The sequence below is a fragment of the Mobula birostris genome, chromosome 8 (genome assembly GCF_030028105.1).
Source record: "Mobula birostris isolate sMobBir1 chromosome 8, sMobBir1.hap1, whole genome shotgun sequence".
Lineage (NCBI taxonomy): Eukaryota > Metazoa > Chordata > Chondrichthyes > Myliobatiformes > Myliobatidae > Mobula > Mobula birostris.
In genome coordinates, this window is record NC_092377.1 from 120806843 (window position 1) to 120878931 (window position 72089).

The 72089-nt window shown below is 43.7% G+C and overlaps 1 protein-coding gene across 9 annotated transcripts; it reads right to left on the reverse strand.

Moving 5' to 3' along the window:
• Window positions 1-6843: 6843 nt before the first annotated feature.
• LOC140201644 (uncharacterized) lies at window positions 6844-60090 on the reverse strand. Of its 9 annotated transcripts, XM_072266080.1 has the most exons (16): window positions 57524-57611; window positions 53593-54029; window positions 48726-48780; window positions 45693-45839; window positions 40653-40904; window positions 38934-39086; window positions 36745-36987; window positions 36348-36494; window positions 30653-30805; window positions 25980-26108; window positions 22551-22667; window positions 19851-19997; window positions 14153-14305; window positions 13237-13446; window positions 12877-12996; window positions 6844-11324 (listed from the first exon to the last, which is right to left on the reverse strand). In XM_072266080.1, exons 2-13 carry the CDS (start codon window positions 53851-53853, stop codon window positions 14175-14177), a joined length of 1935 nt encoding a protein of 644 aa, XP_072122181.1. In that variant the 5' UTR covers window positions 53854-54029; window positions 57524-57611; the 3' UTR covers window positions 6844-11324; window positions 12877-12996; window positions 13237-13446; window positions 14153-14174. The 9 variants fall into 9 exon arrangements, with proteins under 9 accessions (XP_072122181.1, XP_072122185.1, XP_072122183.1 ...); XM_072266084.1 differs by lacking the exons at window positions 48726-48780; window positions 53593-54029 and adding an exon at window positions 60032-60090 and having other exon boundaries at window positions 22551-22670; window positions 45693-45860; window positions 57524-57772; XM_072266082.1 differs by lacking the exons at window positions 48726-48780; window positions 53593-54029 and adding an exon at window positions 60056-60085 and having other exon boundaries at window positions 22551-22670; window positions 57524-57772.
• Window positions 60091-72089: the final 11999 nt, after the last annotated feature.

Below are 72089 nucleotides of genomic sequence, written 5' to 3' on the forward strand. Positions count from 1 at the left end.
TTGGCAGTCAGTGGTGAGTGGGGTGCTACAGGGGTCAGTGCTGGGCCAGCAGCTGTTTACCATTTATATTGATGATTTGGAATAGCAAATTGTACAGAAGATGAGGAGAGTCTGCAGAGGGATACAGATAGGTTAATAGAGTGAGCCAAGGTCTGGCAGATGGAATACAATGTTGGTAAATGGAACTTTAGAAGAAATAGTAGAAGAACAGATTATTATTTAAATGGTGAAAGATTGCAGCATGCTGTTGTACAGAGGTACTTGGGAGTGCTTGTGTCTAGAGGGTTTTGATAAATGATTACCAACGCCTCTACAATAACCTCCACCAATTCCTTCAGCACCCTGGGATGCATCCCATTAGGGCAAAAGGACTTATCTACCTTCAGGCCCTCTAGTTTGCTCATCACTATCTCTTTAGTGACAGTGATTTTATTGAGGTCCTCACCTCCCATTTTGTCCATAACATCCTTCTTTGGCATATTAGATGTGTCCTCCACCATGAAGACCGAGACAAAATAGTCATTCAGTGCCTCAGCCATTTCCTTATCAATTTCCCCTTCTTGTCTTCCAAGGGACCTACTTTGACTTTAGCCACCCTCTTCCGCTTCTATATTTATAAAAACTTTGGCTGTTTTTATATGTTGTACTAATTTACTTTCATACTCTATCTTCCCTTTCCTTATTTCTTGTTTATTTGTTCTCTGTTGTTTTTTAAGATTTTCCCAATCTTCCAGTCTCCCACCACTCTTCACGACTTTGTACACATGAACTTTTAATTTGATACTATCTTTTATTTCCTTCGTAATCCAATGCTGGCTCTCCCCACACTTACTGTCCTTACTTTTGACTGGAATATATTTTTGTTCAGCACTGTGAAAAATCTCTTTGAAAGTATTCCACTGTTCCTCAACTGTCCAAAACTGTCGGATGGACTCAGGATATGGACTGGCACTGAGAACTGGGATATCACAACCAACAACAGAAACATAGCTGAGGAAAGGGTAGGGTGGGCAGCTCAATGCTCCAGGTACAGATGCTACAGGTGTGATTGAGGTACAGGTAAGAGAGGAGGCGGGGGAGTGGCCTTTTTGGGGAAAGAGAACATAAGATTGGTGTTGCTTGGGAGATCATCCAGTGAGACTGTTAGAAGTTTTCAAGAAGGATTCAATTGGTTCAGAGCAGCAGCTGTAAAAATGATCCAGCTTCAGACCACACTCTCTGCCTTAGCCTGGCTCAATAGCTCAAACCCTTCAACCCTCCATCTGCTGAGGTGCAACATGTAGGGGATTGGAAGCTGAGGATTTATTGATTACATAGAAATATTCAGTAAATTTCCTGAAGCCTATTTAGCCAAAAAGAGGACAGTTCAGAATGCCGGCAAACTTGGAAATTACTTCAGCAAGAAAACTTCACAATGTTGACTGTAGAGAAGAAATGAAGGCGGAGAAGTTAAAGATGCTACAATGTGGAATTATTCCTGACTCAGGGATTCAACCATAAAATAGAGGATCAGAATTATGCCATTTGGCCCATCAGGTCTGCTCTATTCATTTCATCATGTCTGTTCCATTTTCCTCTCAGCTCTAATCTCCTTCCTTCTCCCCGTATTCCTTCATGTCCTGTCCAATCAAGAATCTATCAACAGCTCTGCCTTAAATATGCTCAATGACTTGGCCACCACAGATACCTGTGCAATGAACACAACAGACTCACCACCCTCTGGCTAAAGGAATTCCTCCTGCTCTTCATTATAAATGGATATCTCTCTATGTATTCTCAGGCTGCATCTTCTAGTCTTTGCCTTCCCCAACATGGGAAACTTCCTCTCCACAACCAGTCTATTAAATGTTGAAAGGCCAGAAGACATCAAAGGCTCCTCATATGACAAACCTTTCAATCTCGGAATCATTTTCATGAACCTCCTTTGAACCATTTCCAATGTCAGCACATCCTTTCTTAGACAAGGGCCCAAATCTGCACTCAATCTCCAAGTGAGCCTACATCATTGCCTTATGAAACATCAACATTATATCCTTGCTTTTATATACCAGTCCTCTCAAAATGAATGCTAACATTGCACTACCTTCCTCACCACAGACTCATTTTGCAAATTAACCTTTAGGGAATCCTGCACAACTACTCCCAAATCCCTTTGCACTTCAGATATTTGAATTTTCTCTCCATTTCGAAAATAGTCTTCACATTCATTTCTTCTACCAAAGTGTGTGACCATACACTCCCAACACTGCATTCCGCCTGCCAATTCTTTGTCCATTTTCTGAATCTAAGTCCTTTTATAGCCTCTCTGTTTCCTCAAAACTATCTTTATACTGGCCACAAACCTGGCACAAATCTATCAATTCCATCATCCAATCATTGATATCTATCATAAAAAGTTGTCCCAACACAGATCCCGGTGGAATACCACGAAACACCGGCAACCAGCCAGAAAAAGCTCCCTGTATTCCCATTCTTTGCCTCTTTCTAATCAGCCAATGCTCTATCCATGCTAGTATCTTGCCTGTAATACCATGGGCTCTTGTTAAGCAGACTCATGTGTGGCACCACGTCAAACACCTTCTCAAAATTGAAGTACACAACATCCACTGAATCTCCTTTGTCTATCCTGCTTGTGATTCTTTAAAGAATTCCAACAGATTTTCCAGGCAAGATTTTCCCTGAAGGAAACTGTGCTGACTATGGCCTATTTTATCATGCACCCCCAAGTATACCAAAACCACATCCTTAACAATCAAATCCAAACCACTGAGGTCAGATTAAATTGCACATAATTTCTTTTCTTCTGCCTCCCTCCCTTCTTGAATAGTGGAGTGACATTTGCAAATTTCCAGTCCTCCAGGACCATGTCAGAATCTATTGATTCTTGAAAGATCAATACTAATGCCTCCACAATCTCTTCAGCCACCTCTTTTAGAACAGTGGAATAGATCCATTTGGTCCTTGTGATTCATCTATTCTTAGACCTGTCAGTTTCTCAAGACTTTTCTCCCTTCTGGTAGCTTCACACACTCCTGTCCCATGGCACTCTCAAACTTTTGGCATACTGTCAGTGTCTTCAGCAGTGAAGACTGATAAAATAAACGTTTTCGGATCTCCCATTACTACTACTACAGCAGCATTTTGTAGCAATCTGATATCTGTTCTGGCCTCTCTTTTTCACTTCATATATCTAAAGGAACTTTTGGTATCTCCTTTAATAATGTTGGTTAATATTTTATCTTTTCCTTTTTCATGACTAATTTAGTTTCCTTCTGTTGGTTTTTAAAAGCTTTCCAATCTTCTAACTTCCCATTCAGTTTTGCTCTATTATATGCCCTCTCATTGGCTTTTATGTTGGCTTTGACTTGTCAGCCACAGTTGTGCCATCTTGCCTTTAGAATACATCTTCCTGTTTGGGAGGTATATAATCTGTGCCTTCCAAATTGCTTTCAGAAATCCCAGCCATTGTTGCTTTGCCATCATCCCTGCCAGTGATCTTTTCCAATCAATTTTGGCCAGCTCCTCTCTCATACCACTGTAATTCTCTTTACTCCAGTGTAACACTGATAGATTTGACTTTAGCTTCTGCTTCTCAACTTGCAGGATGAATAATATCATAATATGACCACTGTTTCATCAGGGTTCCTATACCTTAAGCTCTCGAATCAATTCCAGTTCATTGCATAACACCCAATCCAGAATAGCTGATCTTCTTGTGGAGTCAACCATGAGCTGCTCTAAAAAGCCAACTCATAGACATTCTGCAAAATTCCCCTCTTGGAATCCAGCACCAACCTGATTTTCCCAGTCTATCTGCATACTGAAATCCCCCATGACTATCATAACGTTGCTCTTTTGACACACATTTTCTACCTCCCATTGTAACTTGTAGACCACATCATTACTACTGTTCAGAGTTATGTATACAACTCTCATCAGGGTCTTTTCACCTTTGCTGTTTCTTCACCCTACCAACAACGATTCTACACATTCTGAACCTATGTCACCTCTTTTTTTATGATTTGATTTCATTTTTTACAAACAGAACAACCTTATAATCCACCTGTCCTTTCAATTCAAAGTGTAACCTTGGATGTTACACTTCCAGCTATAATCTTCTTTCAGCCATGATTCATTGATGCCCACAACGTCACATATGACAATCTGAAACTGATGAAAGTAATTGACCGTATTCTGTATACTGCGTACATTCATATATAACATCTTCACTGTGTATTCATCACTTGTTTATTTTGTCCCCCTTTTACATTGCAACTCATCTTGCTGACTGCAATTTGGCCCTGTCATCAGACTCTCCTTGTTAGCAGTCTCACTCCACACTGCTTCTGCTTGTAAACCAACTGACCCATCCTCAGTCCTATCACCCTGGTACCCATCCCCCTGCCAATTAGTTTAAAACCTCTGAAAGAGCTCTCTCAAACTTCCCTGCAATGATATTGGTGCCCTTGGGTTCAGGTGTAACTTGTCCCTTTTGTACAAATCGTACCTTCCCTCGATGAGATCCTAATGATCCAGAAATCTGCACCCCTGCCCTCTGCACCAGTTTCTTAGCTATTCATTCACGTGCCAAATCATCCTATTTTTACCCTCTCTGTGCGTGGCACCAGCAACAATCCAGAGATTACTACCCCAGAGGTCCTACTTTTCAGCTTTGTATCTCACTCTCTTAAATCTCTCTTCAAGGATCTCTGCACTTTTCCTACCTATGTCATGTGTGCCAATATGTACAAGGAGTTCTGGCTGCTCACCCTCCCCCTTTAGAATGTCGTGGATCTGATCCGAGACATCCTGACCCAGGCACCAGTGAGGCAACATACCATCTGGGTGTCCCTGTCGTGCCCAGAGAATCTAGTCTCTATTCCTCTGTTGATGGAATCTCCTATCACCACTGCAGTCCTTTACACTTCTCTTCTGAGCCACAGTGCCAATTCCTTTCTGTTCAAATGCTGCCTGAGCCAGATCAGCCAGCACTGATCAAATCATTGAATGTGTTCAGCTGACTGAAGCTCCATGAGCCAGTGGTCTTCACTCAAAGGCCACAAGAACATCACTAACCAATGGAGATGCATTGGGTCAGGGGTCACTGATTTGCACCCCAGTGTTGTTCCACTGTTGTTTAACAAGATACGTGAACACTCTCAGGGTGGAGGAGCAACTCTTCATATTCTGTCCAACCTCCAACCTGATGGCATGAACATCGATTTCTCCTTCCCCTTCCCTTTTTTTCTAGTCCCCACTCTAGCCTCTTACCTCTTCTCCTCACCTGCTATGACCTCCCCTGGTACCCCTCCTATCAGTTTCTTTCTTTTCCAGACCTTTACCTTTCCCACCCACCTGGTTTCACCTCTCACCTTCCAGCTATCCTCCTTCCCCTCCCTCCACATTTATATTCCAGCAGCCTTTAGATTTCTTTCCAGTCTTGAAGGAAGGTCTCGGTCTGAAACGTTGAGATTACAGAAATCATTTCCAAAGACATTGTTTGACCCACTCAATTCCTCCAGCAATTTGTGTGTGTGGCTCTCAATTCCCAGAATCCGCAAAATTTTGTGTGTGTGTGTGTGTGTGTGTCTCTGACCATCAGTTCAAATGAATATTAAAGTTAAGTAAGTTTCCATGCAATATATCAACAGTCAGTCCTTGCTCAACGCATGAAATGTTGCCGAAAAACAGTCATTTCCAGGGGCTGGATAGTTTCTCAATAATGAAAGTAACTCCAAGTTTCCCCAACCATTCCCATTAAAGAAAAAAGCAGAAAGCTGGAAGAACTCAGTGGGTCAGGCAGAATCTGTGGAGACAGAATATCTGTAAGAGTCATTGGGTTGTACAGTTATCAAGCATTTTGTTTGATGTGTGTCTTCTCCGTAGCGATGAAGGAAGAGAAGCGACGAGGCAATGTGGGAGGGGGAAGGAGCGGTAAACTCAGAAGCAACTGAGAAGGGGTGAGGGGTCCAGAGTAATGAGGAAAAGTAAAGGCAGGAAAAGGAAAACAGGGAAGTGTGACATAAATGAGATGGTTCAAGTTGAAGTTTAATGATCATTCAGACTGGGTATATGAACACTCATGAATACAGAAGTGTTACTCCAGGGTCAAAGTGCAAAATGCATTAGCAACAGTCACACACAGCACAAGGCACATACAGCACATATAAGATAGCAGTAAAATATAGTCACACCAAAAATACACGACAGTTCCAGAGTCCGTGAGTGTTGTAGCAGTCTGTAGTCGAACACAATACAGGCTCATCTTCTGCTGAGCACTGACTCCAGCATAGATGCCGTGCCAGGCTATCTCCGGCACTTCAGTGATGCGCTTGACTCTGACACCTGCCCCGGGGCAGTGACAACCATCACGGATCGAGGTCTCGTTATTACTACGACCGAGGCCATGCAGCTCCCCTGCTGTTGGCGAATAAACAAATGAATTGGACTTGCAATATTCCACACCACCAACATCGTCTTGCGATCACAGGAGGACACAGATCGATGTCAGGGTGAAGGCTAACCCTGTGGAACATGAGGAGTCACTCCTCCAACCTGCACATGCCTCAATATCAGTAGAGGAGACCATGGACAGACTTATTGAAATGGGAGCGGGTAATGGAATTAAAACCTGACCACCGGGAGATTCCCGTTGTTATCATTGACAGAATAAAGGTCAATGAAAAGGACCCCTATCAATCTCGAGCCTCATCGCTGAAGAGGTCACACGGTATCCAATGAAATACCCTGACAGACTTGCAGCTGAAGTACTTCCTGAACTGGAATGAGTGACTGGGGTTCTGTATGCCAGTGAGGGAGAAAGTGTAGGGGGAAGTTTAACAGTTGGCACAGTTACAGGGATAAGTGCTAGTGGGGGGGGGATCAATGGTGGGGAAAGGGTACGCAATGGAGTGACAGCGGGGGGGGGCAGAGAGGGAGGGAGAGAGAGAGAGCGCGCGTGAGCGATCCTGTGGAAGGGGATCAAGAGTGGGTGAGAAGCTGTGTCTGGAGTTGGAGTCCTTTTGTGAATGGTAGAAACATAGAAACAAAGAAAAGGAAACCTACAGCACAATACGGGCCCTTCAGCCTATGATGCTGTGCCGAACATGTACTTACTTTAGAAATTACGGAGGACTACCCATACCCCTCTATTTTTCTAAGCTCCGTATACCTATCCAAGGGTCTATTGTATCCGCCTCCACCTCTGTTGCTGGCAGCCCATTTAACAAACTCACCACTCTCTGCTTAAAAAAACGTACCCCTGACATCTCATCTGTACCTGCTTCAAACACCTTAAAACTGCGCCCTCTCATGCTAGCCATCTCAGCCCTGGGAAAAAGTCTCTGACTATCCACACGATCAATGCCTTTCATCATCTTATACGCCTATATCAGTCACTTCTCATCCTTCATCGCCCCAAGGAGAAAAGGTTGAGCTCACTCAACCTATTCTCATAAGGCATGCTCCCCAATCCAGGCAGCGTCCTTGGAAATCTCCTCTGCACTCTTTCTATAGTTTCCATATCCTTCCTGTAGTGAGGTGACCAGAACTCAGCACAGTACTCCAAGTGTGGTCCGACCAGGGTCCTATATAGCCGTAACATTACCTCTCAACTCTTAAACTCAATCCCACTGTTGATGAAGGCCAATGCACCATAGGCCTCAAACTCCACCCCTAAAAGCCCACCCCTCAAACTCCATGCCCCAATCTCCACACCTCAAAAGATGTGTTGGATGAGGTGCTCATGGGTGGTATCCGAGAATCCTGTTGTGATCCTGATCCTGTTTTGTTGGGTGTCTTAGAGTGAGGGCTGATGTGTGAGAAATGGAGGAGATGTGGGTGATAAAATTAGAAGGGAAACCCCATGTTTAGGTAGGAGAACATTGTTTAATTCTTAGATTAGACTCGGATAATTGTTTTTTCTTTGCAATTTAACCATTGAGAAGATTTAATGTTCCTCCGAGCTCAGGGATGGACATGCATCAGCATAGGAATGGGCTCTGTTTCACTGTCAATCTGTCAGCAAATGTCAGTTCTCAAGGGGTGTGAAAGCAGCAGGTTAAGTGGGGTAGTTTACGGAGGCGGGGAGGAGTGTTGCAGACCGTGGAGACCGCAGAGATGACAAGGAGTGTAGGTTCCAGAGTGGGTCAGAGAGATGGGGAGGGGTCACAGATACTGGAGTGTTGTAAGTGTTGCTGAGGGTCACAGAGAATGGAACTGCTGTAGGGTCCATTTGGGTTCAGAGAGTGGGATGTGTGTAGGGAACGGAGGGGAAGGGAAAACAGACACACCGACAGGGTGAGGTATTGACCTGGGTGAGACAGTCAGCACTCTGACTCTCACAACATACAGAATACCATCCCTGGAAGCATCGGGTTCACAGATACAGAGCCACATCCAATCTACAGGGATCTGTCACCGGGAGACTGCAGGATGTGCCCTGTGGAGGCCCTTCAGCCCATCGAGACATCGGACAATACAGCAGCATACAGGCCCTTTGGCCCAACCACTCCTAAATGGCCATGGTGCCCATCCAGATTGTCCACATTGTCTGCATTACAACTGTATCTCTCCAAGTCCCACCCCCCTCCATGTACCTATCCCAGTGCTTCTGAAAGGACACTCCTGTACCTGCCTCAACCACTTCCCCTGTGAAAAAGATCAAAGCCCAAAGCATAGCTATTATCAAAGTACATATATATCACCATATACACCCCTGAGATTCATTTCCTTGCTGGAATACTCAATAAATCCATATTAGAATAATAACTATAATAGTTTCACATACTCTCCACTGTCCCTTTTAACTCTCTCCCCCTCACCCTGAACCCAGGGACTCTAATTGTGGATTCCTCTGTCCTGGGGAAAAGACTGTTACCATGCACCTTATCTTGCCCCAGTGATTTTATTTACTCCTCCATTCTATATTCCACAACACCCTTCTTCACTATAATTAGTACCATTTAATTCTGTGTCAACCACAGATACACTGATCAAGCCTTGTGCACTGGCATTCGAATCATTTCTCAAAATAGTAATGAAAGAAACCCAACACTGATCCCTGCAGAACACAGCTCATCAGCAGCCTCCATTCCGAAACACAACCTTCAACCACCTCCCTCTGCTTTCGTCCTCCAAACCAATCGTGAATCCACCAATCTTGACTGGATTCCTAACCATCCAAATGACCCAACCTTACAAGATCTTGTCGAAGGCCTCACTGAACTACAAATAGGCAAAGTCCACTGCCCTGCCCTCATCTGCATTTTCAGTCATCTCTTCAAATAGCTTGAATACTGTTCAATAAGCAGAGCTTTTCTTGAACAAAGCCGTGCTGACTCTATTTAATCTGACTCCGTCCACTCAAATGCTGGTACACCCTGTCCCTCAGAACTCCCGTAGGTAACTTCCCCACTATTAATTTCACACTGACTGGTGTGTCGTTCCCTGGCATGACCTTCCTGCTCTTCTCAAACAACCAAACATGAGCTTCCTTCCAGTCTTCTGCAACTTCTCTGGTGGCAAATGATGAGACAATAATCTCAGCAACAGACTCCACAATTCCTCCTCTCACCTCTCACAAGTTTCAAGGAAGCACTCACTCTGGCCCAGAGGATTTATCCGCCAATACACTGCAAGGTTGCAAATATCATCCTTTCTGGAAATATGACCAGTCTCCAAAACATCTCTACTTAATTCCCTTGAGTTATCATGATTACCTCCTCAGTGAAAAAGGGGAAATAGTCGTTAAGAATCTCACCCATGTCCTGCAGGTCAAGGCATAAGTAACCCTGCTAATGTCTGAGGGGATCTACTCACTTAGTAACCACCCTTTTACTCATGATATGGCTGAAAAATCTCCTGGCATTTCCCTTTGCCATTTCTGCAAGATCCATCTTACACCCTCTCTTTGCCCTCATGGTTTTACTCTTGATTGTTTTCTTAGTCATTTGGCAGAAAAGGATTCACTGGCACAGAAACCAAATTGAACTATGTCCTTCCATATTTTTCTTGACCAAAGCTTGTATATCTCTCATATTTTTGTATCCACCGAACTGTCTCTCCATGATTTCCTGGACATTTCCTACTAAACCATCCTACCATGCGAGGTCTTATTGTAGGTTCTGCTAAATGGACAACATTTTCAGCCTGAATCTCATCTACAATTTTGGTCATTCTACAAACAGCTCTAAAGAGGTTCAACTGGACAACTTTCCACTCACAACACCATGCAAACTCCTCCTAATGAGTCTCTGTCTACCCAAATACTGAGATAACCTATCCCTCCAATTGCCCACCACTCACCTACCCACAATTGATGTTGGAGTCACTGGTCTGTCTTTCCTTGGCTTATCCCTTCTATCATTCTAAAACTACGGAACAACATTGAACTCATTCCATTCTTCACTGGCATTGTTTCCCAGTGATGAACGATGAGGCAATTATCTCCGTAAGGGCCTCTGCTGTTTCCTGTCTAGCCACCCACGGAGTCGTAGGAAGCACTCAGTAAGGCCCTGGGGATTTATCCACTAGAAATCACTGTAAGGCTGCAAATACCTTCTCCCTGGGAATATATATATGTCCCCCAATCTGTCTTCTCCTGATTCTCTCATCTCTTGAGCAATTGTGATATTCAGTAAATCAGTTCAGCAATCATTGCGGAGAAATATTTCTTATAATTTCAACCTTTCTGCCACATCAAGTTATAGACAGCCTGCTGATCCCCAACAGGAACTCCTCTCTGACTAACCATCCTTTTAATCTTTACTGAGCTACAGAACCTCCTAGAACTTTTCTTAATCTTATCTGTCAGATCCATCTCATACCCTCACTTTGCCCTCCAGATTTACCTCAAGTGCATTCTTCATATTTTTGTAATCATCACGAGCTGAACTTGTCCCCAAATTAAACACAATGTATTATGTACAAAATGATGGAGGAACTCAGCTGGCCGGGCAGCATCAATGGAAAAGAGTACAGCCGATGCTTCAGACTGAGACCCTTCTTCGGAACACCTGTTTGTGAACACAATGTGTGCTTGCCTGTCCTCTTCACTAGAACTTCAATCTCTCTCGTCAGCCAGGGTTCCTAAACTATCCAGGCTCTGTACACAAGAGGAACACAATACATCTGCATCCTTGATATGCCACGAGTTGTGCCCCAATCCTTGCATCTCATCGTTACACTGAAGCTTCTCGGAGCTCTTTTCCCTCTTCTCTTGCGTGCAGGTTGAAGATGTCGAATGATCTGGTTGCTCACTGCACAATGAGGTGGACACACTGCACAATGAGGCAGTCTCACTGCCCTGCCGATCCTCGCTCACCCTACGGCACAACACACACATCAATCAGAAACCTGTCACCTGGGAGTTGGGGTTGAGTTTACTTTAGAACCCAAGGGGATTTTCTGTTCTGACCCTCCCTCCCTCCCACACCCCCATCCTGGTGTGTCACTGACTGTCTGGGACACAGTTCCGACAGTTTCCCATTACGCCCAGCCCAGACACACCTGCCCTAGGACATGTAATTGGAACAGAGGGATGTACAAAATGACACTATTCAGCTAATCATTTAATACACCAAGAAGGAGGTCATTTGCCCAATGATTCTGTGATGACCAATATGCCCAGCTGGATAATCCCAATTTCCTGCAGTCAACTTTATCCGTTCTAAACCTGCCTTTCCATACATCTATCTAGATGCCCCTTCAATGATACCATTGTACCTGCTGTACCCACTTTCTCAGGCAGCTCAGCGTATATACTCACCACCCTACAGGTGAAAGAATTGCCCCTGATCCTACTTCGGCCTTTCCTCTTCACCCTAAGCATATGCCCCAAGCTTTGGACTCTCCTGACGTGTGGGAAAGACCGTTGCCATTCACCTTATCTTTGCCACACCATGATGTTATATATTTCTCTATCGTCACCACTTCCTGCATTAAGAGGAATAATGACCTAGAATGGAAAACCCTCGCCATTAATCAACACTTGCAACAGTCTTGTAATTCTCTGCCCAATTTCCAGTTCAGCCACATCTTTCCTATTAAAGGGTGACCAAAACTCTACATCATGTTCCAATTGCAGCCTCACCAATAACATAATCAACGGCAATATAATGCCCTACTGCCGTACTCAATGCCCAACCAATGAATGTCAACGTGCTAAATGTTAATTTCTCCCAACATGTTCCTGCAGCTCAGGACATAAGCAGACCCTCTCAGCTTCTAAAGTGAGCTATTTCTCCTTAGTTACCATTTTAATCTTAAAACAGTGACAGATCATATAAAGACCTGTTTTTCTGTTACATCTACATTGAATCATTGAATCATTCAGTGAAATGCTCGTTTGCCTCGATGAACAACAAGGATGAGCTGGGGGGACCCCCTACATGTCACTATGCTTCCAGTGCCAACATAGCACACCCTCAACTTACAAACACTGACGCTTTGCAATATGGCAGGAAACTGAATACTCAGTAGAAACCTACTAGAGTCATGGGGAAAAAGTACAAACTCCTTAAAGACAGCAGAGGGAATTGGACACACATGGCTGCCAAAGCAAAGTTTATCCTAATCACGGCACAACTTCTTGGGATTTTCCTTAAATTTATCTTCTTGATCCATCTCACACCCTCTCTCTTTGCCCTCCTGATTTCCCTCTTGATAGTATTTTTAGTCATTTGTTGTTAAGGGATTCACTGGGAAATAATTAAATTGCACCTTGTCCTTCCATATTTTTCTTGACCAAATGTTGAATATCTCTTGTCTTGACAGGTTTACCCTCCACTTCAGCAGGAACATACTGCCTCTGCAGACTTGATATTTCTCATCTCCTGCCCCAGTCGCTCAGGGCGAGCGCCAAGCCTGTATTCTCACCGTTACACTTCTCCAAATTCCTGCTTCTCTTCCTTTGGCTCCATCTTGAAGAAAGCGAACAATCCAATTTTTCATTCTCCACCGAAGTCTCATAGCCCAGTGGATTGTCGCCCTGCCCTACTGGAAAGCACACACATCAGTCAGAAGCCTGTAGGAATGGAATTGTTGCTAAATTGACTTCTGAACCAAAAGACATTTTGAACAGCGAACCTCCCTCCCGCAGCAGTCACTGACCGAACGATCATAGTTTGCTCCATCATTTTCCCACCCAAGAAACACATCAATCACATCCCGCATATTCTACATGGGAAGGTTACAGTGAAGCGTGAGGCGTGACAGGGAGAGACAGGTTTTACCCACCAGGGCAGGTATGTTCTCTGGATCTGGTTCTGTCACTGAGACTCTGTCTGATGGCCCAAATCGCCTGAGGAGTTTTTGTACACGGGCAGTCAGATTTCCTCCTTTTGAGAATATCGCTGCTTTCTCTCCAAGTTAATCGATAAACTGTTGTTCCTTCACGGAATAATCCTGAATAGGTCTTCATATTCCCCCTCCCAAATCTAGGGATTTCTGCAACAGAATCACAGAACAAGTGTCTTCCTTCCGCGCTCTTCCGCCTCCTGCAACACAGAGTAACAGAATGCCTGGGTGCTGCTGTGGGATGGGTGTGTGTCCCACCCACTGGGTACATCAGTTTTGAGCTCAGCACCTTTCACCTAGGGCTGTCCCACCTTCCTGCCCCCGTATGTGTCCAATTGATGCTGACTATGTACAAGACAGCCCTCCCATCCCACTACTGGCACTCATCTCCCCACACGAGCTACAGCACTGACAGTAGCATCATTTTTCCACTGGGACTTTCATCCCAGGAATGCCCTCCCCAATCGAGCACAGAAAGTTCCAAACACCTTACACACAGGGGAAGGGAACTGACCCATACCCTGGACAATGTTACAACACGATCCACAGTCCATTATCTCACAGCTATTTGTGGGAGCTTGCGGTGCATCATTATACATCCCCATCGCAATGATAACCACTGTGAGCTTTGGTGGCAGGGCAGCACAGGACATGACAAAGATAAGGAAGGTGCTACATCAATGCAGTGCCACTCTCCTACTGTGAACCAAATTCCAGGATGACACGCTGTCATAATTATTGTACCTCAGAGGAAGGGAAGAGCCAGTAGTCAGCAGAAATCTTCAAGAGGAAGGGGATACCATAGAAGCGAACTGACTTCATGACATTCACCTGTGGACAGGACGAGAGTATCTACCTGTGACCCACTGCAGGGCATTTCAAAAATCCTGAATTTCACGAGACACATTGTAGACAAACAGGACACAGGGAATCCTTGGCCTTTCACACTGGTTGATATTCAGCTTCTTCACAATCTCTTCATGGATGGCTCCTCGACCGTAACATTGCACTGTAAAACACAGAACCTGTGCTCACTCAGGCTGCCTCACACCAGCACATTTCACTCAAGGTGATTCCTAGTAACAAAAGGGAAGGGGATAGATTTAATGTTCCTCCGAGCTCAGAGATGGGCACCCATCAGCATGGGAATGGGCTCTGTTTCACTGTCAATCTGTAAGCAAATGGGAGTTCTCAAGGGATGTGAAAGCAGCAGGTTAAGTGGGGTAGTTTACAGAGGTGGGGAGGAGTGTTGGACAGTGGAGACTGCAGAGATGACAAGGAGTGTAGGTTTCAGAGTGGGTCAGAGAGATGGGGAGGGATCACAGATACTGGAGTGTTGTAGGCGTTGCTAAGGGTCACAACGAATGGAAATGGAAGTGCTGTAGGGTCCATTTGGGCTCAGAGAGTGGGATGTGTGTAGGGAACGGAGGGGAAAACAGACACACCGACAGGGTGAGGTATTGACTTGGGTGAGACAGTCAGCACCCTGACTCTCAGAACACACAGAATACCATCCCTGGAAGCACTGGGTCCACAGATACAGAGCCACGTCCAATTGACAGGGACCTGTCACTGGGAGACTGCAGGATGTGCCCTGTGGAGGCCATTCAGCCCATCAAGACATTGGACAATACAGCAGGATACAGGCCCTTTGGCCCAACCACTCCTCACTGGCCATGGTGCCCATCCAGATTATCCACATTGTCTGCATTGCAACTGTATCTCTCCAAGTCCCACTCCCTCCATGTACCTATCCCAGTGCTTCTGAACGGATACTCTTGTACCTGCCTCAACCACTTCCCCTGTGGAAAAGACCAAAGACCAAAGTACAGTTATTATCAAAGTACATATATATCACCATATAAAACCCTGAGATTCATTTCCTTGCTGGCATACTCAATAAATACATATTAGAATAATAACCATAATAGTCTCACGTACTCTCCACTGTCCCTTTTAACTCTCTCCCCCTCACCCTGAACCCAGGGACTCTAATTGTGGACTCCTCTGACCTGGAGAAAAGGCCATTACCATGCACCTTATCTTGCCCCAGTGATTTTATTTACTCCTCCATTCTGTATTCCACAACACCCTTCTTCATTATAAATAGCACCCTTTAATTTTGTGTCATCCACAGATATAGTAATCAAGCACTGTGCACTGGCATTCGAATCATTTCTCAAAATAGTAATGAAAGAAACCCAACACTGATCCCTGCAGAACACAGCTCATCAGCAGCCTCCATTCCAAAACACAACCTTCAACCAGCACCCTCTGCTTTCGTTGTCTATACCAATTGTGAATCCACCAATCTTGACTGGATTCCTAACCATCCAGATTACTCGACCTTGGAAGACCTTGTCGAAGGCCTCGTTGTACTACAAATAGACAAAGTCCACCGCCCTGCCCTCATCTGCCTTTTCAGTCATCTCTTCAAATAGCTTGAATACTGTTCACTAAGCAGAGCTTTTTATGAACAAAGCCGTGCTGACTCTATTTAATCTGACTCTGTCCACTCAAATGCTGGTACACACTGTCCCTCAGAACTCCCGTAGGTAACTTCCCCACTACTGATTTCACACTGACTGGTGTGTCATTCCCTGGCATGACCTTCCTGCTCTTCTCAAACAACCAAACATGAGCTTCTTTTCAATAATCTCAGCAAGAGACTCCACAATTTCTCCTCTCACCACCCACAAATTTCAAGGAAGCACTATCTCTGGCCCAGGGGATTTATACACCAATACACTGAAAGGTTGCAAATATCATCCTTTCTGGAAATATGACCAGTCTCCAAAACATCTCGACTTAAATCCCTTGAGTAATCATGATTATCTCCTCAGTGAAAAACGAGAAATATTCTTTAAGAATCTCACCCCTATCCTGCAGGTCAAGGCAAAGGTAACCCTGCTAATGTCTAAAGGGATCTACTCACTTAGTAACTACCCTTTGACTCTTGATATAGCTGCCAATAGGGTTGACTTCAAGTGCCTGTGGAAACGTTCCACCAGGCCGTTGGACTGCGGGTGGTAAGCAGTCGTTCGATGGAGCTGGGTTCCAAGGAGTTGTGCTAGTGCAGACTACAAAGCCGATGCAAACTGCACAGCCCTGTCTGAAGTGACGTGGGCTGGGAGTCCGAACCTTGCCACCCAGGTGGTAATCAGGGCTCTGGCGCATGTCTCCGCGGCCGTGTCAGCGAGTGGAACAGCTTCCTGCCACCTCGTGAACCTGTCCAACATGGTGAACAGGTATCTCGTTCCTTTCGAAACCAGCAGTGGGCCGACGATGTCCACGTGGACATGTTCAAACCTCCTATGTGTCAGCTGGAAAGGTTGCAGTGGGGCCCTCACGTGCCTCTGGATTTTGGAGGTTTGACAGTGCGTGCATGTCCTGGCCCAATGCCCGACCTGCTTGCATAGGCCGTGCCACACAAACCTGTCTGCGATCAGCCGGATGGTCGCCTGGATGGAAGGATGGGCTAAACCGCGGAAGGCGTCGAAAACGCGGCGCCTCCAAGTGGTCGGGACAATGGGCTGAGGTTGCCTGGTGGACACATCGCAAAGGAGCATCTTACCTTTGGGGCCCAATGGGTATGTCTACGAGGTGGAGTCCTGAGACTGCGGTTCGGTACGCCAGCATCTCGCTGTCCAGTCGTTGCGCCTTAGCTAACGCCGCATAATCCAGCCCCAGAGACAGAGAGTGCACTGATTGGACAGAGGTACATGTCAGCACGTCGGCTGCCACTTTGTTCTTCCAGCGGATGTGCTTGATCGTGGTGGTAAACTCTGCGATGTATGACAGGTGGCATTGCTGGCCACGAGTCCTACACTTATGGCATGCCTCCAAGGGCCAGACTGGGTTGACGAACTCCCCTGGGTGCTGCTTGGCATCTGCACAGCACCCAAGGAGGACCTGGCCACGTCATCAGCCAAACTTGTTTACGGTGCCCCGCTCACAGTTCCCAGTGAATTGGTGCCAGCACCCCGTGGCCCGGAGGACACAACTACGGCGGTCCTAACTAAACTCCAGGAGCGGCTTGGAACACTTGCCCAGTCCCGACGTCCCATCACGGAACAACACCCCCTTTCGTGCCCAAGGACCTACAACAGAGCTAGTATGTTTTCACCCCTGCAGCGACCATACGAAGGATCCTACAAGGTGTTGCGCCATAATGGGACGACCTGCGTTCTCGACATCGACGGTCATGAAGAGACTTTTACCATTGACGTTGAACGGCCGGTTGCGGTACCACCCCCTTGACGACGAGGACGGCCACCTAAAAGAACTGCCAGTGTGCAGGCTGAGGACTCTGCACTTCCTAGCACTCGTCCAGGGGGCGGGGGGTGGGGGGGTCATGTGGCAGCCCGCCCATGCGGCAAGTGAACCGGCTCCAGCAGTCACAGGCGAGACCGCAGCCAGTGGCTACCGAGAGGGCTGAGTGCGGGTCAGACCTCGGCCCGGAAGCCGACGTCACTTCTGCCCCGCAAAGAGCGGAGAGCGGAGGATGCTGGCAGTGGGGACTTAAGCGTGCGCAGATTGAAACAGTAAACGGTTCAACCAGACCCTGCTCGACTCAGTGTGTTGCTTTCACTCGTTGCGTATCAGCGCAACTACAACCCTTTAATTTTGCGTCAACCACAGATATACTGATCAAGCCTTGTGCACTGGCATTTGAGTCATTTCTCAAAATAGCAATTGAAAGAAACCCAACACTGATCCCTGCAGAACACCCCTCATCAACAGCCTCCATTCCAAAACACAACCTTCAACCACCTCCCTCTGCTTTCATCGTCCATACCAATTGTGAATCCACCAATCTTCACTAGATTCCTAACCATCCAGGTTACCCTACCTTGCAAGACCTTGTTGAAGGACTCGCTGAACTACAAATAGACAACGTCCACTGCCCTGCCCTCATCTGCCTTTTCAGTCATCTCTTCAAATAGCTTTAATACTGTTCAATCGGCAGAGCATTTCATGCACAAAGCCACGCCTACACTATTTAATCTGACTCCATCCACTCAAATGTTGGGACACCCTGTCCCTCAGAACTCCCGTAGGTAACTTTCCCACTATTGATTTCGCACTAACTGTCATCATGATCATCTCCTCAGTTAAAAAGGGGAAATATTCTTTAAGAATCTCACCCATGTCCTGCAGGTCATGCTAGACCTGCTAATGTCTGAAATGGACCTACTCACTTAGTAACCACCCTTTGACTCTTGATACGGCTGCAAAATCGCTTGGGATTTCCCTTCACCTTTTCTGCCAGATCCATCTCACACCCTCTCTGCTTGCCCTCATGATTTCACTCTTGATTGTTTTCTTAGTCATTTGGCATCAGAGGACCCACTGCCACATGACCTGACTGAACTATGACCTTCCATATTTTTCTTGACCAAAGCTTGTATATCTTTCATATTTATGTATCCACCGAACTGTCTCTCTATGATTTCACGGAACATTTCTTACTAGACCATCCAACCACACTTGGTCTTATTGTAGGTTCTGCTAAATGGACAGCATGCTCAGCCTGAACCTCATTTACAATTTTGGTCATTCTACAAACAGCTCCAAAGAGGTTCAACTGCACAGCTTTCCAGTCACAACACCATGCAAACTCCTCCTAATGAGTCCCTGTCTACCCAAATACTGAGATATCCTATCCCTCCAATTGCCCATCACTAACCTCCCCACAATTGGCGTCAGTCACTGGTCTGCCACTCCTTGGCTTATCCCTTCTATCGTTCTCAAACTATGGAACAACATTGACCTCATTCCATTCTTCAGTGGCATTGTTTCCTAGCGATGAACGATGAAGCAAATATCTCCCTAAAGGTCTCCGCTGTTTCCTCTCTAGCCTCCCATTGAGTCCCAGGAAGCACTTAGTAAGGCCCTGGGGATTTATCCATGAAAATACACTGTAAGGCTGCAAATACCTGCTCCCTGGGAATGTGTATGTCCCTCAATCTGTCTTCTCCTGAATCCCACATCTCTTGAGCAATTGTGATACTCAGTAAATCAGTTCAGCAATCATTGAAAAGAAATATTTCTTATAATGTCAACCTATCTGCCCCCTCAAGTTATAGACAGCCTGCTGATCCCCAACAGGAACTCCTCTCTGACTAACCATCCTTTTTAATCTTTACTGAGCTATCGAAACTCCTAGAACTTTTCTTAATCTTATCTGTCAGATCCATCTCATACTGTCACTCTGCCCTCCAGATTTACCTCAAGTGCATCCTTTATATTTTTGTAATCACCAAGAGATGAACTTGTCCCTAAGTTAAACACAATGTATGATGTAAAAATTGATGGAGGAACTCAGCAGGCCCGGCAGCATCAATGGAAAAGAGTACAGCCGATGCTTCAGACTGAGACCCTTCTTCTGGACTCCTGTTTGTGAATGTATGCTTGCCTCTCCTCTTAACTGGAACTTCAAACACTCTCGTCAGCCAGGGTCCCTAAACCATCCAGGCTCTGTACACAAGAGAAACGTAATACGTCTACACCCTTGATATGCCATGAGTCGTGCCCCAATCCTTGCTTCTCACCGTTACACTGAAACTTCTCTGAGCTCCTTTTGCTCTTCTCCTGTGTGCAGGTTGAAGGTGTCAAATGATCTGGTTGCTCACTGCACATCCAGGTGGGCGCACTGCACAATGAGAGAGTCTCACTGCCCTGCCGATCCTCGCTCGACCCTAGTGCACAACACACACATCAATCAGAAACCTGTAACCTGGGAGTTGGTGTTGAGTTTACCTTAGAACCCGATGGGGATTTTCTGTTCTGACCCTCCCTCCCACCGACTGACTGGGGGACAGTTCTGACAGTTTCCCATCACGTCCACCCTAGACACACATGTAATTGGAAACAGAGGGATGTACAGAATGAGGCTATTCAGCTTATCGTTTAATACACCAAGAATGAGATTATTTGCCCAATGGTTCTGCGATGACCACTATGCCCAGCTGGATAATCAGGACCCAGGCTGTAAAAATAGGGGACAAGCTCTCCTCTACAATCACTCTGAGCATCGGTGCCCCACAAGGCTGTGTACTCAGCCCCCTGCTGTACTCACTGTACACCCATGATTGTGTAGCCAAGTTTCCATCAAACTCAATATATAAGTTTGCTGATGACACAACAATTGTAGGCCATATCTCGGGTAATGATGAGTTTGAGTACAGAGGGGAAATTAAGAACCTGGTGCCATGCTGCGAAGACAATAACCTATCCCTCAACATCAGCAAGACGAAGGAATTGGTTGTTGACTTCAGAAGGATCAGCGGACCGCACAACCCAAGTTACATCGGTGATGCGCAAGTGGAACAGGTCAAAAGCTTCAAGTTCCTCAGGGTCAATATCACAAATGATTTGAATTGGTCCAACCAAGCAGAGTCCACTGCCAAGAAGGCCCACCAGCGCCTTTACCTCCTGAGAAAACTAAAGAAATTTGGCCTGTCTCCTAAAACCCTCACTAATTTTTCTGGATGCACCGTAGAAAGCATTCTTCTAGGGTGCATCACGACCTGGTATGGAAGTTGTCCAGTCCAAAACCGGAAGAAACTGCAGAAGATCATGAACATGGTGCAGCACATCACACAAACCAATCTTCCGTCCTTGGGCTCACTTTACACCGCACGCTGTCGGAGCAGTGCTGCCAGGGTAATCAAGGGCACGACCCACCCAGCCAACACACTTTTCATTCCTCTTCCCTCCAGAAGGCTCAGGAGCTTGAAGACTCGTACGGACGTACGGACAGATTTGGGAACAGCTTCTTTCCAATTGTGATAAGACTGCTGAACGGATCCTGACCCAGATCTGGGCCGTACCTTCCAAATAACCGGACCTGCATCACGTTTTTTTTTTGTACTACCTTACTTTCCATTTTTCTAATTTTTCTATTTATGATTTGTAATTTAAATTTTTAATATTTACAATCGATTTGTAATCCAGGGAGCGGGAAGTGCAGAATCAAATATCGATATGATGATTGTACATTCTAGTATCATTTGTTTGGCGACAATAAAGTATAAAATAATCCCAATTGCCTGCAGTAAACTTTATCCGTTCTAACCCTGCCTTTCCATGCATCTGTCCAGGTGCCACTTCAATGATACGATTGTCCCTGCTGCACCCACTTTCTCAGGCAGCTCAGCATATATACTCACCACCCTACAGGTGAAAGAATTGCCCCTGATCCTACTTAGGCTTTTCCTCTTCACCCCAAGCATATGCCCCAAGCTTTGGACTCTCCTGACGTGTGGGAAAGACTGTTGCCATCCACCTTATCTTTGCCACACCGTGATGTTATACATTTCTATATCGTCACCATCTCCTGTGTTACAAGGGATAATAACCTTGAATGGAAAACCCTCCCTATTAATCACACTTGCAACAGTCTTGTAATTCTCTGCCCAATTTCCAGTTCAGCCACATCTTTCCTATTAAAGGGTGACCAAAACTCTACATCATGTTCCAATTGCAGCCTCACCAATAACGTAATCAACGGTAATATAATGCCATACTTACGTACTCAATGCCCAACTAATGAATGTCAGCATGCTAAATGTTAATTTCTCCCAACATATTCCTACAGCTCAGGACCTAAGCAGACCTTCTGAGCTTCTAAAGTGAGCTATTTCTCCTTACTTATCTTTTTAATCTTAAAATAGTGACAGATCAGATTAAAGATCTGTTTTTCTGTTACATCTACATTGAATCATTGAAACATTCAGTGAAATGCTTGTTTGCGTCAATGAACAACACAGTACAAGGATGAACTGGGGGGAGCCCGTACGTGTCACTATGATTCCACTGCCAACGTAGCATGCCCTCAACTTACCAACACTAGCCCTTTGCAAAATGGCAGGAAACTGAATACTCAGTGGAAACCTACTGCAGACACGGGGAGAAAGTACAAACTCCTTAAAGGCAGTGGTGGCAATTAGACGCACATGGCTGCCACTGTAAAGTTTATGCTAATCACTATACAACTTCTTGGGATTTTCCTTAACTTTCCTCTCTCTTTGCTCTCCTGATAGTATTGAGTCATTTGATGTTAAGGGATTCACTGGGAAATAACCTAATTGAACCTTGTTCTTCCATATTTTTCTTGAGCAAAGCTTGAATATCTCTCATCTTGACAGGTTTACCCTCCACTTCGACAGGGACATATTGCCTCTGCAGTCTTGATATTTCTCAACTCCTGCCCCAATCACTCAGGGCAAGCCCCAATTTTGCATTCTCACTGTTACACTTCTCCGAATTCCTGCTTCTCTTCTGTTGGTTCCATCCCGAAGGAATCGAACAATCCAATTGTTCATTCTCCACTGAAGTCAAGTTGCCCGGCGGATTGTCATCCCGCCCTACTGGAAACCATACACATCAGTCAGAAGCCTGTAAGCTTGGAATTGTTGCTAAATTGATCTCCAGACCCAAAGACATTTTGGACTGCGAACCTCCCACCCTCACTCCCTCCCGCAGCAGTCACTGACTGACAACCATAGTTCATTCCATCATTTTCCCACTCAAGACACATATCAATCACATTCCTCATATTCCATATGGGAAGCTTACAGTGATGCATGAGGCGTGACAGGGTGAGACAGGTTTTACCCACCGGGGGAGGAATGTTCTCTGGATCTGGTTCTGTCAATGAAACTCTGTCTCATTTCATTTTTAAAGTCTTTTTGTTGATACATAATCTTCTACAGCTTTAAAATGATACAAGACTTCAACAAACTGATATATGTACAGTTAATAAAGCTGAAGAAAAAACTTATCAAAAAAGAATGATATGATAATGAAAAAAGAAGTTATTTTTATAAAGAAAATAAAGAAAAAAGAGTACCCCAACTAACTGAAAGAAAAAACCTACAAACTACAAGAGAAAGGAAAAGAAAACAAATTAAAAGAGAGAAAAAAACCATTAGGAACCAACTCCCGGAGCAATACACCTTACAATCGCCTATATATATATAAAGGAGAAAAATCATCAACTGCCAGCTCACATTTATATATGACTGTAAGGAAACCATACAAATTAATTCAAATTAAATGATAATATTTGGCAAAAGAGCCTCATCTTCTCTCAAAATCAAATTGAGGATCAAAAGTTCTACTTCTAATTTTTTCCAAGCTAAGACATAACATTACTTGAGAAAACCATTGAATTAATGTAGGGACAGAGGTATCTTCCCATTTCAATAAAATACAGTAGCCCTTCTTGCCAACAATGTAACAAATGCAATTATATGTTGGTCTGAAGATGAAATACCCTGAATATGATGTAGAACGATTCCAAATAAGACAGTCAATGTATTAAGTTGTAAATTAATTTTCAGAGCTTTAGAAATTGTAGAAAATAAAGGTTTTTAAAAAGATTTTAATGAAGAACATGGCCAGAACATATGTGAAAAAGTGGCTACTTCAGTTTTACACCTATCACAATAGTTGTCTATGTTAGGAAATATTTTGGATAGTCTCTCTTTTGTTAAATAATAACGATGAACAATTTTAAATTGAATTAAACAGTGATTGGCACATAAGACCATAAGACCATCAGACAAAGGAGCAGAAGTCAGCCATTCGGCCCATCGAGTCTGCTCCGCCATTTTATCATGAGCTGATCTATTTTCCCATTTAGTCCCACTCCCCGACCTTCTCACCATAAACTTCGATGCCCTGGCTGCTCAGATACCTATCTCTGCCTTAAATACACCCAATGACTTGGCCTCCACTGCCGCCCATGGCAACAAATTCCATAGATTCACCACCCCCAGCTAAAAAAATTTCTTCGCATCTCTGTTCTGAATGGGCGCCCTTTAATCCCTCTCGTACTAGACTCCACATCGAAGAGGAATTGACCATTTTCAAAACTCGCAAACAATCTTCATTAACAAAGGTCATATTAAGTTCTCTCTCCCAATCTTGTTTAATCTTTAGTGAGAGGTTATCTTTTTGTAGTAAAAATAAATTATGAATTCTACCAGTGGAACCTCTCACTAAAGGATTCATATTCAAAATAGTATCCAACAACATTCTTGCATATATGGAAATTTAGATAAGTATTTTTGTAAAAAATATCTAACCTGAAAATATTGCAGGAAATGTGTCTGAGAGAGAGAATATTTGTTAATTAACTCTTCAAAAGTCATTAATCGACCATCACAAAATAAATTTGCAGAAGAACAGATCCCGTTATTTCTCCATAAGAGAAAAGTGGGATCGGTTATTGATGGTTTAACCAGAAAATTTCGATACAAAGAGCTAGACAAATTAAATTGTTTAAAATTAAAAGAGTTGTGAAACTGAAACTAAATCCGTAAGGACTGTTTAATAACAGGGTAGAGATTTAAATCTGGAATTTTAGCAAGTTTGTAAAGGTAATGGAGCTCCTAATAATGAGGTTAAATGAAATTGTTTGATAGCTTCTAATTCCAAATCAATCCAAGCTGGTTTCTGGCTCTTATCAAGCAAATATAGCCAAAACCATAATTGTCAAATATTAACAGCCCAGTAATACAATCTTAAATTAGGTAGTGAAAGTCCACCATCTTCTTAAGATTTTTGTAAATGATTATTAATTCTTGTTTTTTTATCATTCCAAATAAAGGATGAAATAATAGAATTTGATCAAAATTTTTTTTAGTTAAAAAGATAGGTATATTTTGAAAAATATATAAAAATCTAGGTAAAATCATCATTTTCACGGCATGAATATGACCTATTGAAGAAAGTGTAAGTGGGATCCATCTACAAAATAATTGTTTCATAGAGTCCATTAAAGGAACTACATTAGCTTTATAAAGATCTTTATATATTTTAGTAATGATAATACCTAAATATTTAAAAGAATTCACAACTCTGAATGGAATATTGTTATATATAAAAACAGGAGCATTAAAAGGGAAAAATTCACTTTTATTTAAGTTTATATCCTGAAAATTTTCCAAAACCACTTAATATTTCCAAAAGATTATGAATAGATTCTTCAGGGTTCGAAATATAAACCAAAAGATCATCTGCGTAAAGAAAACTCTTATGTGTGGTCCCATTTATAGAGATACCATGAATATTTTTAGCTTCACGGAGTATTATAGCCAAAGGCTCCAGTATAAGATTAAATAATAAAGGACTTAATGGACATCCCTGTCTCTTACCTCGTGAGAGTGAAAAAAAGGAGACCTGAAATTATTAGTAATAACAGTACCAATAGGATTATCAAAGTTATTACCAAAGCCAAATTTTTCTAATACATTAAACAGATATGTCCATTCAACTCCATAAAATGCCTTTTCTGCGTCAAGAGAAGTAACATATAGTGATGAGTATATAATGTTCATCATTCTACAAACATTGGAGAAAGAGTAACGGCCTTTAATAAGGCCTGTTTGATCCATAGAGATGATTTTAGTTAAAATATTTCCCAAACGGTTAACCATTATCTGAAAAAGAATTTATGCATCCACATTTAATAGCGAAATAGGTCTATATGATGAACATTCAGCTCGGATCTTTATCTTTCTTAAGGATTAAGGAAACAGAAGCTTCATAAAAAGGAGGTAAATTACCCTTCTCAAAAGATTCATGAAATATTTCCAAAAGATATGATGAAAGTAATTTTTCAAATATTTTGTAAAATCCTACTGAATAACCATCAAGTCCTGGTGCTTTACCTGATTGCATTGACAACACAGCTTTCTGAATTTCATGTTCAGTAACTGGAGCATCAAGGATCTGTTGATCTTCAACAGTAATTTGAGGAAATTTAATCTTATTTAAAAAAGCCTTCATTTTGGAGGAATCTGCAGGAAAGTGAGATTTATAAGGATCAGAATAAAAATCTTGAAAAATGCTACTAATCTCATGTCTTCATGATTACTTACTATTTCTCCATTATCTTTACGAATCTTTAAAATTTGTCTTTTAGCTCTAGCTGCCCTTAATTGGGAAGCTAAGAGCCTATTATTTTTATCCCCAAAAAATACAAAACTGACTTTTCAATTTTAGCAAATATCCTTCAATAGAATAAGTTAATAATAAATTATATTGTCATTGTAATTCCACTCTTCTTTTAAACAAATCAACATTTGGAGAGGTTCCATTGATGTTACCTAAATCTTTAATTTGTTCAGAAATTTTATCTAATTCCATTCTTGTCTGTTTCTTCAGTTTAGCTAAATACAAAATAATCTGACCACGTAAATAAGCTTTTAATGTATCCCAAATTACTAACTTTGAGACATTTCCTGTATTATTAAAGAGAAAAAAACTCTTTTATCTGAGCTTCAATAAACTCAATAAATTCTGAGCTTTGTAACATATGTTCTGGAAAACGCCAAGGTAGTCTTGTAGAAGCAACATCTTTCAAATCAAATATTAGGTTTAAGGGAGCGTGATCAGAAATAACAATTGCATCATATTCACATTTCTGAATATTAAATAGAAGTCAATTCTCGAATATTTATTATGAACGTGTGAGAAAAAGGAATATGCTCTATCACTAGGATGCATATGTCTCCAAATTTCAATTAAGTCATAATCAATTAACAAGGAATTAATAAGTGATGTAGAGCGATTAGGAAGTTGATGTTTGGATGATGACTTATCTATTGAAGGATTTAAACAAATACTAAAATCACCACCCATTAATAACATATATTCATTTAGATCAGGTAATAGAGCAAAAACATCTTTAAAGAATGAGGGGTCATCAGCATTTGGTCCATATATATTAACCAAAACTACTTTCCTGTTGTAAATTGTTCCCTTAACAATCACAAATCTACCATTGATATCAGATATAATATCCCCCTGATTAAAAGGAATATTGGAATCAATAAAAATGGGAACAAATCTAATTTTACTTTGAGAATTTGCATGAAACTGAGGACCCTTCCAAAATTTAAAAAAGCGATTTTTTATCACATAACCTGATTTGCGTCTCTTGTGCAAAAATTATATCAAGTTGGAATCGATTAATAGTTTTAAATGGTTTCTTACGCTTAATAGAATGATTCCAACCACGGACATTCCAACTTAAAACATTTAACTGTTTAAATATCATCATGAGACTTTATATCTAAAGAAAGTAGTTTGACGCATGTCAGGATAAGGTAGTCGAGAATGGTGGAGATAAACAATATTAATAATTTGCATACGTTCCGGAATTCCATAATGGGGATAAAAAATAAGAAAAGAAAAAAGAAAAAAGACACTCAACCTACAAAGCCCGGAAGTAAGTCGATATCAATCGATGCAAGCCCCAAAGAACGCATAAGAAGCAATTATAAACTCCACCTGCCTAAATAAAAGGTAAAAATGGAAAGAGTGATCTCTGTCTCCCTCTTCCGGATACACAACTCATTACAGTCGACATACAGCTCATTACAATTGCGTTGAAAAGAACAATTATTAGAAACGACCTACAGTTTTGAAGATAGCCATCATAATATTAGGTAAGGAAAGAAAACAACATGTCCAAAAAAAATTCTTGAAATATTTGCTCAGGATAAAAATAATCACCATCTTTCAATTATTACATCTATCTTTAAAACATAAAGAAACCCGAATAATTACTTACAAGTTCTTAGCAAAAGCATACAAAGCAAAAAAGCAATTAGTTCATTTAAATGCTGCAAATAGAAAGAAATTCTAGATGGTTCAAAGTTATCTAGTCTTTCGACAGTTCCTGCGTTATGTCTTCTGAAGTTAAAACCATCCAAACCAGTCTATTTCAGAGACAAAAGTAAATTTTAAGGCAAAGACTTTCTATACCCATCAAATCTTCTGACCTCATCACTCCTTACATCGCGAGACAATCATACAATTGTAAATCATCTAAACTTCAGACTCGACAGGGAGAGAATTAATAAAACACAATGTTTCAGCTGATCCTCAAAAATACAAACCCCAGAATCTTTGACGAAAAGCCTTAATTTAGCTGAGTATTGAAGAGATGGATGCAACTGTCTTTGATAAGCTGTATGCATTACAGCAACGAATCCAAAACTTTTCTGAACAATTTCACGTGGAAAATCTTGGATGAAATGAATCTCAGAGCTTTGAAATTTGAACAACCTTTGTTTTCTTGCAAGCTTAATAATACGGTCTTTGTCTCTAAAACGAAGAAAGCGCACAACGACATGCCTACTTGTACTTTGATCCGGGGATTTTAAAGCACCAACTCTATGTGCCATTTTGTTCCAACGAGAGCGAGCCTCCAAATCCACGATCCATTGTTGAGCCTTTTCCAGACAAGAAAAAGTATCAGCCGCATTTCGACTCACCTCTTTAAAATCAATTTTTTTCCTCCAAAGGGAGAAATCTTTTAGTTAATTCAGCAACGATATAGCTGATTTGAGACTCTAATCTATTTACCCAGGGTGGCTCCTCTGAAGTCTCGACAGCTTTTTTAGACTTATCAATGCCTGCTTCAGGATTTCTTTTGGTGCTTCTTAAGTTAGACAGCATTTTAACTGTCACTCTACAAAATCCAACTGAATAAAGTTAAAATTTCAAACTTTGAATTGGGAAAGGGAGAAATTAAAGTCAGACAGAAAGAAACTGTGTCTTTCATGTCCACAGGCGGAAGGCAGAGTCCTGAGACTCCGTCTGATGGCCCAAATCGTATTTGGATACTGACAGTCAGATTTCCACCTTTTAAGAATTTTACTGGTTTCTCTCCAAAGTACTCGATGAACTGCTGTTCCTTCATGGAATAACCCTGGACAGGTCCTTATCTTCCCCTCTCCCACATCCAGGGATTTCTGCAACAGAATCATGGCACAAATGTCTTCCTTTCACGCTCTTCCGCCTCCTGCAACACAGAGTAACGGGGTGTCTGGGTGCTGCTGTGGGATGCGTCGTGTCCCACCCACTGGGCACATCAGTTTTGAGCTTAACACCTTCCACCTGGGGCTGTGCACACCTTCCTGCCCTGTGTGTGTCCAGTTGATGCTGTGACGAGAATACACATAGATGTTAGCTGTCCTGTGAGATCAGCAGTTGGTCTGCCACCTGTCCTCAGGGGAAGGAGAGATAAGGAACAATGAAGCAGCATCTGGAGATGTGTAATGAAGGGATGGGAGAGAGAGCTGTCTGGAGCGGCTCCCCCTTTGAACCCTGAACTGTTTGAAGTGAAGGACAGGCGATACCCCAGCAGGGGGATAAAAAGGGACAGGTTCGCTAAGGCAGCACACACACACACTACACCCGAGGTAACAAGACCCTGGAAGCGGTGCGCCTCTCACGAGTCGGTGGGAAGCTCTTGGAAGGCTGATCGGGGGATCAGCCTTAAACGCACAGGGTGGAAAGGTATGATCAGCGGAAACCCGGTGTGTGTCCACCCTCGCTTGGGTGCCGGGTTCACTGCAGAGGATCGACCGCATCTGGAGGAGGGGTCACAGTCGGTGACCTCAGGTGACATCACAAAGGACCCGCCCGAAAACTGCTTGTGAGCAATATCACTGGTCTGTGAGTGGAAGCCGTTTCTGAATGATCAGTCGCTCTTGTTCTCTCTCTCCTTCCCCCCACATTGTCCATCGCCCTGGCAACGATTACTGCGAACTGAACTATTAAATCGAACTGGACTTTTGTGTCACTTTGAAATTGGTCATTTACCACTAGACAACGATAGAGCTTGATTGATGCTGTTATCTTAATTCTGTGCACATGTGTGTTTATCATTGCTGAACTGTTGCATTTATTATCCTTTCGATTACTGTGTTGCTTGTTTCTTTAATAAAACTTTCTTAGTTCTAGTAATCCAGACTCCAACCGAGTGATCCATTTCTGCTGGTTTGGCAACCCAGTTACGGGGTACGTAACAATGCTGACTATGTACAATTCAGCCCTCCCATCCCAGAACTGGCACTCACCTCCCCAAAGGAGGTACAGCACTGACAGTAGCATCATTTTTCCACTGGGACTTTCATCCCAGGAATGCTCTCCCCAATCGGGCACAGAAGGTTCCAAACACCATTACACGAAGGGGAAGGGAACCGACCCATACCCTGGACAATGTTACATCGGGATCCACAGTCCATTACCTCACAGCTGTTTGTGAGAGCTTGCTGTGCACCATTATACATCCCCATTACAATGATAACTACTGTGAGCTTTGGTGGCAGGGCAGCACAGGACATGACAAGGATAAGGAAAGTGCGACATCAATGCAGTGCCACTCTCCTACTGTGAACCAAATTCCAGGATGACACACAGTCATAATTATTGTACCTCAGAGGAAGGGAAGAGCCAGTAGTCAGCAGAAGTCTCTAAGGGGAACGGGATACAAGGGAAGCGAACTGACTTCATGATATTCACCTGTGGAGAGGACGAGAGTATCTACCTGTGACCCACTGCAAATCAGTTTGAAAATCCTGAATTTCACGAGACACTTTGTAGACAAACAGGACACAGGGAATCCTTGGCCCTTCACACTGATTGATATTCAGCTTCATCACAATCTCCTCATGGACGTCACCTCGACCGTAACATTGCACTGTAAAACACAGAACCTGTGCTCACTCAGTCTGCCTCACATCAGCACATTTCACTCAAGGTGATTCCTAGTAACAAAAGGGAAGGGGGTAGATTTAATGTTCCTCCGAGCTCAGAGACAGGCACCCATCAGCATGGGAATGGGCTCTGTTTCATTGTCAATCTGTCAGCAAATGTGAGTTCTCAAGGGATGTGAAAGCAGCAGGTTAAGTGGGGTAGTTTACAGAGGCAGGGAGGAGTGTTGGAGATAGTGGAGACCGCAGAGATGACAAGGAGTGTAGGTTTCAGAGTGGGTCAGAGAGATGGGGAGGGGTCACAGATACTGGAGTGTTGTAGGCGTTGCTGAGGGTCACAGAGAATGGAAATGGAAGTGCTGTTGGGTCCATTTGGGCTCAGAGAGTGAGATGTGTGTAGGGAACGGAGGGGAAGGGGAAACAGACACACCGACAGGGTGAGGTATTGACCTGGGTGAGACAGTCAGCACTTTGACTCTCACAACATACAGAATACCATCCCTGGAAGCATCGGGTTCACAGATACAGAGCAAAGTCCAACCTACAGCGACCTGTCACCAGGAGACTGCAGGATGTGCCCTGTGGATGCCCTTCAGCCCATCGAGACATTGGACAATACAGCAGCATACAGGCCCTTTGGCCCAACCACTCCTCACTGGCCATGGTGCCCATCCAGATTGTCCACATTGTCTGCATTACAGCTGTATCTCTCCAAGTCCCACTCCCTCCATGTACCTATCCCAGTGCTTCTGAACGGATACTCTTGTACCTGCCTCAACCACTTCCCCTGTGGAAAAGATCAAAGCCCAAAGTACAGTTATTATCAAAGTACATATATATCACCATATACACCCCCGAGATTCATTTCCTTGCTGACATACTCAATAAATCCATATTAGAATAATAACCATAATAGTTTCACATACTCTCCACTGTCCCTTTTAACTCTCTCCCCCTCACCCTGAACCCAGGGACTCTAATTGTGGACTCCTCTGACCTGGAGAAAAGGCCATTACCATGCACCTTATCTTGCCTCGATGATTTTATTTACTTCTTCATTCTGTATTCCACAACACCCTTCTTCACTATAATTAGTACCATTTAATTCTGTGTCAACCACAGATACACTGATCAAGCCTTGTGCACTGGCATTCGAATCATTTCTCAAAATAGTAATGAAAGAAACCCAACACTGATCCCTGCAGAACACAGCTCATCAGCAGCCTCCATTCCGAAACACAACCTTCAACCACCTCCCTCTGCTTTCGTCCTCCAAACCAATTGTGAATCCACCAATCTTGACTGGATTCCTAACCATCCAGATTACCCTACCTTGCAGGACCTGGTTAAGGGCCTTGCTCAACTACAAATAGACAACGTCCACTGCCCTGTCCATATCTGCCACTTTAGTCATCTCTTCAAATAGCTTCAGTACTGTTCAATAAGCAGGGCTTTTCATGCAGAAAGCCGTGCTGACTCTATTTAATCTGACTCCGCCCACTTCCCCTCTTCTGATTTCACACTGACTGGTGTGTCATTCCCTGGCATGAACTTCCTGCTCTTCTCAAACTACCAAACATGAGCTTCTTTTTAGTCTTCTGCAACTTCTCTGGTGGCAAACGATGAGTCAATAATCTCATCAAGAGACTCCACAATTCCTCCTCTCACCACCCACAAATTTCAAGGAAGCACTTGCTCTGTCAGTGGGGATTTATCCACCAATACACCGCAAGGTTGCAAATATCACCCGTTCTGGAAATATGACCAGTCTCCAAAACATCTTTACTTAATTCTCTTAAGTAATCAGGATTATCTCCTCAGTGAAAAAGGGGATATATTCATTAAGAATCTCACCCATGTCGTGCAGGTCAACACATAAGTAACCCTGCTAATGTCTGAAGTGATCTACTCACTTAGTAACCACCCTTTTACTCACGATATGACTGAAAGGGAGATGAGGCTGAGTACAGGGCTACGGTAGGAAACTTTGTCACATGATGTGAGCTGAATAATCTGCAGCTTAATGTGAAAAGGACTAAGGAGCTGGTGGTAGACCTGAGGAGAGCTAAGGCACCGGTGATCCCTGTTTCCATCCAGGGGGTCAGTGTGGACATGGTGGACGATTACAAATACCTGGGGATACGAATTGACAATAAACTGGACTGGTCAAAGAACATTGAGGCTGTCTACAAGAAGGGTCAGAGCCATCTCTATTTCCTGAGGAGACTGAGGTCATTTAACATCTGTCGGACGATGCTGAGGATGTTCTACGAGTCTGTGGTGGCCAGTGCTATCATGTTTGCTGTTTTGTGCTGGGGCAGCAGGCTGAGGGTAGCAGACACCAACAGAATCAACAAACTCATTCGTAAGGCCAGTGATGTTGTGGGGATGAAACTGGACTCTCTGACGGTGGTATCTGAAAAGAGGATGCTGTACAAGTTGCATGCCATCCTGGACAATGTCTCCCATCCACTACATAATGTATTGGTTGGGCACAGGAGTACATTCAGCCAGAGACTCAGTCCACCGAGATGCAACACAGAGCGTCATAGGAAGTCATTCCTGCCTGTGGCCATCAAACTTTACAACTCTTCCCTTGGAGGGTCAGACACCCTGAGCCAATAGGCCGGTCCTGGACTTACTTCCTGGCATAATTTACATATTACTATTTAATTATTTATGGTTTTATATTGCTATATTTATACTCTACTCTTGGTTGGGGCAACTGTAACGAAAATCAATTTCCCTCGGGATCAATATAGTATGACTATGTCTACGACTATGACTAAATTTCTTGGGATTTCCCTTTACCTTTTCTGCCAGATCCATCTCACACCCTCTTCCTTTGCCCTCATGATTTCACTCCCGATTGTTTTCTTAGTCGTTTGGCATTAAAGCATTCACTGGCACATGACCTAATTCAGTGGTCCCCAACCACCGGGTCGTGAACCGGTACCGGGCCGCAAATCGTACACTACCAGGCCGCGAGGAAGCGATATGATTTGGCGATATGAGTCAGCTGCACCTTTCCTCACTCCCTGTCACGGCCACTGTTGAGCCATAATGCATGCGTGGTCATGACCCGCGCGTCATCCATTTCAGCGCAGGAAGGAGATCAACTCCTCGAGCTTGCAAATGACGGCGGGCTGGAAAGTATGTTTGACATAACATCTCTGCCGGCATTCTGGATTAAAGTCAAGGCTGAATATCCTGAGATAGCCACGGAAGCACTGAAAACGTTGCTTCCATTTCCAACATAACTCTGCAATGAATGCAATGAAAACTAAATTGCGGAGTAGAATAGACATAAGGAACCCCGTTCGACTATCACTGTCTCCCATCACTCCTCGATAGGACCGTCAAGGAAAACAAGCCCAGGGCTCCCACTGATTCAGTGATATTGGTGTGTTGCAATGATTTTATATGTTCATATGGGGAAAATATGTACTGCGTGTTTAATATCCAAACGTTCCTTAAAATGTTATGATGCTATTGACTTATATAACCATATAACAATTACAGCATGGAAACAGGCCATCTCTCCCCTTCTAGTCCGTGCCGAAAGCTACTCTCACCTAGTCCCACCGACCTGCACTCAGCCCATAACCCTGTATTTCATTCCTGTCCATATACCTATCCATTTTTTCTTTAAATGATAGTATCGAACCTGCCTCTACCACTTCTATTGGAAGTTCATTCAACACTTACTTCAAGCTTCCCTGTCCTCCCCTGATAATTGACTTATCACTATACTCATGCGAGGAAAATATGCGCTGTGTGTTTAATATTAAATTCGTTAGAAAAACCCTTTTAGAAAGGAAATTGAGTGCATTAGCCACTTATCACCAATATTCCGGTAGTGATTAACACCCCCCCACCACCTCCTCCTCCGAAGAGAATCGCCAAAAACGATTGGGGGGGATGGTGGGAATCGTACACGCATGCGCACTGGTGCCCGCGCACGGCTTCATGGTAATTGTAGTCTTTCTCGGGGTAAACCCAGCATATTTGACTGCACTGCTACTCTTGTCCATTGACAACCCTACCACCACCTCCCCCACCCCCCACCACCGGTCGGCCGGTCCGTAAGAATATTGTCAATATGAAACCGGTCCGCAGTGCGAAAAACGTTGGGGACCCCTGACCTAATTGAACAATGTCCTTCCATATTTTTCTTGACCAAAGCTTGTATATCTCTCATATTTTTGCATCTGCCGAACTGTCTCTCCATGATTTCCTGGAACGTTTCCTACTAAACCATCCTGCCATGCGAGGCCTTCTTGTAGGTTCTGCTAAATGGACAACATTTTCAGCCTGAAACTCATCTACAATTTTGGTCATTCTACAAACAGCTCCAAAGAGGTTCAACTGAACAAATTCCATTAACACCATGCAAACTCCTCCTAATCAGTCCCTGTCTTCCCAAATACTGGAACATCCTATCTCTCCAATTGCCCATCACTAACTTCCCCACAACTGAAGTCAAATTCACTGGTCTGTCATTCCTTGGTTTATCCTTTCCATCATTCTTAAAACTACGGAACAACAGTGACCTAATTCCATTCCTCTGTGGCATCATTTCCCAGTGACAAACGATGAAGCAAGTATCCCCCTAAGGGCCTCCACTGTTTCCTCTCTAGCCTCCCACGGAGTCCCAGGAAGCACTTAGTAAGGCCCTGGGGATTTATCCACTAGAAATCACTGTAAGGCTGCAAATACCTTCTCCCCCCAAACTGTCTTCACCTGTTGCCCTCACCTCTTGAACAATTGTGACTTCCAGTAAATCAGTTCAGCAAACACTGAGGAGAAATATTTGTTATAGTTTCACCCTACTTGCTCCATCTCAAGAGTCCCAGGAAGCACTTAGGATTTATCCACTAGAAATGTACTGTAAAGCTGCAAATACCTTCTCCCTGGGAATATGTATGTCCCCCAATCTGTCTTCCCCTGATTCCCTCATCTCTTGAGCAATTGCGATTTTCAGTAAATCAGTTCAGCAACAATTGAGAAGAAATATTTCTTATAATTTCAACCTATCTGTCCCCTCAAGTTACAGACAGCCTGCTGATCCCCAACAGGAACTCCTCTCTGACTAACCATGCTTTTAATCTTTACTGAGCTTTAGAAACTGAGCTATAGAATTTTTCTTAATCTTGTCTGTCAGATCCATTTCATACCCTCACTTTGCCCTCCAGATTTATCTCAAGTGCATCCTTTATATCTTTGTAATCATCAAGAGATGAACTTGTTCCCAAATTAAACACAATGTATCATATACAAAATGATGGAGGAACTCAGCAGGCCGGGCAGCATCAATGGAAAAGAGTACAGCCGATACTTCAGAATGAGACCCTTCTTCGGGACTCCTGTTTGTGAACACAATGTATGTTTGCCTCTCCTCTTGACTGGAACTTCAATCTCTCTCATCAGCCCGGGTTCCCAAACCATCTAGGCTCTGTACACAAGAGGAACACAATACACCTACACCCTTGATACGCCACGAGCCGTGTCCCAATCCTTGCTTCTCACCGTTACACTGAAGCTTCTCTGAGCTCTTTTCGCTCTTCTCTTGCGTGCAGGTTGAAGACGTCAAAAGATCTGGTTGCTCACTGCACATCAAGGTAGGTGCACTGCACAATGAGAGAGTCTCACTGCCCTGCTGATCCTTGCTCGACCCTAGTGCACAACACACACATCAATCAGAAACCTGTAACCTGGGAGATGGCGTTGAGTTTACCCGAGAACTGATGGGGATTTTCCGTTCTGACACTCCCTCCCTCCCATGCCCCCATCCCAGTGTGTCACTGACTGACTGGGATATAGTTCTGACAGACTCCCGTCACTCCCACCCCAGACACACACATTCCATATGGGAAGTTTACAGTGTAACTTGACATGTGGACGGGGAGAGGCAGGTTTTACCCACCGGGACAGAACACTCCTCTGGATTTTGTCTTGTCGACGAGAGTCTGTCTGACGGTCTGAATCACTGCGTGGCCTTCATCAGCACTTGTCCACGTGACACTCATTTCTGTCCAAAATATCTGAAAAACATTGGTTCCCTCATGGAATAACTCTGGATCAGTCATCATCTTGTTTACTCCAAAATCTCCGGATTTCTGCAACAGAATCACAGAGCAAATGTCTTCCTTCCGCACTGTCTCACCTCCTGAAACACAGAGTAACAGAGTGATTTCGGTACTGCTGTGGGAGGGGTGTGAGTAACAGAGTGATTTAGGTACTGCTGTGGGAGGGGTGTGAGTAACAGAGTGATTTAGGTACTGCTGTGGGAGGGGTGTGAGTAACAGAGTGATTTCGGTACTGCTGTGGGAGGGGTGTGTGTCCCACCCACTGCAGGAACCCACAGGGTGCATCATCCCTGGGCTCAGCACCTTCCATCTGGGTTGTGCCCACTGTGTGTGTGTGAGTGTGAGTGTGTTTTTGTCTGGGTGGTGTAGCGGTGATGCTGTCTGTGTACAAGTCAGTCTTCCCACCCCCACTTCTGTCTCCTCTGGGACTTTCAGCCCAACAATCAGCTCTCCTCAGGGGTACAGAAAGATGAACAAACATCATTTTGGACAGAGACAAGTGAATCCAACCATGACCCACAGAATTTTTTAACAGGATTCCGAGTTCATTGCCTCTCTCCTGTTTGTGGGAGCTTGCTATGCACCAATCTCCCATCACAATGAAAACTCCTGTGTATTACAGAGCAGCGGTCCTCAACCACCGGGCCGCAAAGCATGCGCTACCGGGCCGCGAGGAAACGATATGATTTGGCAATAGGAGTCAGCTGCAACTTTCCTCATTCCTTGTCACGCCCACTGTTGAGCTTGAACACACGCGAGGTCATTACCCGCGCGTCATCCATGTCAGCGCGGGAAGGAGATCAACTCCTCGAGCTTGCAAATGACGGCGGGCTGAAAAGTATGTTTGACATAACATCTCTGCCGGCATTCTGGATCAAGGTCAAGGCTAAATATCCTGAGATAGTCAGGAAAGCACTGAAAACATTGCTTCCATTTCCAACATATCTCTGCAATGAATGCAACGAAAACTAAATTGCGGAATAGACTGGACATAAGGAACTTCCTTCGAGTATCGCTGTCTCCCATCACCCCTCCATAGGACTGTCTTGTTGCAGGGAAACAAGTCCAGGGCTCCCACTGATTCAGCGATATTGGTGCGTTGCAATGATTTTATATGTTCATACGAGGAAAATATGCGCAGTGTGTTTGATATCCAAACATTACTTAAAAATGTTATGATGCTATTATAAGTGACTTATATAACCATGTAACAATTACGGCATGGAAACAGGCGATCTCACTCCTTCTAGTCCGTGCCGAACGCTACTCTCACTTAGTCCCACCGACCTGCACTCAGCCCATAAGCCTCCATTCCTTTCCTGTCCATATACCCATCCAATTTTTCTTTAAATGATAATATCGAACCCGCCTCTACCACTTCTACTGGAAGTTCGTTCAACACTTCAAGCTCCCCTGTCCTCCCCTGATAATTGTCTTATTGCTATATTCATGCCAGGAAAATATGTGCTGTGTTTAATATTAAACCCGTTAGATAAACCCTTTCAGAAACAAAATTGAGTGTATTAGCCACTTATCACCTATATTCCGGTCGTGAATAACACCCCACCCGCCGAACAGAATCGGCAAAAACAATTTTTAAGAAATCGGCACGTAAACGCATGCGTAACGGTGCCCGCGCAAGGTTTCATGGTCACTGTAGTTTTTCTCGGGGTAAACCCAACATATTTGACTGCTACTCTTGTACGTCGGCAACCCTACCGCCGCCGACACCCCCCCCCCCCCCCCGCCTCCACCGGTCAGCCGGTCCGCAAGAATATTGTCAATATGAAACCGGTCCGCAGTACGAAAAAGGTTGGGGACCCCTCTTGTAGAGGTAAGACCTGGTAAGACAATGCATGTGCCTTCCACTACAATGGAAACATGCACAGGGTCACGCACAATAATTATTGTGCCTTAGAGAGGCACAAGAGGCAGCGGTCCAGAAAAGGAAACAAAAGACAAGAGGACTCTAGGGTAAGGTTTCATTAGGTGGAATCACAGACTGACAGAAGATGAGTGTATTTACCTGTGACCCACTGCAGGGCATCTCGAAGATCCTGATTTTCATGAGACACTTTGTACACAAACAGAACACAGGGAACCCCTGGCCCTTCACACTGGCAGATTTTCAGCTCCTTCACAATCTTCTCATGGACGTCTCCTCGACCGTAACACTGCACTGTAAAACACAGAACCTGTGCTCAGTCAGCCTGCCTCACACCAGTCTAATGTTCCTCTGAGCTCAGAGATGGACACCCACCACCATGGGTGTCCTGTGCCTTGAGAACAGGCTTTGAACCAGTGAGGATCAGTCTGGGGTACAGGAGATCCAGTGGAAAGTGAAAGCAAAAAGTTTGTTGTGCGTTGCAGTGATGGAGAGTGGTATAGGTGCTGTTCGGCATCAAAGAGATGGGAGAAGTGTAGAGGAAGTAGATTTAGAGGCTGTAAGGGTCAGGAATGAAACTGACACAGCTACAGGCGAGGTATGGAAGTTGGGGAAGACATTTCGAACCTCAACTCATACATTCCTCAGAAAACCCTCCCTGGAAGTGGTGGGGCCTCTCTTTATGAGGCCACACACAGAGATCTAGGGTATGACACAGGGACCTAGGGTAGGTCATTGGAGACAGAGGGATGTAGACAATGCAAGCCATTCAGCCCATCATCTAATACAACAAGATAGAGACTATTTGCCCAATGAGTCAGTGATGACCACTATGCCCAGCTGGATGATCCCAATTTCCTGCAGTCAACTTTATCCGTTCTTACCCTGCCTTTCCATGCATTTATTCAGGTGCCCCTTCAATAATACCATTGTACCTGCTGCACCCACTTTCTCTGGCAGTTCGGTCTATATACTCACCGCCCTATTGGTGAAAGAATTGCCCTGCAGGTCTGATTTAGATCATTTAGATCTCCTTCCAGTGCCAAAGTAGCGTGCCCGCAACTTACTAACACTAAGGTTTTTGGCAATGTGGCAGGAAACTGGAAAACCCAGTTGAAACTCACTGCAGTCATGGGGAGAAAGTGCAAACACCTTAAAGACAGTAGTGGGATTTGTGCATACTTGGCTACCATTGCAAATTTTGAGCTAACCACTACAGAATTTATTGGTATTTTCCTTAACTTTATCTCCGAGATCCACATCACACCCTCTCACTTTTTCCTCCGATAGTATTCTTAGTCATGTGACGTTAAGGGATTCACTGGCAAATTACCTAATTGCACCTTGTCCTTCCATACTTTTCTTGACCAAAGTCTGAATAACTCTTGTCTTGACAGGTTTACTCTCCATTTCGACAGGAACATACTGCCTCTGCAGACTTGACATTTCTCAGCTCCTGCCCCAATCTCTCGGGTCGAGCCCCAAGCCTGCGTTCTCACTGTTACACTGAAGCCTCTCCGAGTTCCAGCTGCTCTTCCTTTGGCTGCATCCTGAAGAAATCGAGGAAGCCGATTGTTCACTCACCACTAAAGTCTCACTGCCTGGCGGATACTCGCTCTGCCCTACTGGAAAGCACACATATCAGTCAGAAGCATGTAAACTGGGAGTTGGTGCTAAAGTGACCTCAGTACCAAAGGACGTTTGTGCTCCAAACCTCCCTCCCGCAGCAGTCACTGACTGACCGGCTATTGTTCCATCATTTTCCCACCCAAGACACCAATCAGGCACAACCGTCATGTTGCATGTGGGAAGGTTTCACTGAAGCGTGAGGCGTGACAGGGAGAGACAGGTTTTACCCACCGGGGGAGGAATGTTCTCTGGATCTGGTTCTGTCACTGAGACTCTGTCGGATGGCCCGAATCGTATTTGGACAATGGCAGTCAGCTGACCTCCTCTTGAGAATACCGCTGGTTTCTCTCCAAAGTACTCGATGAACTGGTGTTCCCTCATGGAATAACCCTGGATAGGTCCTTATCTGCCCCTCTCCCACATCTCGGGATTTCTGCAACAGAATCACGGCACAAATGCCTTCCTTCTGCGTTCTTCCGCCTCCTACAACACAGAGTAACAGAGTGTCTGGGTGCTGCTGTGGGATGGGTGTGTGTCCCACCCACTGGGTACATCAGCCCTGAGCTCAGCACCTTCCCCCTGGGGATGTCCCACCTTCCTGCCCCTGTCTGTGTCCAGTTGATGCTCTGTGTGTACAGGGCAGCCCTCCCATCCCACTACTGGCACTCACTAGGGCCAAAGGACGTACAGTACTGCCAGAGGCACCATTTCTCCACTGGGATTTTCAGTCAAGCCCCAAACCCCTCCCTCACTCAGCTGCACAGAAACGTCCACACACACCATTTGAGACACAGCAAGGGAAGCCACCTGTGCCCCAGACAATGGGATCTCCAATCCATCACCTCACTGCTGTTTGTGGGAGCTTGCTATGCAGCAATACACAACTCCCATCACAATAACGACTGTATGCTTTAATGGCAGAATATGTTATGGATCAGGAAGGCATTACAGGAAAGCTCGTCCCCTTCTCCTACAATGAACTAATCACCTGTATTACACTGACCATAAGATGTAGGATTAGGCAATTTGACCCATCGAGTCTGCTCCACCATTCCACCTTGGCTGATTTAACTATCCTTCTCAATCCCAATCTCCTGCCTCCTCCCTGAGGGAGTGAACAGCCAACCGTCAGCAGAAGTCCTCAGGACCTCTGCACCTTCCACCTGGGGATGTGCCCACCCTCCTGCCCCCCTGTGTGCCTGGGTGGTGTTGTGCTGATGCTGTCTGTGTACAAGGCAGTCTTCCCACCCCACTACAGGCACTCACGTCCCACAGGAGGTACAGCGCAGGGATTTTCAACCCAATCACCAGATCCCCCAGTCTGGTGCACAGAAAGATCCAAATACAGCACTTCACACAGAGCCAGGGAGCCCAAGTGTGTCCTGGACAATGTTTCATCAGAATACCTGGTAGATTGCCTCACTGATGTTTGTGGGAGCTTGTTGTGCACCAATACACACCTCCAATCACAATAATAACCTCTGTCCCCTCGACAGATACAACTGGGCGGGACAATATCATCTTCAATCTACATATAGATTGGGTGAACCAAATTGGTAAGGGTGCTGAGGAAGAGGATTTCTTGGAATGTATACGGGATGGTTTTTTGAACCAACATGTCGAGGAACCAACTAGAGAGCAGGCTATTCTAGACTGGGTATTGAGCAATCAGGAAGGGTTAATTAGCAATCTTGTCGTGAGAGGCCCCTTGGGTAAGAGTGACCATAATATGGTGGAATTCTTCATTAAGGTGAAGAGTGACAGAGTTAATTCAGAAACAAAGGTTCTGAACTGAAAGAAGCGTAACTTTGAAGGTATGAGATGTGAATTAGCTAAGATAGACTGGCAAATGACACTTAAAGGGTTGACGGTGGATATGCAATGGCAAGCATTTAAAGATAGCATGGATGAACTACAACAATTGTTCATCCCAGTTTGGCAAAAGAATAAATCAAGGAAGGTAATGCACCCATGGCTAACAAGGGAAATTACGGATAGTATCAATTCCAAAGAAGAAGCATACAAATTAGCCAGAAAAAGTGGCTCACCTGAGGACTGGGAGAAATTCAGAGTCCAGCAGAGGAAAACAAAGAGCTTAATGAGGAAGGGGAAAAAGGAGTATGAGAAAAAACTGGCAGGCAACATAAAAACTGACTGTAAAAGCTTTTATAGATATGCGAAAAGAATAAGATTGGTTAAGACAAATGCAGGTCCCCTACAGACAGAAACAGCTGAATTGACTATGGGGAGCAAGGACACGGCAGACCAATTGAATAACTACTTTGGTTCTGTCTTCACTAAGGAGGACATAAATAATCTTCCGGAAATAGAAGGGGACAGAGGGTCCAGTGAGATGGAGGAACTGAGGGAAATATACATTAGTAGGGAAGTGGTGTTAGGTAAATTGAAGGGATTAAAGGCAGATAAATCCCCAGGGCCAGATGGTCTGCATCCTAGAGTGCTTAAGGAAGTAGCCCAAGAAATAGTGGATGCATTAGTGATAATTTTTCAAAATTCTTTAGATTCTGGACTAGTTCCTGAGGATTGGAGGGTGGCTAACGTAACCCCACTTTTTAAAAAAGGAGGGAGAGAGAAACCGGGGAATTATAGACCGGTTAGCCTAACATCGGTGGTGGGGAAAATGCTAGAGTCAGTTATCAAAGATGTGATAACAGCACATTTAGAAAGCAGTGAAATTATCGGACAAAGTCAGCATGGATTTGTGAAAGGAAAATCATGTCTGACGAATCTCATAGAATTTTTTGAGGATGTGACTGGTAGAGTGGATAGGGAAGAACCAGTGGATGTGGTATATTTGGATTTTCAAAAGGCTTTTGACAAGATCCCACACAGGAGATTAGTGTGCAAACTTAAAGCTCACGGTATTGGGGGTAAGGTATTGATATGGATAGAGAATTGGTTGGCAGACAGGAAGCAAAGAGTGGGAATAAATGGGACCTTTTCAGAATGGCAGGCAGTGACTAGTGGGGTACCACAAGGCTCAGTGCTGGGACCCCAGTTGTTCACAATATATATTAATGACTTAGATGAGGGAATTAAATGCAGCATCTCCAAGTTGGTGGATGACACAAAGCTGGGTGGCAGTGTTAGCTGTGAGGAGGATGCTAAGAGGATGCAGGGTGACTTGGATAGGTTGGGTGAGTGGGCAAATTCATGGCAGATGCAATTTAATGTGGATAAATGTGAGGTTATCCACTTTGGTGGCAAAAACAGGAAAACAAATTATTATCTGAATGGTGGCCGATTAGGAAAAGGGGAGGTGCAACGAGACCTGGGTGTCATTATACACCAGTCATTGAAAGTGGGCATGCAGGTACAGCAGGCGGTGAAAAAGGCGAATGGTATGCTGGCATTCATAGCAAGAGGATTCGAGTACAGGAGCAGGGAGGTACCACTGCAGTTGTACAAGGCCTTGGTGAGACCACATCTGGAGTATTGCGTGCTGTTCTGGTCCCCTAATCTGAGGAAGGACATCCTTGCCATAGAGGGAGTACAAAAAAGGTTTACCAGATTGATTCCTGGGATGGCAGGACTTTCATATGATGAAAGACTGGATCGACTAGGCTTATACCCATTGGAATTTAGAAGATTGAGGGGGGATCTTATTGAAATGTATAAAATCCTAAAGGGATTGGACAGGCTAGATGCAGGAAGATTGTTCCCGATGTTGGGGAAGTCCAGAACGAGGGGTCACAGATTGAGGATAAAGGGGAAGCCTTTTCGGACTGAGATTCGGAAAAGCTTCTTCACACAGAGAGTGGTGAATCTGTGGAATTCTCTGCCACAGGAAACAGTTGAGGCCAGTTCATTGGATATATTTAAGAGGGAGTTAGATATGGCCCTTGTGGCTAAAGGGATCGGGGGTATGGAGGGAAGGCTGGTACAGGCTTCTGAGTTGGATGATCAGCCATGATCATACTGAATGGCGGTGCAGGCTCGAAGGGCCAAATGGCCTACTCCTGCATCTATTTTCTATGTTTCTATGTTTCAGAAAGCCATTGCATCAGTGCATGTTCGATTCACAAATGATTCAATCCCAAGGAACACACACACTGTTAGTGTGCTCCTCAGGTAGGGAAGAGCCAGCAGAGACTAGAAGTCCCCAAAAAGGAAGTATTTTCAGGCAAATGTTATCACTGAATGACTTCACCTGTGCTAGAAGAAATAAACAGCTAGACTACTTTCTAACTAGTGAGAAAATTCAAAAATCTGAGGACTTGGGAGACCTTGTGCAGGTTAATTTGCAGGTTGAGTCATTGGTGAGGAAGGCAAGTGCAATGTTAGCATTCATTTCAAGAGGACTAGAATATAAAAGCAAGGATGTAATGGTGAGGCTTTATAAAGCACTGATGAGGCCTCACTTGAAGAATTGTGAGTGGTTTTGGGCCCCTTTTATAAGAAGGGATGTGCTGCCATTGCAGAGGACGTTCATGAAAACAATTCCAGGATTGAAAAGCTTGTCATATAAAGAGCATTGAGGGCTCTGGGTCTGAACTTACTGGAATTCAGAAGAATGAGAGGTGACCTCATTGAATCCCACAGAATGTTGAAAGGCCTTGATTGACTCGATGTGGAGAGTATGTATCCTATGGTAGTGGAGTCCAAGACCAGAGGACACTGCTGTAAAATTGAGGGGTGTCCTTGTGGAATAGAGATGAGAAATTTGTTTAGCCAGAGAGTGGTGAATCTGTGGAATTCATTGTCACAGGTGGCTGTGGAGGCCAAGTCATTTGGTATATTTAAGGTTCTTGATTAGTCAGGGCATGAAGAGGTAGTCCTGGGTAGGTCTGTAGTCTAGTGTAGTTTTTGTGTTGTTTTATGTCGTTCAGTGTAGTGTTTGTAGCATTCATGCAGCACCACAGTCCTGAAAAACGTTGTCTCGTTTTTACTGTGTACTGTACCAGCAGTTATGGTTGAAATGACAATAAAAAGTGACTTGACTTGAGATATGGGGAAATGGCAGGAGACTGGGGCTGAAAGAAAGAATGGATCAGCATGATGAAATGGTGGAGCAGACTTGATGGGCCAAATGGCCTAATTCTGCACCTATATCTCATGGACTTATTAAGTATTCGAGTCTGCTTTCCATTACATCTTGGCTGATTTAACTATCCCTCTCAACCCCACTCTCCTGCCTCCTCCATGAGGGAGTGAACAGACAACAGTCAGAAGTCCCCACAGGGGAAAGGAACTCTCGGGAGAAAATACCACTGGATCACTTCACCTGTGAAAAACGATGAGAGTGTCTACCTGTGACCCAGTGAAGAGCATTTTGAAGATCCTGAATTTCATGAGACACTCGGTAGACAAACAGGACACAGGGAACTCCTGGCCCTTCACATGGGTAGATGTCCAGCTCCTTCACAATCTTCTCATGGACATCTCCTGACTGTAACACTGCAACGTAAAACAGAGAACCTGTACTCACTCAGCCTGCCTCACACCAGGCACATTTCACTCAGGGAGGTTATCAGTAATGAAAGGGAGGGGGTGTTTAATTTTCCTCTGATCTCAGAGATGAACACCCACCAGGTTTTCACAATTCAGATCAGTCAAGCAACGGTAGATCTTGAGGGACGTACAAGTGACAGACAATTGCTGGTGGTTTACAGAGACGGAGAGGAGTATAGTCGCCAGAGTGGATCTCGGAGACAAGGAAGTGTGTAAAATCATGAGGGGACAGAGACACGGTGAGTGGATAACAGGTGGAGGAGGTTATGGAGAAGGGAAGGGATGTTGACGCCGGAGGTGGTCACAAAGATGAGTAGGGGTGTAGACACCGGAGGGGTCACAGAGAATGGGAATTGTGCACGGACTGGGGGTGGTTACAGTGAGTGGAAATGGTGTAGGGGCTGGAGGATAACACAGACATACTGTACTAGAGGGTGAGCTATGGACCTGGGGAAAACAGTGAGTCCCACGATTCTCACATGCCACAGAATCCCCTCACTGGAAACAGAGGGGCCACTGCTGCGAAGCCAGAGCTGAGGGCCGGAAGCCATACACCAGCAGACTGCTAGATGTGTACTGAGGAGGTGTTTTAACCCATTGAATCACAGAGCAATACAGCACAACAGAACATGGAACAGTACAGCACAGTACAAACCCTTCAGCACAATGAGCCCACACTGACCATGGCCCCCAGACAGGCATTCTAAATTTCCTTCATTCAGTCTGCATCTCTCCGAGCCTCACCCATCTATCTACCTGCTCAAGGTTTCCTCGATGATATCATTGTCCCTGTCTCAACCACTTCCCATGGTGCTGGTTGCATGGACTCACCACCCCAGGGTGAAATCATTGCCCCTCAAGCCTGTATAGCTTCCCCCTCACCCTGAAACTCTCTCTTCTCATATTGCCTCCCCCCTACTCTGGGGAACAAACTGTTGCACCCTCATGATTATATATACTTCTATTTGGTCACCCCTTATTCTCCTACGTTCCAAGGAATGAACACCTAGCCGAGTGACCCTATCTCTATTCCTCAGAACTTCGAGACATCCAACATCCTTGTAGATCTTCTCTGCTCTTTTCAGTTCTTTCCTGTCACAGGTTTTCCCAAACAGTGCTCAGTACTCCAAGTGTGACCTCACCAATGATTTATACAACTGTATCGTAACGTCCCAATTCTTCGACTCAGTTCCTTCACTAATCAAGGCCAATGTGCTCAACACCTTTGTTACCAGCCATGATGCCACTTTCCATAAACTATGCATCTTTGTTCCTATGTCAAGTTGTTTCCGAACTGGTCTCGGTCCATGTTCTGCTCAGATATAGTTGCTTTTTTTTAAGTTCGTAGGGATGGTTTTAGGGAGTTAGGGGTCAGAGTCGGGTTTAGGGAGAGAGATGCTGAGGAATTCTAGTCAGGCCAAAGATTACACCTCCGCTCTGTGATTGAAGCCCAGTAACAAGGATGTGCAACAAAACACATTCATGAACCTTGAGCTGGCAAACACCATGGAGAAGGTTGACAAGGGCTGTAGGCCCCTGGATCAGATGTGTGTGTGAGCAGGGGGCACAAGAGCCTAGGTATGTGAGTCAGTGACTCCGGAGATCAGGGACTGGAGTTCCAGTGCTGTCACCATGGTTAATACCAAAGTTTGAAGCTCAAGGGTTGAACAGACACCCTCAAGTAGCAGCCTGATGTCTGAAGCCCTTGGTCAACGACACAGGGGAAGATAGAGGTTCGTTGTCTGAGACTCAGACTCAGAGGCCTGACCTTGGGTTGGAAGGCCGTCTTTGTGTGTTGGGAGGAAAGAGGTTTTTTTGATGTTGTTACTTTGCTCTGTGTTGTTCCGCTGAAGATTGTGGGTTTACTATGTTTGCACCAGAATATGTGGTGACACCTGTGTATTGCCCCAGCACATCCTTAGCTTCTCCCAGTTATTAATACAAACAACACAAACGTGTTTTGATGTATATGTGATAAATAAATGAATCTTAGATTCCTCCATTCCACGACATTCACTAGTAACTGATCAGTCATAATTCTCCTCTGATTTGACTTTCCAAAATGCATCGTCTCACACTCATCTCCATTGAAATCCATTTGCCACTGATTGACCCACTTCCCTAACTAATCAAGATCCTTCTGTATTCCATGGCAAACTTTTCGCTATCAATAGCACCTTTAATTTTGTGTCATCCACAAACTTACTGATCAAGCCTTGTGCACTGGCATTCGAATAATTTCTATAAACAGTAATCAAAAGAGACCCAGCACTGATCCCTGCAGAACTCCGCTCGTCACCATGCTCCATTCCAAGAAACAACCTTCAAACACCACCCTTTGCTTCCTACATCCAAACCAGTGGTGAATCCACTGAACTATCTCACCCTAGATTCCATGAGATGTAAACTTACAGACCACGTACCATGCAGGATCTTGTCAAAGGCCTTTAAACTCCATACAGATGTTAGCCACATCCCTATGCACATCGTCCTTCTAGCTCACTCATTCAAGAAACAGCTAGAAAAATTCAAGAAGCTCCACTTTCTACACACAAATCTATGCTGACTGATTGTGATCAGATTCTGTCTACACAATTCCAATTCCTGGTAGATCCAGTCCCTCAGAATTCCCCCCCAGTCACTTCTCCACTGAGGATATCAGTCTGACCGGTCTGTCGTTCCTGGCTCATCCTTGTTGTTCACCTTAAACCAGTGCTCCCCAACTTCCAGGCCGCCAACCGATACTGGGCCGCGAAGCATGCAGGTATGCAGCAGTAGCCAGGACGCACCCAGCAAATCTTTAAGAAAAAAGCAGCGTTCAAAGCCACTAACCACTCCATCTGTATTTTCTTTCCCTCCTCCCAGTTAGTAAAAAGAGTAGAGTGACCTTGTAAAAAAGATAACAAAGTCTCAGCAAAGAAAAGCATTTACATTCCATCATCTAATAAACAAGAAAGAACCAAAATGTTATCTCTTAGAGAGAAAAACCAGCGCCGTCTTCAAGTTTAACATTGACTCCCTAAAAAAAACTTCAAATTCAATTATAAAATGTTATAATAAAACAGAAAAAAAATAGTATATCTGACCCAGCTGAATTTTCAAAAATACTAATTAATAATATCATAAGTAATTAAACCATCCCAAATATATATAAAAAGCCCTATTAGTAGGAAAAAACTACCAATTAGCTGATTTAAAAAAAAACAAAAAACTCAAACCAAGTATTAAAGGAACAAATCCCCTTATCTTCTTTTCTCAGTCGAATGTTCAGATGATCATTTACAGTCATACTTGAGCCATAAATCTTCTTTCCAAAGGAAAACCAACAATATGCGATAATGAACAACGCTCCTTGTCTTCTTTAATTAGTCTCTCAATGAAATATACAAATGACCTTCATAAATCTTCTTTCCAAAATGCGAATAGTATACAGTTAGCCAAACAACCTTTCAGATAGTTCATTCAGCAGCGGCGTCAGTAACTGCGGCGAGTATAGCTTGAACAAAGTCCAGTGCAGCTTTTGAATCAAAAAAAATATGAGGAGGAGAATTAGCGGGAAAAACTTTAATTCTTGTCGGATACCTCAGAGAGGGAAACAGTTTGTTATCATATGCCTGTTTCATTACCAGGGGCAAATTTTGATCTTTGTTCCATTACCTCTCTCGGGTAATCTTCGTAAAAACGGACCTCAGACTCCATAAATCTAAACATTCTGTTTTCTTGCCTGTCGCATTATTTGATCTTTAATTTTAAAGTGTTGAAAGCAAACCAGAACAGATCTTGGTTTACTAGAATCCTTCAATTTCGAAGTGAATGCCCTGTGTGCCCTTCCTATAGCAGGCGGCTTTAATAAAATGGTAGGAAATAAAGTGTGAAAAAGCCTACCAAAGTGAGCAGTTAAATCTCCATCTTCAGCTCCTTCTTGCTGCCCAACAATTCGTATATTCTTTCAGCCAGACCTAGTTTCCAGGTCTAAAATCTTATCCTGATATCTTTCCAAACGAGTTGTAGCTTCAGACAACTTTTGCTTAGTTATCTTCAATTCCTCTTCATGTGGAATAACTTGAGTTTCCAGGTCTTTAAGTTTTCCCAGAAATGACTTCATTTCATTCCTATTCTTTTCCAGTTGGTCTTTAATTGACCTATTCTGATCCTTAATTGAATTCAGTGTCCGAACGATATCTTCAGCCCACGATGGCATTTCATCAGATCTTTCATTTTGCACCTTTCCTTTCCCATTACCTTTATCACTGGGTTCACGAATTGTTGCACTGCAAGAAGGAGCTGAAGATGGAGATCTAACTGCTTACTTTGGTAAACTTTTCCACACTTTACTTCCAACCATTTTATTAAAGCTGCCTGCTATAGAAAGAGCACATAGGGCGTTTACTTTGCCTTTTTCTTGGGTTTTCAGGAAGCAGGGTGGGATTAGAGTTAGGGGCTTTTTCCCATTGGGTGGCTCTGGAGCATGCGTATTTTCTATCTGGTTGTAATCCTCATCGCCACCGTTTTTGACCATCCCATATTGGTATGTGGTCTGCGCAAATTAGAATAAAATTATAGTATGTTATTTAAACGGATTAATATAATAAGTTGGAATGTACCTGGTTGGAATCATCCTATTAAACGAAAAAAGACTTTTGAAATTATTAACCGATTCCAGCCTGATATAATTTTTGCTCAAGAGACACATATTAGGGCAGGAGATCAAAATAGATTTTTTGGCTGGTGGAATGGTTTGCAATTCCACTCTACTTCTCAGAGTAAAACAAAGCCATGTCTATTTTTATTAAATCTAATATATTTATTCAAGAGGATATTGAATCAGATTCTAATGGTAGATTTTTAATTGTTAAAGGAACGATCTGTAACAGAAAAGTTGTTTTGGTTAATTTGTATGGTCCTAACTTAGATGATCTTTTTTTAAAGAGGTATTTGCTTTACTGCCTGATTTAAATGAATATGTGCTGATAATGGGCGGGGATTTTAACTGCTACTCAAATCCAATGATTGATCAACCAATAAGTGACTTCCAAATTTTAACTGCTACTCAAATCCAATGATTGATCAACCAATAAGTGACTTCCAAATTGTTCCGCGTCATTTATTAATTCCTTTTTGATTGATTTTGGATTGATTGATTTGTGGAGGTATCTCCATACCGATAACAGAGAATATTCTTTCTTCTCACATTTATAAAAAATATTTCTTGCCTAGTGTTAAAAATTGTGAATATAATGCTATTGCTATATCTGATCATGCGCCTCTGAGTTTGTCTTTTGAATTTGATGATGTCATTCTTGCCCGCCCACCATGGCGCATGTCTCAGATATTATTGCAAAACTCTGACTTTGTCAGTTTCATTGAAACCCAGATAAAACATTTTTTTCTTTTTAATGATATAGGGCGTATATCTAAATTAATTATATGGGATACATTTAAAGCATTTTTATGTGGTCAGATTATTTCTTATTCAGCTAAACTTAAAAAACAGACTAACGCATAATTAGATAGAATTTCAAAACAAATTAAAGATTTAGATAATATCTATAAAATTTCCCCTAATATTGATTTGTTTAAACAAAGGGTGGAACTTCAATCACAATATAACCTGTTATTAACTTATCCCATTGAAGGATATTTGCTTAAGTTAAAGAGCTAATTTTATATGTTTGGAGATAAAAATAATAAACTGCTTGCATCTCAATTAATAATGTCTGCAGCCAAAGGCAAATCATGAATATCCGTAAGAAAGATGGTACCTTGGCTCAGGAATATGAAGAAATTAATAAGATTTTTGAAGATTTTTATACTGAACTTTATAAATCTCAATGTCCGTTAGATTCCTCTGAAATGAATGCTTTTTTACAAAAGATTGTTTTTCCTAAAATCTCAGTTGAGGATCAAAACACTCTTGATGCTCCAATCACTGGAGTCAAAGTTCATAAAGCTATTTTTTCAATGCAATCTGGTAAGTCCCCGGGACTTGATGGTTATCCTGTAGAATTTTATAAAAAATTTGGAAAGTTGCTTTCTCCGTATATGTTGGAAATGTTTAAGGATTCTTTTGTGAAAGGTGACTTACCCTCTGCTTTTTATGAGGCTTCTACTTCTTTAATTCTTAAAAAAGATAAAGATCCCACTGACTGTGCTTCATCTAGACCTATTTCATTACTGAATATCGACACGAAGATCCTGTCAAAGATAATGGCCAATTGGATAAAATTATTTTTAAAGATCAAACAGGCTTTATAAAGGGTTGCTATTCTTTTTCAAATGTTTGGAGACTACTTAACATTAGAGTTACAGAATACACTTGGACTAAGATGTTAACTGTCCTGTGCTATCACCAGTGGGATCATCAGTTGATCTGCCACCTGTCTTCAGGAGTTTTGGCCCGCTTATGATCAAGACACCCTTGAGGTGGTGGGCCAGCAGTGCTAAAGCACCACCAACCACTGGTGAGTTTAAAAACTTGGCATCTGCCTCTATCAGAGTTGTTGGTCACTTCCACCCAACAGATAGTCTGCTCTTCAGGTGTCTATGCAACTACTGAAGGGTTTGCAAAAGATGTATACACTGTCCGACTATCTGCCCCTCTGGACATACTTGGTCCACCGCCATGCTTTCTCTGCTGTCTCAGCTACAGCCCTGCTGGCTGACTTGATCTCTCTTCCAGTGAAGCCAAGGTCACGCAGCCACTTCTGGAAAGTGAACGCAATAAACCCACGGCAGCCTACTTCAAATGGATAGCATGACACCCTCCACCCTCTGTCTCTGCACTCTGATCTTAATTCTGCATACTTGGTTAACTTGCGCTCATGGGCTTCATCGACGTTGTCTTCCCAGGCGACTGTGAGTTCACCAATAACTACTTCTCTACTGGTGTCAGACATACGATTATATCCGGACGCAATGTTGTGAAAGCTATTTGCTCCGGGAAACTGCCTTTCCCATCCAGATCGGCCTTGACACACCAATCATTGGCTGAAGAAAGTATGCTTGATCGTGAGCCTATGCTGTACGCCCTTGACTTGGAGCCTTCTTTCACAAATGATATGCGATGTTCTGTGCAGCATGGGGCATGAGATAAGTTGTGCTGCAGTACTCTCTGCTCAACCGCTTCTGTTACAACTTTGAGAATGTTGTTATGTCTCCAAGTGTACATGCCGCTGGAAAGATTGACTCTGCATGCACTCAAGATATGTTGAAGTGTTCCCTTCTCACTACAAGCAACACACCTGTCTGTCTTATCTTCATACCAGGGGTTGAGGTTGGCAGGTGTTGGGAGCAGATCGTACGCTGCTCTACATAGAGAAGAAATGTGGAGCAGTTCCATCTGCCACAGAACATTCTAAGATAGATGTCGTTGTTCAACACTTTTCCACTGGGTCCAAGCCCCTTGTTTGGCCAGGCCACCTGTTTTAGTTAACCTCTTCTCCTCATCTACCTCTCATATTTCTTGTGTTACAAGCTCACGGTGCTCCTTACCTGTAGAAGATGACCACCACTTGTGGGTTGTCCATCCAAGTCCCTGGCGGCCTAGCTGGATGGCCCCAACCATCCCCTTGTGCTTTAATCTAGACTCTGCCTCATCAACTGCTACACGGGCTGACCACTTCCTGCCTGATCTCACATTCGGCTGGGTGTTCTTGAAGACAGGGTCTTTTGAGTCCCGGAGCATCAAGAATGATCTTACCTTGGCTACCTTGACCTCTTCAACAAGGGATTGCACTGGGATGGTAAGCTTTGTCTGGCTACTGTGGATTGCAACATTGGTGAGGCTGCTTGGTACTCCAAGCGACTTCTTCACATACTTGTTGATCTTCCGTTCCATTGCCTCAACATGAGACATTGCCACCTCATTGACAGTTAGTGGCCACATTATCCGTGGCATCAGTCCATACTGCAAGCACCACAACTTCAACTTGCCAGGAAAGCCACACTTGTCGACAGACATCAGACCTCTGCTGATCTGTTCTCCTGTCTCTTGAACCCTCTTGGTGTCTCTCAGCTTCTCTGTGTACCATCACCCGAGGCTCTTAACTGGTTGGTCCTCAATGGATGGAATCTCCTCTCCACAAAGTGTGAATTCGTCCTCTTTTAAAACTCCACAATGTGTTCCATCTTTGGATGCTGAAAAAGCATTCGATCGCGTTGAATGGAAATGTTTATTTAATGTTCTAGAGAAATTTAGCTTTGGTGTTAATTTTAATAATTGGATTAAAATGATATATAAAGCCCCTATTGCTACTGTTGTCACTAACAATTGTAGGTCTTTTTTTTAAGCTTTCATGGGGGACAAGGCAAGGCCTTTGTTGTTTAATTGAATATTAGAACTCCTTGTTATTGCTCTTCGTGAGGCTAAAAATATCCATGGGATTTTTGTGAATGAGACCATGCATAAGATCGCTCTTTACGCGATAATTTATTGGTTTATATATCTAATCCTGACCAATCTATCCTGCCTTGCTAAAATTATTTAATAAATTTGGAGATTTTTCAGGATATAAAATAAATTTTAGTAAAAGTGAATTGTTTCCTTTAAATGATTCTGTCTCTATATATGATAATACTCCTTTTAAAGTCTTGGATTCTTTTAGATATTTAGGTATTATAATTACTTAAAAATATAAGGATCTTCATAAAGCCAACTTGTTCCTTTAGTAGACTCTATGAAGTATTTATTTAGTAGATGGAGTCGACTTACATTTTCTCTTGTTGGTCGCATTCATATAGTTAAGATGATGATTTTACCAAAAATGTTTATATTTATTTCAGAATATCCCTGTTTTTTTGACTAGGAAGTTTTCTGATCGGAATGATTCTGTTATTTTATCTTTTATTTGGAATAATAAAAGACCAGGAATTAGTAAATATCACTTACAAGAATTGAAAAAGGATGGAGGTCTTGCTTTGCCTAATCTAGGAATGTATTATTGGGCTGTTAATGTGCAATACACGTCTTTTTGGTTATACTGGGTTGATAAGAGTGATCGGCCAATCGACCTGGAACTAAAAGTTGTAAAACAGTTTTATTTAACCTCGTTATTGGGAGCTGCTTTACCTATGTAATTCGCTAAAGTTGTAATTTAAACCGATATCATGTGATTAAGTATTCTTTACAAATTTGGCTCCAATTCGGCAATATTTTTAATCTTAAAAAATTTAAACTTTGTAGTTTAATTTATCAAAATTACTTTTTTAAGCCTTCTTTGAGTGATTCAATTTTTTTACTTTGGAAAAATAAAGGTATTAATTCTTTTTTGGATTTATTTAAAGGAGATAGATTGATGTCTTTTGAATTGATAAATATTCTCTTTCATACTCACACTTTCTGCAATACCTGCAAGTTAGACATTTTTTACAAAAATATTTAAGTAATTTTCCTTACATATTGGAGGCTGACCTGTTAGATACTATTATGAGTATGAATCCTTCGATCAAGGGTTCTATTGGAAGAATTTATAATTTATTATTACAATGGGATAAGCGTCCTTTATCTAAGATTAAACAGGATTGGGAAAAGGAACTCAATTTGACTTTTATGACGGAGGATTGGATGCAGATTTTGAAGTTGGTTAACTCTTCTTCAATTTGTCCTAGCCATTCATTGATTCAATTTAAAATTGTATATCGTTATCATTTGACAAAGAAGAGACTTTCTAAAATCTTTTCTAATGTTGATAGTTATTGTGATAGATGTAAAACTGAGATAGCTACACTGACACATATGCTTTGGTCTTGTTCTATATTGGAACAGTTCTGGAAGTCAGTTTTTTTCAAAAATTTCTAAAGTACTTAAAATTAATCTACAACCTAATAAATTAATTGTGCTTTTTGGAATAATTCCTCAAAATATTCATGGTATTTCTGTGTCTGACCAAAATGTTATTGCATTTGTTACATTGATAGCTAGGAGGGCCATTTTGTTGAAGTGGAAGGATACATCAGCTCCCACTTTGTCACAATGGTTCTCCCAAGTGATGCTATGTCTTAGTTTGGAGAAAATTAGAAGTCGAACCTTTGAACCTTTATTTCATTTTGAGAAAAAATGGGGCTCATTTGCTCGTAATTATCATTTGAGCTAATTGATGGATTTTTTCCACGATCTAATTGTAAATTTTTTGGTATATTTTCTTTTCTTGCTGGCGGTTTGATGTTTATTTTTAGAAGCTTTTTGTGTGACGCATGGCTCCGGGGTTGTACACCTCATGGGTTCTTTTTTTCACTTTTGTTGCTTAGTAAGTTTTTCTGTTATCACAAATTTTTTTTCAATCTTTAAGATAATGTCTTTTTCAAGACATTGAAAGTGTTGTACTCATGTTATTTCTTTTGTATAATACAACAATAAAAAGATTTCAAAAGAAAGAAAGAAAAAGCCAAAATAAACAAGCTAATTAATTAGATGCCACCGGGCCTCTAAATGTCGGCCCAGATCAGAGGCGATTGATGATAAAAAGCCTCTGATCTGGGCTGACATTTACCTGCCGGGCGGCACCTAATTAATTAGCTAGTTTATTTCGGCATTTTTCTTAAAGATGTGCTACCGCTGCACACCTGCATGCTTCGCAGCCTGGAGGTTGGGGACCACTGCCTTAGACAACCAAACAAGTTCAGCCCACTCAAGTCTTACACAACTTCACCAATGTGGTGAAGGACATTGCAATCTCTGGCAGAATATCCACTAATATTCCTCTGGCCTTCTATAAAGTCCCAGGAGACACTCGGTCAGGCCCTGGGGATTTATCTACCTTATGTCACTGTAAGGCTGACAATACCACCTCCCTGGTCATAAGACTATCCACCAAAACATTTCCATGTTTCCCGTATTTCTGGAGCATGCTCAGTAAACACTGAGGAAAATACATTTTAAAACCACACCCATCTCCAGCTGCAGAAGACATCGGCAGCCTTGCTGATATCTAAGGGGACCTACTCTATCGTCAGCCACTCTTTTACTCTTGATTCAACATCTTGGGATTTTCTTCACCTCACCTGCCAAATTCATCTTTCACTCTCCTTTCTCTGCCGATCTTCCTCTTGAGAGTATTCTGAGCCTTTCTAATTCAAGGGATTCTCAAGTCCTAGACCAAAACACTCTGTGTTTCATTCTTTTTCCTGATCAGAACTTGACTATCTCTCATCATCCAGAATTCCCCACACTTGCCAGGTTTACCGTTCACCTCAAAAGAACAAATTGCCCCTTAACTCTCAATCTCTCTGCAGTCATGCCCAAAGCCTGCCCTCTCACCGTTACAGTTAAGCTTTTCCGAGCTACTGTCGTTCATCTCTGGGCTGTAGCTTAAAGAACTCAAGAAGCCGATCATTCATTTGGCACTGATACGGTCTTACTGCCCTGCAGATCTTCACTCCACCCTATTGCACAACACAAACAGTATATTGTTACCTGGGAATTGGTACTGAATTGACCTCAGGACCCATGGGGGATTCCTTCTCTGACCCACCCACCCTCCCTCCCGCTGCATCTTCTGACTGACTGTGGTACAGACCCATCACTCTCCCCCCACTACCACCCCAGACACAGATCCGACACGTCCCTTATGTTCGTAGTGGGAAGTTTACAGTGTAAAATGAGGTGTGGCAATAGAGGGTCACGTTTTACCCACCGGAGCAGGAACCTCCTCTGGGTCGGGTCCTGTCGATGAGACTCTGTTTGACAGTCTGAATCACTGTGGGGCACTGGTACATCTTCAATCCACTCCACCAGCTACTGGAATCCATCCAGGATACACGAAAAACTATAGTTCCCTTATGGAATAACCCTGGATCTGTTGTTACCTTCTCCTCTCGGACAGCTAGGGATTCCTGCAATAGAATCACGGCACAGATGTCTTCCTTCTGCACTGTCCCTCCTCCTGAAACACAGAGTAACAGAGTGAGCTGGGTGATGCCGCGGGAGGGCTGTGTGTCTCTCAGGGTACAGCAGCATCTTCCACCCAGGGCTGTGCCCACCCTCTTGCCCCCTGTGTGCCCGGGTGGTGTTGTGGTGATGCTGTCTGTGTACAAGGCAGTCCTCACACCCCCACTACAGGCACTCACGTCCCACAGGAGGTACAGCACAGGGATTTTCAGCCCAATCACCAGACCCCCTATCAGTTGCACAGAAAGATCCACATACACCATTTCACACAGAGCGAGGGAGCCCAAGTGTGTCCCAGACAATGTTGCATCACAATACTTGGCAGATTGCGTCACTGATGTTTGTGGGAGCTTGCTGTGCACCAATACACATCTCCCATCACAACAATAACATCTGTCCCCTCAACAGATACAACTGGGCAGGACATTATCATCTGCAGAAAGTTATTGCATCAGTGCATGCCCTGATTCATAAGTGATTCAATCCCAAGGAACACACACAGTGTTAGTGTGCTCCTTAGGTAGGGAAGAGCCAGCAGAGATCAGAAGTCCCCAAAAGGGAAGGTGTGTTGCCATTAAGGCCTTTATTTGACTTTGTTGGGTCTATGTTTTAAATGATTTGTTTGTAACTATTTTCTAGTAAAGTCAAAGGTTGTTGATTATGTTACAGTCTAACAAAGGTAAATTCATTATCTATGGTATATCGCAGCATGTGATGACGTCACCTCCGGTTTCACCATGTCTTATGTGTAGCCTCCGGTTTGGAAAAGGTGTGAAGGTGGGTGCAATGCATGCAGCATGATCGTGGGGAGTTCCATTTCTACCCATGGAGAAACATTATGCAAGCAACGCCGTAAGTTCATAGGAGTGTATTTGAAGTAAAAATATCAACGCAGTTTCTGTTAAGGAAGCAGCAGTTGGGGCAACGCGCATGTCGACTTTGCAATTCCAAACTCGGGTTGGGCTCGAGCCCGATGGCGGTTTAAAGCGACCCCCTCGCACGCTACTCGGCGCGGCTGGAGACACTCGCTAAGAGAGCGCGCGTGGTCTCCAGAATGAAACAGACGCTGTATATGCTTGTATTTTTTTATCAACAGTTTGCACCATACGATGTTAATGTGGAAGAGTGAATAGTAAATGGTTAACCTTACTACGACTCTGTCTGCATTGGCTCCGGTTTAACTTAGTGTTTAGTCAAGAGTTTCAACACACTGCATGACAACACTACAGAAGGATTTTCAAGGAAATGTTATCACTCAATGACTTCACCTGTGCTAGAAGAAATAAACAGGTAGACTACTTTCTAACTAGTGAGAAAATTCAAAAATCTGAGGACTTGGGAGACCTTGTGCAGGTTAATTTGCAGTTTGAGTCATTGGTGAGGAAGGCAAGTGCAATGTTAGCATTCATTTCAAGAGGACTAGAATATAATAGCAAGTATGTAATATTGAGGCTTTATAGAGCACTGATGAGGCCTCACTTGAAAAATTGTGAGTGGTTTTGGGCCCCTTTTATAAGAAGGGATGTGCTGACAATGCAGAGGACATTCATGAAAACAATTCCAAGATTGAAAGGTTTGTCATATGAAGAGTGTGATGAAATGGTGGAGTAGACTTGATGGGCCAAATGGCCTAATTCTGCTCCTATTTCTCATGGTCTTTAAGTATTTACTTGTGACCCAGTGAAGGGCATTTCAAATATCCTGAATTTCATGAGACACTTTGTAGACCAAGAGAACGCAAGGAACCCCTGGCCCTTCGCAATGGGAGATGTCCAGCTCCTTCATAATCTTCTCATGGATCTCTCCCCCACCGTAACACTGCATTGTGAAACACAGAGTGCGAGTTTATCACCCAGTCTCAGAGTGTCGCCCAGAGATGCACCCAGTCTCACTTCTCCTACATGTGGGGTAGGATGTTACAGACGGGTAGATGAGAGTGTAGTGGGGGTAGATAGTGGGGTTAAAAGAGTGGAAAGTGTGGGGGCAGTAGGGAATGGTAGAGATTGGGATGGAGAGGTGAGAAGCGTGGGAATGGAGGTATGTGGGCGGTGAATATCCCCCATCCCTTTCCCCATTGTCACTCACCCAACGCTCTCGCCACAAACTCTGTCCTTACTCAGTCTCAGTCCTCTCCCTCTGTCAAATATCCTTATCTCGCCCCATCACACCGCCCTCCCTCTCCTTCCCCGAACGCCTCTCCCTCACCCCATCCGACCCCTCTTCCTGTCGCTCCGCCTTGTTCTCCCACACTCACCGACTCCTCCTTCCCCTCACCCACCGTTGCACCGAATCTCCATCCTGCACTTATTCCCCGCACTTACTGTTTCGTCATTTCCGTGTTTACGCTCTCGGACACGGGGGCGGGTCCTTCCACCATACTCTAATTCTATTCGTCTGAGGAGCTGGCAGTCAGCACGATAGCTCTCTGTGAATGGACAGCAATATTTTGAACTTTCACCGACTGTCATTGGTCGATCTGACCGCCTGTCATGGCATAGAGGCGGGATCTGAGCTACAGCCCCGCCCCGTGGCGCCGAGACGTTCTGTTGCAGGGGCGCAGGATCGATCCAGAACAAGAATTGTCTCAGCACAAAAAAGAGAAAATCTGTAGATGCTGGAAACCCGAGAAACACACACAAAATGCTGGAGGAACTCAGCAGGCCAGGCAGCATCTATGGAAAGAAGTACAATCGACGTTTCAGGCCGAGACCCTTCAGCAGGACTGGAGAAAAATGATGAGGAATACATTAAAAAGGTTGGGGAGAGGAGAGAGAAACTCCAGGCGACAGTGAAACCTGGAGGGGGAAGAATGAATAAAGAGCGGGGAGCACACATCAAAGTTGCTGGTGAACGCAGCAGGCCAGGCAGCATCTCTAGGAAGACCATAAGACCGTAAGACAAAGGAGCGGAAGTAGGCCATTCGGCCCATCGAGTCTGCTCCGCCATTTTATCATGAGCTGATCCATTTTCTCCTATTTAGTCCCACTGCCCCGCCTTCTCACCATAACCTTTGATGCCCTGGCTACTCAGATACCTAAAAATCACTGCCTTAAATCCACCCAATGACTTGGCCTCCACTGCTGCCCGTGGCAACAGATTCCATAGATTCACCACCCTCTGACTAAAAAAATTTCTTCGCATTTCAATCCTGAAGTCATGCCCTCTCGTACTAGACTCCCCCATCATGGGAAACAACTTTGCCACATACACTCTGTCCATGCCTTTTAACATTCGAAATGTTTCTATGAGGTCTCCCCTCATTCTTCTAAACTCCAAGGAATACAGTCCAAGAGCAGACAAACGTTCCTCATATGTTAACCCTCTCATTCCCAGAATCATTCTAGTGAATCTTCTCTGTACCCTCTCCAATGTCAGCACATCCTTTCTTAAATAAGGAGACCAAAACTGCCCACAGTACTCCAAGTGAGGTCTCACCAGCGCCTTATAGAGCCTCAATATCACATCCCTGCTCCTATACTCTATTCCTCTAGAAATGAATGCCAACATTTCATTTGCCTTCTTCACTACTGACTCAACCTGGAGGTTAATTTTAAGGGTATCCTGTACGAGGACTCCCAAGTCCCGTTGCATCTCAGAACTTTGAATTCTTTCCCCATTTAAATAATAGTCTGCCTGTTTATTTTTTCTGCCAAAGTGCATAGCCATACACTTTCCAACATTGTACTTCATTTGCCACTTCTCTGCCCATTCTTCCAATCTATCCAAGTCTCTCTGCAGACTCTCCATTTCCTCAGCACTACCAGCCCCTCCACCTATCTTCGTATCGTCAGCAAATTTAGCCACAAAGCCATCTATTCCATAATCCAAATCGTTGATGTACAATGTAAAAAGAAGCGGCCCCAACACTGATCCCTGTGGAACACCACTGGTAACCAGCAGCCAACCAGAATAGAATCCCTTTATTCCCACTCTCTGTTTCCTGCCAATCAGCCAACGCTCTATCCACGTATGTAACTTTCCTGTAATTCCATGGGCTCTTATCTTGTTAAGTAGCCTCATGTGTGGCACCTTGTCAAAGGCCTTCTGAAAATCCAAATATACAACATCCACTGCATCTCCCTTGTCTAGCCTACTTGCAATTTCCTCAAAAAATTGTAATAGGTTTGTCAGGCAGGATTTTCCTTTAAGGAATCCATGCTGAGTTCTGCCTATCTTGTCATATGCCTCCGGGTACTCTGTAACCTCATCCTTGACAATCGACTCCAACAACTTCCCAACCACCGACGTCAAGCTAACAGGTCTATAATTTCCTTTTTGCTTCCTTGCCCCCTTCTTAAATAGCGGAGTGACATTTGCAATCCTCCAGTCTTCCGGAACCATGCCAGAATCTATCGACTTTTGAAAGATCATCGCTAGTGCCTCCGCAATCTCCACAGCTACTTCCTTCAGAACATGAGGGTGCATTCCATCTGGTCCAGGAGATTTATCGACCTTTAGCCTATTCAGCTTCCTGAGTACTTTCTCTGTCGTAATTGTGACTGCGCACAATTCTCTTCCCTGCCACCCTTGAGTGTCCGGTATACTGTTGATGTCTTCCTCAGTGAAGACTGATGCAAAATACTTGTTCAGTTCCTCTGCCATCTCCTCATCTCCCATCACAATTTCTCCAGTATCACTTTCTATCGGTCCTATATCTACTCTCACCTGTCTTTTACTCTTTATATACTTGAAAAAGCTTTTAGTATCCTCTTTGATATTATTTGCTAGTTTCCTTTCATAGTTAATCTTTTCTCTCTTAATGACCTTCTTGGTTTCCTTTCGTAAGGTTTTAAAAACTTCCCAATCCTCTGTCTTCCCACTAATTTTTGCTACCTTGTATGCCCTCTCCTTTGCTTTAGCTTTGGCTTTGACTTCTCTTGTCAACCACGGTTGCATCCTTTTTCCACTCGAAAATTTCTTCTTTTTTGGAATATACCTGTTTTGCACATTCCTCATTTCTCGCATAAACTCCAGCCACTGCTGCTCTGCTGTCTTTCCCGCCAGTGTCTCTTTCCAGTCAACTTTGGCCAGTTCCTCTCTCATGCCACTGTAATTTCCTTTACTCCACTGAAACACCGACACATCAGATTTCGGCTTCTCTTTTTCTAATTTCACGGTGAACTCAATCATGTTATGATCACTGCCTCCTAAGGGTTCCTTCACCTCAATCTCTCCAATCACCTCCGGTTCATTACACAATACCCAATCCAGTACAGCCGATCCCCTAGTGGGCTCAACAACAAGCTGTTCTAAAAAGCCATCTCGCAGACATTCTACAAATTCTCTCTCTTGAGATCCAGTGCCGACCTGATTTTTCCAATCTACTCGCATGTTAAAATCCCCCACAATTATCATAACACTGCCCTTCTGACAAGCCTTTTCTATTTCCAGTTGTAATTTGTAGTCCACATCACTGCAGCTGTTTGGAGGCCTATAAATAATTGCCATCAGGGTCCTTTTACCCCTGCTATTGCTTAGCTCAACCCATAAAGATTCTGCACCTTCCAATCCTATATCACCTCTTTCTAATGATTTAATATCATTTCTTACCAATAAAGCCACGCCTTCCCTTCTGCCTACCTTCCTATCCTTCCGATACACCGTGTATCCTTGGACGTTCAGCTCCCAGAGACATGCATCCTTTAGCCAGGTCTCAGTGATGGCCACAATATCATACCTGCCAATCTGTAGCTGTACAACAAGATCATCCACCTTATTCCTTATGCTGCGTGCATTTAAGTACAACACCTTAAGACCAGTATTTGATACTTTGTGCTTTGATTTCACTGCAACTCATCCCAATGGCTAAAATTTGCCCCGTCACCTGCCTGTCTTTCCTGACATCTTTACTGCTCACTATCTTCGATTTATTTCTGTTTTCCCCTTCCTCTGCTCTATCATTCCGGTTCCCATCCCCCTGCCAAATTAGTTTAAACCCTCCCTAACAGCTCTATTAAACTTTCCCGCCAGGATATTGATCCCCTTCGGGTTCAGGTGTAACCTGTCCTTTTTGAACAGGTCATACTTTCCCCAGAAGAGATCCCAATTCACCAAGAATCTGAAGCCCTGCCCGCTACACCAGTCTCTCAGCCAGGCATTCATCTGCCTGATCCGACTACTCTTGCCCTCGCTAGCACGTGGCACAGGTAGCAATCCCGAGATTACTACCCTGGAGGTCCTGCTTCTCAGCTTCCTTCCTAGCTCCTGGAAATCTCTCTTCAGGACCTCCTCCTTTGTCCTATCTATGTCATTGGTATCAACATGTACCAAGACAACTGGCTGCTCACCCTCCTCCTTTAGAATATTCAGGACCCGATCCGAGGAAGAGGTGCAGTCAACGTTTCAGGCCGAGACCCTTCGTCAGGACAAAGAGCGGAGAAGTTGATTGGTGAAAGAGACAGGAGGCCATGAAAGAAAGAAAAAGGGGGGAGGAGCACCAGTGGGAGCCGATGGCCTGGCAAGGAGATAAGGTGAGAGAAGGGAAAGGGGTTGGGAAATGGTAGGTGCTTTTCTTCTTCAAAAATCTCCTTCTTCAGTCCACCCTCCACCACCTCCAGTTTAAATTCCATGCGGAATATTTTGGAGGATCAAGAACCAAATTCTGAAAGGGGGCATTATCATAAGTTTGAGATATTGATGTTCATTCCATCAGGTTGGAGGAACCCAAGCGGAGTATATGGCGTGGATGGACGTATCTGAATGGGAATGGGAGGTGGAATTAAAATGGGTGTTCCTACGGCGAACAGAGCGCAGATGCTCAGTGAAGCGATCGCCCAATCTACGTCAGGTCTCACCGATATACAGGAGGCCACACCGGGAGCACCAGACACAGTATATGACCTTGACAGACTTTTTGGTGAAGTGTCACCTCACCTGAAAGGACTGTTTGGGGCCCTGAATGGTAGTAAGGGAGGAGGTGTCGGAGCAGATGTAGCATTTGTTCTGCTTACAAGGGTAAGTGCCAGAAGGGAGATAAGTGGGGATGGATGAATGAATAAGGTATTTGGTAGGTGGAGGTGTGGGTGATAGGTGCAGGGGAAGGAGGTGTGGAGATAACAGTAAACTGTGTTGTTCATCCATGTGTTGAACTGTAGGGGGAGGAGGGTGGAGGAGAGGTGTTGGCACTGAGGGAGCATTGGGTGCCTTTGTACATGGGCTGGTGTGCAGAGGAGGGCAACTGTCAAACCTATTGAAGAACTGGTGCATCTCTACTGTGCATCTGCGGAGGGATGTGAGTATAGATGTGCACAGACCAGCTCTCTTCAGCCTCTCAGAAAGTAGAGGCATTGGTGAGCTTTCCTGTGGAGGATGTGTTCTGGGACCATGTGAGATGTGCATTCCCAGGACTCTGAAACTGCTCAAGTTTCTGCCAGACTGTAACCGATATATAGAGGGTGTGAATTCTCCCCAGTAACCATCTCTTTTGTCTTGTTGACATTGATGAAGAGGTTATTTGCCTGGCACCAGGCCTCGAGCTCTTCCACCTCTTTTCTGTAGACCATCTCGTTGTTGTTGGTGATGGGCCCCACCACTGTTGTGTCATCAGATTTGTGTCAGGACTGATCTGTGCTGGTCTTCATTCCTCTTCTGTCACCTTTCTCCATCTTCTCTGCTTCTCCAGCCATCAAGTGTTCACTCCCGCCCCTCCACTTCATCCCCCCCCGATTCAGTCTCCACACGCAGATCTTCACTACCCTCTGCCTAAAGAAGTTCTGATACATCAGTTTGAAACCACCAGACCATTATCTATAGTTATTTCTCTTGTTCCAGACCCTGATTGAATCATCCAACATCTTCCCTACCAAAACAGAGTCTTAGACATTTGAATAAGTTCACCCTCGTTCTTCTGAAGTCTAAGCAATGCAGACACAAACTCTTTAATCTTTCTTGGCAGCACAGCCTTTTGCCAATCTGGTGTTCCCAAACCAGAAACCACTGGATGAACCTCGAGATCTATTACACACTACAAAGCGGGTGACCCTGACCTTGACAAGAAACCAAGATACGACCTCAGGAAAGTAATCAGTGATGCCATGAGATAATGCCAGTGTAAAATCAAGTTCCAATATGATGTCTGTTATGTCAGGGCTTACATGCTAGAACAGACTTCAAAATGAATTTGGGCAGCATTGTGGTCAAGAACATACATTCCAGATGAGTTTTACATGTTCTATACACACTTTGAACAGAAGTCACCACCCAACCGACAGACTCCAGAGTACCTGAATCTACAGTCACCATTGTAAACATAGGATCAGTATTCCGGAGGGTGAACTCACAGAAAGCACCTGACCTGGATGGTGTTCCTGCCCATATCCTGAGATCATGTGCGGATCAGCTGGCAGGGTTATTTGGAGGTATTTTTAACCACTTACTGCTGCAATTTGATCTTTTCACCCACTTTAGGAAGACCACTGGTAACTAAGCAAAACACAGTACTGTGTCTCTTACCGATTACAGACTGATAGCTCTGACATTATCATCACAAAGTGCTTTGAAGTATTGGTCATGGTTCAATCTAATCTAGTTTTCCAGACAATCTCAACTCATTATGATTTGCCTACCACTGCAACATGTCCATATGTGCACGATGTGTGCCATCATCCCCTCCCCGCATTCTATACTCAATTCCGGGGCAATTTAACAGTACAGACACCCATGCCAGACTGTTGTTTGTTGTCTACCATTCTGCCTTCAGTACCAGAATTCCAAGCACGCTCATCACCAAACACTCAGATCTGGGAGTCAATGCCTCCCTCAGCAACTGGATCTTTAACTTCCCGACCAACAGAGCACACTCAGAAAGGACAGGAAGCAACACAAACACCACGATTATTCAGAACATTGATTCTTCACAGGGCTGCATGCTCAGCCCCTACTCTACTCTCTGTACACATTTGGGACTGTCATCTAGTGCCTCTGACATCCACCATTATGAGGTGGTTCGAGAGGTTTGTCATGACGCATATTAACTCTAGGCTCCCAGACAACCTCAACCCACTGCAATTCACCTACCACCGTAAATGTTCTCTGGTAACCACCATCTCCCAGGCCCTGTACTCAATCCCTGGAGCATCAGGACAGTAAGAACACGAACTGTAGAGATTGGTTGCCATTACAGTTTTTTTTTCAGTACCATAATTCCAAACAAACATATCTCCAAACAGAGCTGGTTATCAACACCTCAGTTAGATCAGTGACTTCTTAACCAACAGCTCACAATCAGTAGCGACAGGCAGTAACCTCTGTCACATTATTCTCAAAACCAGAACTGAGGTCCTATCTTGTTTTTTTGTCAAGGTCAGGGTCACCTGCTTTGTAGTGTGTAATGGATCTCAAGGTTGATCTGGTGGTTTTTAGTTCAGTAGTCCACAGACTGTGTTCACAGCCCCACATTCCACTCCCTGTACACTCATGACTGTGTGGCCATCTACGAGTTTGTATCTCAAATAACAACGATCTGGAGTACAGGAAGGAGATAGAGGGCCCAGTGACCTGGTGTCATGATTACAACCTTTTCCCTCAATGCCAACAGAATGAAAGAGCTGATGACTGACTGGAGAAACAGGAGCAGTGTACAGGTTCCTGTCTACATCAAAGATGCTGATGTTCAGAGATTCAAGTTACCAGGAGTGAACATCACCAGTACCCCTGCTGTAGTCCACCCACATTAGCATCACTTCCAAGAAAGCTCTCAAATGCCTCGAATTCCTCAGGAGGTTGAAGTAGCTCACAGTATCTTCTTGATGCTCACCATTTTTTATCGATGCACCATAGGTAAAAAAGTATCCTATCTGGATTCACCACGGCTTGGTGCGGCATCTACTCTGCCTAAGACACAAGGAACTGCAGAGAGTTGTAGCCACAGCTCAGCACATCACAGAAAACAATCTCCTCTCTGTGACCTTAGTCAACACTTCCTGCTGCCTCGGTAAAACATCCAGCAGAATCAAAGACTCCACCCACCCCGGGCATCCTCTCTTCTCCCTCCTGCCATCAGGCAGATGGTTCAAAAGTTTGAAAGAAGCTACAAGGACAGCTTGTGTGCTGCTGTTTTTAACACTATCGAATGATTACCTGCCGAAATAAAATGGACTCTTATCCTTGCTGTCTACCTTGTTATAACTTCTACCTTATTGCCTCCCTGCAGGGCACTTTCTCTGTAATTGTAACACCTTATTCTGCATTCTACTTTTCTTCTACTTTGCACTGTGAAATGAATTGATTAGTATGAACAGTAATTAATACCATCCTACTGCGCTGCATCAATGGCTTTTGGGATCTCCTGGTGAAGGAAACCATTGGAATAAAACTAGAGAGAAAGAATTTTAACAAAGACAAATGTTATGTTTAAAGTAAGAACTGGAATTCGATTGTAAACAAGATGGGGTAATGGAAACATGATTGGATGAGGATTAACCAATCACTAGAAACGGATGACGGGGTATAAATACCACCAGACTACTCATACCCAGGCATCAACTCTCTTTCAATATTTTTATCGATATAATATAAATTGCATGAATACAAATACAAAATTCACAAGGATACAATACACATTGCATTACATTTAAATCGCAGTAATGTAATCACAGTATCCCATATTCCAAAGCAGTCATGTAGAAAAAAAGATTAAGTTATGAAATGAAATAGAATCGAATAATTTTATTTTATCAAAAAAAATCTACCCCACTTCCAAAATGAGCTGGTTGGTTAAAAAAAAAAGAAAAAAGATACCTTGCCATATAATAACAGTTCAAAGATTATGAAAATAACTCAGAAAGGGTCCCCATAACATTAGAATCAGAAATCGAACAACAAATCTTCTCTAGATCTAGGTATAACATTCGGAGAAGGAAGTCTGAGAATCGGAGCTGGAGTGTGGCGAGAGCCATTTTGATTTTTGCTTCTTATCATTGGAGTTAAGAGAGGCAGGACTGCACAGGCATGTGACTTCGGGCAGTGACACACGGAAGATTTAAAAGGAACACAGCCTTATACAGCGGGTAGCAGACTGAGCCGGGAGCAGAGTGAAGGCTCAAGGGCTTTGGCGGAAACAGGCAAGGCAAAGTAGGTTTGGTTTTCAATTTTTCCTGTTATTTGAGGAAAGCAGGGAAGTATGACTGAGGGCAGCTTGTGGTTCTCGGTGTCGGATGTGGGAGGTCCTGGAGTCTTCTAGCCTCCCGGACATCCACATCTGCGCCAGGTGCGCCGAGATGCAGCTCCTAAGGGACCGTGTTGGGGAACTGGAACTGCAGCTCGATGACCTTCGTCTGGTCAGGGAGAGTGAGTAGTTGATAGAGAGGAGTTACAGGCAGGTGGTCACACTGGGGCCACGGGAGGCAGAAAAGTGGGTCACAGTTAGGAGAGTGTAGGGGAAGTGTCTGGTACTAGAGAGTACACCAGTGGCTGTGCCCCTTGACAGTTTGAGTACTTTGGGGCGTACAGCCTACCTGGGCGAAGCAACAGTGGCCGTGCCTCCAGCACAGAGTCCGGCCTTGTAGCTCAGAAGGGTAGGGAAAGGAAGAGGAGGGCAGTAGTAATAGGGGACTGGATAGTTAGGGGGGTCAGATAGGCGATTCTGTGGACGCAGTCAGGAGACCTGGATGATAATTTGCCTCCCTGGTGCCAGGGTCTGGGATTTTTCTGATCTCATCCAAGATATCCTGAAGTGGGAGGTTGTGGAGCCAGAGGTCGTGGTACATATAGGTATCAATGACATAGGTAGGAAAAGGGAAGAGGTCCTGAAAGGAGAATATAGGGAGTTAGGAAGGGAGTTGAGAAGAAGGACTGCAAAGGTAGTAATCTCGGGATTACTGCCAGTGCCACGCGACAGTGAGAGTAGGAATGGAATGAGGTGGAGAATAAATGCGTGGCTGAGGGATTGGAGCAGGGGGCAGGGGTTCAAGTTTTTGGATCATTGGGACCTCTTTTGGCGCAGGTGTGACCTGTACAAAAAGGACGGATTGCCCTTGAATCCTAGGGGAACCAATATCCTGGCAGGGAGATTTGCAAAGGGTACTGGGGAGACTTTAAACTGGAATGGTTGAGAGGTGGGAATCAAATTGAAGATAGTAGCAGAGAGGAGGTTAGTTCACAAATGGATAGCTAGTAGACAGTGTGTGAAGGAGGATAGGTAGGAGATAGAGAACGGGAGCACTCAGACCAAGGATGTAGGGGAGAAGGAAGAAAAAGATAATAAAGTTGTTTTCACCATTAGGGATAAACAGAGAGTGGGAGGTGGAGAGTTTCTTAAATGCATCTATTTTAATGCTAGGAGCATTGTAAGAAAGGTGGATGAGCTTAGAGCATGGATTGATACCTGGAAATAGGATGTTGCAGCTGTTAGTGAAACATGGTTGCAGGAGGGGTGTGACTGGCAACTAAATATTCCTGGATTTCGTTGCTTCAAGTATGATAGAATCGGAGGGGCAAGAGGGGGAGGTGTTGCATTGCTTGTCAGAGAAAATGTTACAGCAGTGCTTTGGCAGGATAGATTAGAGCAGATGTCCCCAAACTTTTTCACTCCTTGGACCGATTTAATATTGACAACATTCTTGCGGACCGGTCGACCGGCGAGGGGGCGGTTCAAGTAGGGTTAAACTCACCTCAACATGTCTTTTACAGTTAGGGTTGCCAACTTTCTCACTCTCAAATAAGGGACAAAAGTAGCAGTCAAATCCCGGGACACTTTACCCCAGGAAAGACTACCATTTCCATGAAGCCTTGCGCAGGCAACTGTGCGCGCATGCGTATACATGCCGATTTTTTTTTCCCTCCACCAATCAATTTTGCCTTCATTTTCCCACCTATACTGTACATACATTATTTATACTTTATATACGCTGTGTATTTATCATATGATTCCTGCTTTTACTATATGTTAATGTTATTTATTTTCGGTTTTATGTGTTATTTGGTATGATTTGTTAGGTTATTTTTTGGGTCTGAGAACGCTCAAAAATTTTTCCCGTATAAAATAATGGTAATTGCTTCTGCGTTTTCGGCACGAAAGTTTTCATAGGATCTCTCTACCTTAGCGGGGAAAATACGGGATAAGGGTGGTCCCGTATGGGACAAACCAATTTAGCCCAATATACAGGATGTCCCAGCAAATACAGGACAATTGGCAACCCTATGTTCAAGTTCAACAGTGCATGACAGGGAATGAGGAAAGGTGCAGCTGACTCATATCGTTTCCTCACGGCCCGGTAGCACATGCTCTGTGGCTCGGTACTGGTCCACGGCCCGGTGGTTAGGGACCACTGGATTAGAGGAATCGTCTAAGGAGGCTGTTTGGTTGGAATTGAGGAATGGGAAAGGTGTAGTAACGCTTATAGGGGTGTATTATAGACCACCAAATGGGGAGCGAGAATTGGAGGAGCAAATTTGTAAGGAGATAGCAGATATTTGTAGTAAGCACAAGGTTGTGATTGTGGGAGATTTTAATTTTCCACACATAGACTGGGAAACCCATTCTGTAAAAGGGCTGGATGGTTTGGGGTTTGTAAAATTTATGCAAGATAGTTTTTTGCAGCAATACATAGAGGTACCAACTAAAGAAGTGGCAGTGTTGGATCTCCTGTTAGGGAATGAGATAGGGCAGGTGACGGAGGTATGTGCTGGGGAGCGCTTCGGGTCCCATGATCACAATGCCATTAGTTTCAATATAATTATGGAGAAGGATAGGACTGGACCCAGGGTTGAGATTTTTGATTGGAGAAAGGCTAACTTCGAGGAAATGTGAAAGGATTTAGAAGGAGTGGATTGGAACAATTTGTTTTATGGGAAAGATGTAATAGAGAACTGGAGGTCATTTAAACGTAAAATTCTGAGGGTACAGAAGCTTTATGTTCCTGTTAGGTTGAAAGGAAAGGTTAAAATTTTGAGAGAGTCATGGTTTTCAAGGGATATTGGAAACTTGGTTTGGAAAAAGATAGAGATCTACAATAAATATAGGCAGCTTGGAGTAAATGAGGCGCTCAAAGAATATAAAGAATGTAAAAAAGAATCTTAAGAAAGACATTAAAAATGCTAAAAGAAGATATGAAGTTGCTTTGGCAAGTAAGGTGAAAATAAATCCAAAGGGTCTCTACAGCTATATTAATAGCAAAAGGATAGTGAGGGATAAAATTCCGTCCCTTAGAGAATCAGAGTGGACGACTATGTGCGGAGCCAAAAGAGATGGGGGAGATTTTGAACAATTTCTTTTCTTTGGTATTCACGAAAGAGAAAGATATTGAATTGTGTAAGGTAAGGAAAACAAGTAGGGTAGTTATGGAAACTATGATGATTAATGAATAGGAAGTACT

Bases quoted from the DNA above. Each gene is read 5' to 3' on its own strand.
- LOC140201644 (XM_072266080.1), bottom strand. From the start codon at position 53,853: ATGTCTGTCGACAAGTGTGGCTTTCCTGGCAAGTTGAAGTTGTGGTGC. The intron at 36,988-38,933 runs GTAAATACACTC...TCTGTGTTTCAG, and splicing joins TGCCCTGCAGTGGGTCACAG to GAGGTGAGACAGTGCGGAAG. The intron at 14,306-19,850 runs GTGAGAAGCAAG...TGTGTTTTACAG, and splicing joins AGAGAAGTTTCAGTGTAACG to TGCAATGTTACGGTCGAGGA.